General features: G+C 37.8%; 1 protein-coding gene and 2 non-coding genes across 3 annotated transcripts; 2 read left to right on the top strand and 1 right to left on the bottom strand.

The window, feature by feature from the left end:
* The first annotated feature begins 17,925 nt into the window (after window positions 1-17,925).
* On the top strand, window positions 17,926-51,766 carry LOC110591786 (eukaryotic translation initiation factor 2 subunit 3, Y-linked). The gene is made up of 12 exons (XM_044912021.1): window positions 17,926-17,994; window positions 18,799-18,862; window positions 20,006-20,133; window positions 20,223-20,344; window positions 30,869-30,963; window positions 32,907-33,065; window positions 34,993-35,127; window positions 35,580-35,674; window positions 35,977-36,121; window positions 41,159-41,328; window positions 42,444-42,616; window positions 51,570-51,766. The coding sequence occupies exons 1-12, from the start codon at window positions 17,926-17,928 to the stop codon at window positions 51,631-51,633; spliced, it is 1,419 nt and encodes a 472-aa protein (XP_044767956.1). The 3' UTR covers window positions 51,634-51,766.
* On the bottom strand, window positions 34,104-34,207 carry LOC123323611. The gene has a single exon (XR_006539492.1). It is a non-coding gene; the product is annotated as a U6 spliceosomal RNA (small nuclear RNA).
* Window positions 51,767-60,443: 8,677 nt separating the features above from the next.
* On the top strand, window positions 60,444-60,550 carry LOC123323615. Its single transcript, XR_006539496.1, has one exon. It is a non-coding gene; the product is annotated as a U6 spliceosomal RNA (small nuclear RNA).
* Window positions 60,551-64,833: the final 4,283 nt, after the last annotated feature.

The following is a 64,833-nucleotide window of genomic DNA, read 5'->3' as shown; positions in this document are numbered from 1 at the left end:
AGGGAGTCTGCTTCTCCCTCTGACCCTCCTCTCTCTCATGCTGTCTCTCATTCTCTCTCAAATAAATAAATAAAATCTTTAAAAAAAATAAAATAAAATAAAATAAAGTAGCGATACTTGCTACAATATAGATGAAAACTAAAAACACTGAGAATTAAATCAACATGCTGCTGAATAACTGATGGTTCAAAGGAGAAATAAAAAGATTGCTTGGATGAATGAAAATGTTAATACAGCATACCAAAATAATTGGGATGTACTAAAAGAAGGAAATTCATGGCAATACATATCTATATTAGGAAGCAAGAAAGACTTCAAATAAAATAACCTAACTTTGTCTACAGAAACTAGAAAAAGAACAAACTATGCCCAAGTTATAAGAAGGAAGAAAATAACCTGGAGCAAAAGGAAACAAATGAAATAGAAACTAAAAAGACAACAGAAATGATCAATGAGGATAAGAGCTGCAGTTTTCAAAAGATAGGCAAAATGTACAAATCTTTAGATAGATTCACCCAGAAAAAAAAAAAAATAGAACCTAAACTCAACATTCGATATGAAAAAGGAGAAATACAAAGGATTATAAGACACTACTGTGAAAAATTATATACCCTCAAACTGGAAAATGTTAAAGAAATGGGGAAATACTTAGAACAAAACTATTGTTAGTGAATCATGAAGAAATAGAAAATCTAAATAGAACAATTACTAATAAGGAGATTAAATCAGTAATCAAAACTTACCAACACACAGAGTGCAGTACCAGATGACTAGACAATCTCTATCAAAATTCCAATGTAACTTTTCACAGAAATAGAATAAACAGTTCTAAAAGTTGTATGGAACCATAAAAAAACCCCTCAATAAATAAGGAAAGCAATCTTAAGAAGAAAAACAAAGATTGGAGGATAATGCTCCCTGATTTAAGACTATCTTATAAAGTTAGAATAATCAAAAGAATTTGATATTGGCATAAAAATATCCACACATGTATGAACAAATAATTTATGACAAAGGAGCTAAAAAAAACATTATGGGAGAAAGAGTCAATAGATGGTATTGGGGAAACCACATGGCCATACACAAAAGAATGAAACCGGACCACTATCTTACATCACACACAAAAATTAACTCAAAATGGATTCGAGACTTGAATATATGACCTGAAATCATATGCTATGAGAAAACATAGGCTTTATTTATTTATTTATTTATTTATTCATTTATTTATTTATTTATTTATTTATTTAATTATTTGAGAGAGAATGAGAGAGCAGGAGACAGGGGAGGGTCAGAGAGAGAAGCAGACTCCCTGCTGAGCAGGGAGCCTTGATGCAGGCTCAATCCCAGGACCCCAAAGTCATGACCTAAGCCGAAGGCAGATGCCTTAACCAACTGAGCCAACCAGGCGCCCCAGAAACATAGGCTTTATACTTCTTGACCCAAGTCATGGCAGGGAGTGTTTTGGATCTGACACCTCTGCTCACCATCAGTGAATTCTCCAGAGTTAGGACTCAGTTTCTTGGTTTGCCTGTTTTTTCTTTTTCCCCTATGTTCACTTGCTCTGTTTCTTAAATTCCACACAAGTGAATTCATACAGTATTTGTCTTTCTCTGACTTATTTTGCTTTTCTAGCTCCATCCACATCATTGCAAATGGCAAAATTTCATTTTTTATGGCTAATATTCCATTATAGATATGTATACACACACATATATATATACATACACATACACACACATCACATCTTCTTTATCCAGTCATCAGTTGATGGACATCTTGGCTGCTCCCATTGTCTGGCTATTGTTAATAATGCTATAAATATCTGGGTGCATGTATCCCTTCAAATCAGCATTTTTATATCCTTCGGGTAAATACCTAGTAGTACAATTGCTGGGTCATAGGGTAGCTCTATTTTTAATGTCTTGAGGAACCTCCATACTGTTTTCCAGGGTGGCTGCTCCAGTTTGCATTCCCACCCCAGGGTAAGAGGGTTTACCTTTCTCGGCGTATTTGGATCATGATAAATTTCTTTCATGTTTTATAGTTTTTAAAGTCCAAGTCTTGAATGTCTCTGAATTTTTTCAAGGATTTTATTTTTTGATGCTCTTGTAAATGAAAAAAATTTTAAACTTCATTTTTGGATTTATTGCTAGTACATATAAATACAAAAGATATTTGTACCTTTTGTAACCTCACCAAAGTCATTTTTTTATTAGGTCATATATTAGCTCTCAGTTTTCTGCAAATGAATTCCTTATGATTTTCCACTTAAGGTCAGATAATTGGTAAATAGAGATGGTTTTTTAGGGACACCTGGGTGGCTCAGTCATTAAGTGTCTGCCTTCGACTCAAGTCATGATCCCAGGGTCCTGGGACCAAGTCCCACTTAGGGCTCCCTGCTCGGCGGGAAGCCTGCTTCTCCCTCTGCCACTTCCCCCCTGTTTGTGCTCTCCGTCTCTGACAAATATAATCTTAAAAGAGGAGAGATGATTTTTTAACCTCCTTCCCAATCTGAATGCCTTTTATTCTTTCTCTGCCATAATTATCCTTGCTAGAACTTTTAGCACATTAAATAGCAGTAATGGAAATAGGCATCCTTCTCTTGTTCACGATCTTGGGAGAAAGGACCCACTTAGTAGTCTAAGTATGGAGTAGGTGTGTCATTTCCATAGATACCGTCTATCAGGTTAAGGAACTTCCCCTTTATTCCTAGTTTGAGTATTTTACCATGTAAGTCGTTGGATTTTGTTAAATGCTTTTTTTTAATGTGTATGTACATACAGATGAACTTGTAGGACTCTTTTCATTTATTCTATTAACTTTGTGTGTTACATTGATTTTCATAGGTTTGATAAACCTTGCATTCCTACCATATACATATAGCACATTTCTTTGTGATATACAATCCTTTTTATATGTTTCTAGGTTTGCTTTGCATGTGTTTTGATAGGATTTTCACATCTATTTTAGGAAGGATATTAGTTGGAATCCTTTCTGTTTTTAAAAAATATGTACACATACATTTTATACATATGTATATTTAGAGAGATTTAAGAAATGGGTTCATGAAGTTATGGTGGCTTGCAAAGTTCAAATGAGATGGGATAGGCTAGGAGGCTGGGGACTGGAGGCTTAGGTACTAGTTGAAGTGTGAGTCCAGAGGGAAACTACTAGATAGAGAAAGACAAATACTATATATTTTCACCTACATGTGAAATCAAAAAACAAAAGAAGAAAAACAAGTAGACTTATACAGAGAACTGATGGTTGCCAGAGGGAATGGGCTGAGGGGTTGGGTAAAGTAAGTGAAGGTGATTAAGAACAAATTCCCAGTTATAAAATAAATAAGTGACAGGGATGAAAAGTCCACCTGCACCCTATAAATAAAAAATACTGACACATTAAAAAAAGATTATTTTAGAAAGAGTGTGAAAAAAAAAAAAGAGTGTATGCATGTGCGGAGCAGGAGGAGGGGGAGAGGAGAGGAGGAGAATCTGAAGCAGACTCCACAATGAGCAGGGAGCCCAACAGGGACTCGATCCCAGAACCCTGAAATTATGATCTGAGCTGAAATCAAGAGTCAGATACCTATGCGGTGCCTGGGTGGCTCACTCACTGAATGTCTGCCTTCAGCTCAGGTCATGATCTCAGGGTCCTGGGATCCCCCACATCAGGCTCCCTACTCATCGAGAAGCCTGTTTCTCCCTCTCCCACTGCTGCTCCCCCTTCTTGTGCTCTCTCATTCTGTCAAATAAATAAATAAAATTAAAAAAAAAAAAAAGTCAGACACTTAGCTGACTGAGCCACCCAGGCACTACTGACAAGTGTTTTCATTTTCATTCCATTCAAAACAATTTCTAATTTCCTCATGTGATTTGTTGTTGTTGTTGTTACTCATAGATTATTTAGAAAGGCATTGTTTAGCAAAGTTCCTTCTATTATTCAATTAAAAAATAGGGATGCCAGGGTTGCTCTGCCAGTTGAGCATCTGCCTTCTGCTCAGGTCATGAGCCCAGCATCCCAGCAGGGTGTCAGCTTCTCCCTCTCCCTCTTCCTGCTCCCTGTCTCTCGCTCTCTCTGTCTCAAATAAATAAAAAGAAAAAATATTTTTTACATCCTTTTAATTTATTCAGAGTTTATAATGATAAGCCTATGGTTTACACTGGAGTATGTCTTTGAGGATCCAGATGATTAAGTTAGTTGACAAAAACTTAAAACCAGTTTTTATAAATATGTTCAAAGAAGCAAAGGAGATCAAGTTAAAGATTTAAGGAATATTAGCAGTTGCTCATCAAATAAAGAATATCAACAAAGAAGTACAGCCAAGGAGGTATTTTTGAGTTGGGCATTTCAGTAAGTAAAATGAAAAATTCACAAGATTCTCTCAATTATAGTTTTGAAGTGACCTAAGGAAATAAAAAAAGAACAAGGAAATGAAGAAATGAGATATAATGGCATATGTTAATTTACATTTATCAATAATTAAATATAAAGCGCCCAAAAGCAGAAATTCTCAGACTCGAGATTTTAAAAACACACAAAAGATATTTAAACATTTGTGTAAAAAAAAGAGAGAGAGAGGAAGGCAAAGACTACATTTCACAAGAGAGCTATTTGCTTAAAAACCGTATATCTAAAATATTTCCACTTGTATTGGGTAAACAATGAATGGAGTTAATCTAAGGGAAATAAACTGCTAATTAAGACAGCTACTTGGTCAAAGATAGTTACAGAGTGGATCTGCCTGGAAAGTTGATCACAGACTAACTTTCATATTTACCTTTAGGGTCCAACAAACAAGTATGTGCTGGCAGTTGTTAGAATAATTACTTCACCTGTCCTACCTGCAAGGGATTCAGAAACATTCATGTGTAGATGTATTGTCTCCCACATATTGTAACAGGCTTAGAGAACTTGGGGGGCACAAGAACAAGTTCAAAGAAGGGGGCTTAACTCAGCCTTTGAAGAGTCAAAGACTGCTGCTTGCAGGTGATGATCTATAAATTCAGTGCAAAGGGATGCCGGAGGAAAAAGACTGAGAAAAGGGTATAGCTGGACAAGTGTATTCCAGTAGTAGGGGAGATAGTAGAATATAGATAGGACTGCAGAAGAGACAAGAGGAAGAACAAAAGATCAAGAAGGCCACTGAATATAGTGTGTGACAGTCCTTTCACTTTGTTGGCTTTCATTGTATGAATTATACCGATTAATATATTATTCTTCTGTAACTTGTTGCATCATTTATTCATATTGGAATTTAATTATATAAATTGTTAATTTGTAATCTACTATGATAATTTACTTGTTCATTCCAAATACTTATGAATGCCTCTGTAAAGGACAAATGTGGATCTTAAAGCTGAGAAAACAGACTTAATTCAGTAAGCACTGACAGGAGAAACAGTTCATCTTCATTCTGATTTGTGTAGACATCACTACACATTTTAAAGACAAAATGACAGAACTGGGGAGGGGAACAACTGCAAACAAACTAAGGCAGACTAAGGAAAGTGAAAAATTACAAAGTTGTAAATGTGATTAAGATCGTGTTGTGTGGTAGCTGGCAATTATTAAAATTAGGATTCTGTCCTCCCACAGAGTATGGGAGACAAAGATCTTACTTCTGATAATTACATTTCAAAGGCATGACTTTCTTGTGAAAGACACTCCTGGGTTGGAGATGCAAGTACATTGCAAAGGGACATTTTTTTTTTTAAGATTCCCCTAAAAGTGAAATCCTATGGTATGTGATTAAACCAAAAAAACAAAGCAGAATCAGACTAAAATATACAGAGAACTGGTGGTTACCAAAGGGGATGGTGGGGGTTGAGCACACAGCCTTCTAATGAAGGATACTTAGAAGAAGGGCAGGTGGGGACAAGGTCCCTGCCCTAAAAGGAAACCACTCTCAAAAGGATTTTATACCACCTGGAAAGGAGCCCTCCACCCTTACCCATGTAAACAGCTACCTGATATGTAGATGAGCACGTGGACAAAAACCTGATTGGATAACGGGCATATGGAGGGTCTTAATCATATTAAAATAGCCCATCAACAAGCCCATAAAGACCCTTAGACTTAGAAAGTCTGGTGGCAACCCTCTCAGATCCCCTCACTCTCGGGGAGCTTTGTACTCTGGCTCAATAACTTTGCCCTGCTGCCCAGCACTCTTCGTCTGGTCTACCTCTTCCTTCCTCAAAGCGGCGTGACCAAGAACCCAGGTACTGAAGGAAAACAAATCCTAAAACACTTACAGTTATGAATCAAGAAGTTATAGGAATGAAAGGTACAGCACAAGTAATACAGTTGATGGTGTTGTAAAAATGTTGTAGGGTGAAGATGGTAGCTACACTTGTGGTAAGCACAGCGTACACACAGACTTTTCAAATCATTACTGTACACCCAAAACTAATGTAACATTAGATGTCAAATGCACACACAAAAAATATATAATAAAATTTAAACATTTTTTTAAAATCAAAGGAAGGATTCAGAATTATATATAAACTCTTTTTCAGTGACTCCTCTAAGAAAAAGTCAGGGATCTATTCTCAGGTACTGGCTAGAACAAATGCTAAATTCTTTTGACAGCCTTGAACTTTCTAGACAGGAACTTAAAAAGGCACTGAGTTGTCCCAGCAATGCAGACTGCTAGAAGCCATGTTAAAGACTGATTAAATCTCTTAGTATAGGGCTTTTAATAAAGTACTTGTAGGGACAGTTTTTACAGTGCTTACCTCTAAATAAGTAGCCTGTAAATAGCCCTACTTCGTGATATTGTCCCTACTTCATGATATTCAATTGTCCCTACTTCATGATATTCAAATTTTTTAATCATTTACTTCCTCTGAGTATACTGGGGCTATGACCATCTTGTTACAAACAGAATGTAGTAATAGTGATGGGATGTCCTTTCTGAAATTAGGACACAAAGACTACGATTTCTATCTTGTTTTGTTTCTCAATCTCTCTGTGGGAAGTCAGCTCTTGTTATGTGTTGAATATAACACAACTTTGTTGTGTTAATAGGAGCTCTTGATTTGAAAAGACATTACCACTCAGGCAGTGGTACATATGATATCATGCATAACAAAATCTTTTTAATCCTAAATGCACAGAGTACTACACAGTTTAATCATTAAGACATTAGTTGGTAAGCAAACCTCATAAAACAGCTTCATGTCAACCACATTACAAGGAACTGATGTCTCTGAGGAACTGAGGCCACTAATTCCTTAATAATGGAATTTAGACAAAGATGGAAGCAAGAAGAGGGTAGAGATGCTATGGCAACAATCAACACGAGGCAAAAGTGACTGTATACAGTGGAGAAAGTGAGAAGTGGTTTGACTTCATTAATATTCTGAAGATAGAGCCATCAGTATTTCCCAGATGAAAGTAGAAGGGAAGGAAGAACTCAAGGATGAGAGCAAAGTTTCTGACTGACCAACTGGAAGGATGGAGCTGTCATTTCCCAAGATGAAGAAGACTGCAAGAGGAACAGAACTGAGGAGGCAAGGGAAATCAGGCACTCAGTTTGGGGTAAGTCAAGAATGAGATATGTATTAAATATCTAAGTGGACCTGTAGAGTAGGCATTTGGATAAATCAGTCAAAATATCAAGGCTGGAGATATACACCTTTGGGATTTACCAAGATACAGAAGAGACTGCCAAAGGCTGGACACAAAAAAATATAAGGAATGGGTCTTGGCTTACATCAAATTTAGGGAGTAATCCTAGAAAATAGAGACAGACAAGATCAGACAATGAATGTGCAGACAAGATCAGATAATGCCAAAAGCTAGAAAGATACTATAAGTTACTTAATATCAACTATTACTAAAAAAAAAGAAAAGAAAAGAATGTTACCATTTTAACTGAATATTTATTTTGAAACAATGTGGACAATGTCTGTAAATAAAGTAAAAAGAACAAATTCAAATGAAATCACTTTGTACTCTCTACAATTAGAGGTAACATTATACTTAGGAAAACTTAAGTGACAAACCAAGTACATGTGTACATATATATATCCACACATGCACATACACATCCTAAATGTGAGTTTCTTAGAGCTGAAAGGAGTTGTGGCACTGAAAAGCTTTTACATACTACTTGTAAGAAGAAAGAAATGTAGAAAGAGCCTTTAGTAATTGCTGTTATCAGAAGTACAACTTTAGTGTTGGGACTGTAATTAATGATACAGAATTGTATTTAGTCTCCATGGTTATTTATGGTTCTATCATTCTGGAGACCCCTTGGTCCCCTAAACTCAGGACTGACCCCCTTAACAACACCTCCTAAACTTAAGAATGACCTCCTGAACTCAGAAAACTCCTAGAAGCTTCTACATCTCAATTTCATCTTTTGGCAACTAATGAATTGCTGAGTCTGTGCAGATGTATCAAAATGTGCCCCAACAGTTAACTCAGTTTCAGTACCACAAAATAAAGGAAATGTTGAACTTTTAATGTTTGTGGGCCCTGCTGCTGGCTCCCAGGGATGGAAGCTATATTTTGTTTCCCAGGGTAAAAATGACTTGGCAAAACCTGAAAACATGGGCTCTACTTCTGCCCTGAGCATACAGTGTATATCTGCTTTGTTAAAAAAAATAACAAAAAGCTTTCCAAACATGAAGAAGGAAAACACCTTCCTAGATCCCAAAAGATTAAAGTCATAGAGCCCTGCATATACTAGAAACTTGGTAAGCTGAAATGTCCTTTGTCAAACAACTTTTCAATTTTTATGTAAAAAATGTATATAACCCTATACCAAATGTTACTTTGCAAGGGCACTTTCCTCTCTTTTTGAAATTGTGTATCGGGCAGCTGTCCTAACTTGAGTTCAAATAAAACTTTATTTCCTTTAGAAATTCTAAAATACTTGTTCATTTTGTGTTGACATTTCTTGGCATAGTCATCAGGATTTCAGAGCAACTCACCTGAGATCACCTGTGGGTCATCTGGAACTCTGTGCCCAGTACCAGCATGGGTCTTCTGTGACCCTCCAAGTTCTCAGTATCTTACAGGTGTATCTGGTGCATTCTCCTGATATCTGGACCTTTTCAATTTGAGTTGGAGGTCCTGACTTTTATTCAAGGTGTGCTGGTTATTAGCAATATTCTCTAGTATAACATAGAAGGATTGGAGTTGATGGGTTAGTTTTTTTTTAAAGATTTTATTTACTTATTTGACAGAGAGACAGTGAGTGAGGGAACACAAGCAGGAAGAGTGGGAGAGGAAGAAGCAGGCTCCCCGCTGAGCAGGGAGCCTGATGTGGGGCTAGATCCCAAGACCCTGGGACCATGACCTAAGCTGAAGGCAGATGCTTAACCAACTGAGCCACCCAGGTGCCCTGACAGGTTGATTGTTTTAATTTGCATTATACTAATTTATGTTATGGATATAAGGCTTAAATAAATTTTCTGGCTGGAAATATGAGAAACTGAATCATTCAGCTCTGAAGAGAATGGATCTACTCCTTTAAAAAAAAAAAAAGATTTTATTGGGCGCCTGGGTGGCTCAGTCGGTTAAGCATCTGCTTTCAGCTTACTTAAATCTTCTATCTCAAAAAAACATATATTTATTTATTACAGAGAGAGAGAGAGAGCGCAAGATCAGGGGAAGCTGTTGGCAGAGGGAGAGGGAGGGGAAGACTCCCCACTGAGCAGGGAGACTGATACAGGACTTGATCCCAGGACCCTGAGATCACGACCTGAGCTGAAGGCAGACGTTTAACCTACTGAGCCACCCAGGTGTGCCTGGATCTGCTCCTTCTGGTCAAACAGTATTTTCAGGTAACTAAAAGCCTACAAAAGTGTCTGAGGATACTCCTCAAAACATATAATGCTTCCACAGAATTCCCCACCTTTCAATGTAATTAAAAATTGGCTTGTATAGGGACACACTCACATAAGGATTGATAGAGTCCAGTGCTCTGAACCCCCTTGATGGTCTCAGACCTTACTGGGAGAAACTGAGACACATAAGGGAGTATAGCACAACCATTTGGAAGTGACACTAAAAGCACCCTCTACATTCACCACACCCTTAGATTTTGCTGAAAGCTTATTCCCAAGATGAAACTAAAGGAATGGAGAATTGTGCTTTAAAATCCAAACAGCTCCCACTGGAGCCATTTGGTTCAGTCAATGAAGCAAACTTTTGAGGAGGAATCAATGCTCACAGAGACCCTCCGGGCTGCTGCAACTTTTGGTATCTTTGGGTAAAACTGGCCGTATTCTAATTTAAAAATGGAAAATAACTAATTAATGGATCCATAAATTATAATGCTACCTTGTGATTAGATTTCTCTTAAAAAAAGGGATTAGGTCTTTAATGTCCCCTCCACAAATATTAGTGAAAGGAAAGGTAGATTTTGTTTGTAACCTGTTTGTATATATGTTCTCTGTATATGTAAGAAATGTGAGATATTTTCTCTACCTCTGGGTGATAGTGCTAAAATTAATTTGTAAAGGGGCTCTATTTATTTGGTTTAAAGGCAAGCACTTATAAAAAATGGGCATGATAAAGTCAGAAAAATGCGAACTGGCCCAAATATTTTTCATGTTCATGTGAACTGAGATAATCTTTGATAAATTAAAATTGAAGATTGTTGGTTTAATTAAATAGACATGTCTTTAGTGTTATCAGCATTAACTATAAAACTTATTCTACCAAGGTTTAGGACAGGTCAAATAAGCTCAGGTTACCTCTGTTGCAATTTGTGAAAAAAGATCACTTAAAAATAATGACTGATTTTGTCTGTGTCATTCATGAGTAATAGTTAAGAGCAAAGAGAAATGAAAGGTTACTTTTAAATAGCTTCCAAAATCTTTGTTAACCTGAAACCTTGAAGCTTTACTAAGTTAAGATCTCAATTGGGTTAAGTTCATTGGACATCTAAGTCTTTTCCAAGTAAGATAAAATACTGAAACATTTAGTTAATTACTAAACATAGCTTTGTCTGTCTTTGTCTTATTACAAAGAAACTAAAGATAAATTTCGGCATGCTAGCAAATGTGTTTTATATTTTATTGAAATTTGTACTATGAAAAGACATGTTTCTACAAATTATTAAATATAATCATATATTTGACAATCCTAAGAATTCTGATGTGACAGTTCACAATTGGTTACTGCTGAGGAAAACAACAACAACAACAACAACAAAAGAACCTCTCTATAGTTCTGATATACAAGGGGAGCCATTTTAGATTTCCTTCTAAGTTAACATGACTGTACATAAACTTTATTCAAACCAAGATCCTGATTTTGGCCCACCACAGATGCATTGTACACCTGCTTCGTGAATGAGTAGCTTAAAGAAAAACCATCTTTTCCTTTTATCTGTTAGGACTCCTATTGCCTGCATTCCTTTATAACAAAACTGAAGATCCCTGCCTATATGCTAATCTGTATTTTTTTGAGCTTTCACAAGATGTAAAAGTTTATAACCCCATAAAAACTGTTCATTCTCTGGAGCTTTGTTCCCTCTGAATTTCCTGGGCAGCTTTCCTAACTTGGGCTTGAATAAAATTCTCATTCTTACTTTTAGAGATTCTAAAAGATTTGATCATTTTGCATACATAACAGGTTTTCAATTATCTTTAAGATCATAAAACTAAACTTGGTGAGAATTTCTGGAACTACTGGAAAAACTGCACTCAAACAGAACAAGAATTAATTACATGCGACTAAACGGCTTAAAAACAATGATTATAGGTTTTATGACTCATGTTTGAAACATGGGTGATTGTTTGCTCTTTCAGACTTTTTAAAGATTTATTTACTTATTGGGACACCTGGGTAGTTCAGCCGGTTAAGCATCTGCTTATGGTCCTGGGATCAAGTCTCATATCAGGCTCCTTGCTCAGCGGGGAGCCTGCTTCTCCTTCTGCCTGCCTCTCCCCCCTCCCAACCCCCCTGGTTGTGCTCCGTCTGTGTGAAATAAATAAATAAAATATTTTTTAAGGGTTATTTATTTATTTTAGAGAGAGAGTGAGGGAGTGGGATGAGGGACAGACAGAGAGAAAAAGGGAGAGAAACAGAATCCCGGCTGAGGGCAGTGCCAGAACTCAAGACCCCGAGATAATGACTTGAGCAGAAATCAAGAGTAGACTGCTTAACCAAGTGAGCCACCCAGGTGACCCTTCTCTTCAGATTTAAAGAAATCTTTTTTCTTAAGACGCTAACACTTTCAGAAATTTGACAAAATATTCCTTTGTAAACAATTTGAAATATTTATGTTTTCTCCTTATTTGAATTCTCCAGAATTCAGAAACTTTCAGTGAGTAATCTTTCAAGGCAATCATAGTTATGGGCATAAGTTCAATAAGAATCTGTTCTCCTTTTAACAGGACACCATTGGGAACAGTGGTCATATTATCATGGCTTTCACTGGAATGCCTTATTTAAGAGACATGCATAGATTCAGATATGACCAAACAGCTTTAAGGGAAGTTGAATTTATAGAGACAATAAAGCCCCTTGGAACTGTTGGCCTGATATCTTGCTTACAGAGTTCCTAGCAGCCTCACTAGGTGAGTAAAGTATGTCACTTCCTGGCAGGTGCAGGAACCTCAGGGTATTTTGGGGACCTTGAGAAGAAAGAAATTCACCCAAATTTACAGGTACTACTGACAACTCTGATGACAAGTATTTGGCTTGGCTTCTGGCCTTCTGAGAGGCTACTAAAAGTTAAAACTAAGGTTACTTATTAAAAGTTCCAGCAAAGCATGTTTTAGAAAGCTTGTACGATCAATCACTATTCCTATTGCATTTATATAAATATTTAGGGCAAGTTTGTTAAAACTTGGGTTGTTTTACAAATTAGTCCTAATTTGGGTATCTTTGACAGAAATGGGGATGAGTTTATTTATTTTTAAAAGATTGATTGATTGATTCGAGGGAGAAAGACAGCACTTGCAAGGGAAAGGGGCAGAGGCAGATGGAAGAGGAAGCATACTCTCTGTTGAGCACAGAGCCTGAGACAGGTGCTGAATCTCACAACCATGAGATCACAATCTGAGTCTGAATTCAAGAGTCAGATCCTCAACTGAATGAACCACCCAGGTGCACCAGAAATGAGGATGATTTTAGAAAGAAATCAATTTGCAGTCTGCCTAATACACACAGAGGAAGGAAGTACCCACAAACCATAGTCTTGTACTGCTACCACCACTTCTGCCACTGCTGCAATCATTGCAGTTGGCTTCTCTGATGGCAGCTGCAACTGCTCAGATCTGTACCGATCCCAGGACCACGGAACAGCATGTTGCATAAGGGGCTTATCTTACTTGCTGTCCTGCTACTGCTGTGCAGGATCACAGCCAGCTATGTCTAACTCTGCTGTCTACAGAAGTGGACACACACCCAGCCACACCTGTCACCAGCACCTCAGCCTTGCTACCTGATAGTCAGCTGTATGGACCATAACAGCACCATGCACAGCACTGTAGCTTCCTGTAGTTCCATGCAGTACCTACTGCACATGTGCTGCCCCTACGTGTTAGGGACCTGGACCATAACTCCAACACCTCTTACTGCCTACAGCCTGTATATCCCAAAGTGCCACCCTCCAATGAAGAGGCTGTCAAGATGACCAAACTCAAAGAGCCACCCCAATTACAGTAACCCAGCCTTCTCCCTAGAGTCCAAGGCCTAGAGACCGCAACAGGGCTCAGGAGCCAGACTCCAATGCTTAACATGCCTGGCTATAGCCCTGGTGCTCCTCTTGAAACTCCCAATGCCAGCCACCCTGTGCTCAGCGGGAGCCAGTGCAAGGTTACCTGCACTAGGGACCCTCCAACATATTCCCACCATCCCTCCCTAGGAAAGCCAGCTGTCCAGGACATTGCTGGAACCCTAGCCAAATCGCTATGTAACACAAGGCACCTAAGCCAGCTGGCCCTGTGTTGGCCATACACATATATCCACCAACACTAGGGCATGAACATACAGACTGCTGCATTCAGCCCCAACCCCACAGGCCTAAGTCTCAGGGCTAAGGACTGACTGTGATACCCCTAGCTTTTTGGAAAGAGAATAAAGTTCATGCTTTAAAAAAAAAAAAAAAAGTTTCAGTTACATACCTTTGTAGATGTTAGAGTCTAGTTCTGATGAATTACCTTTGTTTCTTGTTTGCCTATAAAATTGGTCTGGATCTTGAATTCTTCTGATTTCCTCAAATATCTGGCTGCAACTCTCCAAACTAAGGTTTCCAATTTGCTCCCATTCTCTTGACATGGGATCATTAAGAACTAAAAATGCCTTTTTTCAGAAGCCCTGCAGAGTGAAGCTGGACAACATGAGGTAAACTTCAGAGAAATTGCCACAATAGCTCATGTATAAACAATCTTCAGGACTCTTGCTCTATGGGCCACTTAAAGGGATTACCAGAGAAATAACTACAAACCAGAGAAACCCATCACATTGCTGCTGCCTGCTCCCACTCCATCTGAGGATGCTTGGAGCCTGACAGCCAGTAATCTTCTTGCTGGCAGCACTAGGCATTCACACAATGGGTTTATAATTCGCTCCAACCATTAACTTGTGTTTTTCTTTTGTTTCTGCTGTGTCCATTCATATTAATTACCTGATTGCTTACACAACATAGGCCTAACTTAGAAAGCCTGCCTGCAGGACCACTTCCTAAAATAAGACTACGTTTTAACTAAACTACACTAAGCTGGGTTCACAAGATATGGAACAACTTACATAAGGTCAAGAGAGAATAGTCAAACTCCAAAACTGCGCCCCATTTCAACAGGAAGTAGCCAAAGTAGTAATCACCCCAGTTCCTCAAGATTAAGAAGATGATCATAACTCAGGGGAGAATTAGAACTGTGCCCCTAAGGTTAATGAGGTTGAAACTGATAAGGAGAACAAAGGCAAAAGAAATGTAGATAAAATTATATTTCCTTACAACTGGCAGCCCATTGGTAAATACTGAGACAGAGAAGTATGACCCTCCTCAAGGAGCTCACAAAGCCCTTAAAGTTAATGCTTTGCTAGAGGCAAAAAGCAAACCTTAGCTTGATAATAGCCAGATCTCCAGGACCCTGTAAGTCTTCCTTAACACATGACAATCGCAAAAGAGTTTTTAGAAACTCTATCTCTACCCCTTCACCCATGAATATGTTAGCAATCATCTTTCAAACATACAGCCCACTGACATACTCCTGAAGGATCTTAATGACTAATGTTTTACTGTTTTTATCTTAACAGCAGCTAGCCCCTCAAAGTCTTAGGATACCTTGCTTCCAAATTCCTCAGGGACTTAACGCTATCCTTATTAACTCCCCACTAATTAAAGTCACTCCTCATAATCCCAGTGCAGCTCTTTCTGCCCATGGGTCCTATTCCCATGCTTCAACAAAAACGTTTTTGCACCAAAAACATGTCAAGAATTCTTTAACTGTTTGCTCCGTTTGCTCCACATCCCATCAGAAACTAGCAGAAAGTTTAAAGCTTGTTTTTCAAAGAACCATTGCCCCGTATCAGCTATTGTGTCTTTTCACATCCCACTAACAAACCCACTAGCTGTCTCTGCAGAAGCCTGGACTCAAGATCAATGGATGTGGTTCCAGCCTATTAACTAGCAAAGACCTATACACAACAGATAACAAGCCCAAGACCCCACCCAACTTAAGAGCAGCCCTCAGAGCATACCCATAGCCCTCTCCTTATCCTAAAATAACCTCCTGACGACAGGGGCTGAATTTAGCCTCATTTTGATATTAAGACTCCACCCTAATATAAACATGAAAGGTATGTTATGTATATGTTTACTCAATATGCACACTCCATCTTATCTCATGAATAATCATGAATGTCCCTACCCTTTTATCAAGATGAATATAAAAGATTTTTTGGATTTTTCTCTAAGTCTATTCTAACATCACATTCCTTCAAATTGTATTTATTGTAATTTTACTGTCCATGTATCTTTGTTATATCAAATGTAAAACTCTACAATCTAAACCAAGCACATGTACTATCTTTGCTTGTCAGTTAGACCTAATAGAAAACATGTATCATTTTTAAGCTTCCCACCATTTACATTCCAGTAAGATCCCCAACAATGAGCTTTAGATTAAATAAATAAATAAATAAATAAATAAATAAATAAATAAATAAATAAATAAATAATAAATATACAACAAGAACTTGATGGACACAGGGCAGACAAGCCAGTCACCCTGGCACTAAGGGACATAAAACATATAATTGATTACTAATGCTTTTTGAGGAAAGATTATTGATCAAAGGGGGAAATGATAAAATAAAGGAAATTTCCAACTTTGAACATTTGTGAACCCTGCTCCTGGGATCCAAGGGAAGTTATACTGTAACGTTTACCAAAGTTAGAATAGCTCAGCAAAACCTCAAAGCCTGGGCTCTATTTTTGCTCTGAGCACCACTGCACACCTGCTTCATTAAAGGAAGTAGGCAAAAAGGACCATTCTGAACACAAAGATATGAAAAAGGAAACCAACCTGGTTTACTTAAGACTAATGTCATACAGTGATGCATATACTACAAACTTAAGATAAGGTTTGAAACTATCTGGAATCTTCTTTGCCTAACAACTTTTAAACTTTTATGTATAAAGTGTATGTAACCTTATACAAAATGTTCCTTCTCAAGAGCATTTTCTTCTTTATGGAGTTTCCTGGGCAGCTGTCCTAAGTTGGGCACAAATAAAACTTTATTTCAGAAATCCTAAAAAGATTGTTCAACTTCCAAGAACAATTATAATGTTAAATCTCTCTGAATATTCTTCTCAAGACCTAATAAAAGAGCCTGCTTACCCTCGTTCAGGGAAGCAAAGGTGACTGTCAGGGCAACTTCACCTGATGTAGTCTGTCTATAACTCAGCAAGAAGCAGGATCTACTTTGGTTGCAAAACAGTTCTAAAATTAAATTCTTTAAAAGCAGTGATCACCTAATAATCTTGGGACCTCTGCTTAAAGAGAACAGTGAAGAGCCTTAGGTAAGTCAATTCTGGCCTCCTCCAAGTATTTTTTTTGTACGAAAGGGTGCAAAAATGCTGGAATACTAATATCAAACTCAACTTGGACATCCAGGTAAAGCAACTTTCCAAGTATTTTCACGTCTTAAGAATGCGATGAATTAAGTAGAGCTAAATTTAAGAAAAATATATCGAGTTATTGGTAATACCCGCTAAAAAAGTGACTTTCTTGAATCTGCTTTTTACAAACATTCGGGCTCTCCATGATACTTATGCTAAATGCATTGAATGCAGTGATAGGACGTCATGAACATTTACCTAGAAATCTGAAAAGAAACTAGGGACTTTGGTTTTGCCATCCCTGGGTCCCTGAGCCCTACACTGAAACTTCCTTACACATCGTCCTACTGCCACACGCCAAAGTAGGAGTAGCTCCTTGGGCGTTTACTAGGTCTGCGCCGCACTCTTCTGGCCAAGCACCCAGATGGAGGAAAGCAGGCCTGAAACCATCTCACCTTTTTAAATTACGGATTTAGGAAAGAAACTTCCTGTTCACGATCATACCCCAAAGAAGAGTCCCAGGTTCCTGACCTCCCCCATAGGAAGCGGAAATGGCCAGTGTCCGTGTCAATTGCATCACTCAACTGGCCGGAGTGACGACGTATGCAGGACTTTGTGGGGTTGCCTTCAGCGTTGCCTGAACAAATATCCTTCATATATGCGACGGACAGATCCCGAAACTTTGCTCTTATTTTTTAGTCAGTCTGCCGGCAAACGGTATGTAAACGTAGACGGAAAGAAGCCCAAGCAGGAGGCCCCTATTGCACCAGCCATTCTATTGTGTCAGGCGTGGCCCTGGTCGGTCTTCCGGTCTCTGCTTCTCCGGCACAAGGGGACCTGCCTTGGTCCGAGAACTGTCGGGGTGGTTTCCTTTTCCTCGAAGTAAGATGGCGGGCGGTGAGGCTGGAGTGACTCTTGGGCAACCGCATCTTTCTCGTCAGGATCTCGCCACATTGGTAAGGTTTCGTTCTGCCAAGATGTGGAGTGAGCTCAGGTCGAGATAACCCACCTTCCCAGCAGTCAATCAGACGACACAGTGTTGAATTGTCAGGACCCTGGTTTAGGAGGAAAACCCTGCGGTCAGACGCAGTACGCCGCGCTTGCGCTGCAGTCTCCGCTTTCACTAGTCTTCGAGACCACATGTGAGGTCGTGGGCAACTCAAGACCCCTGAGGATTATCCTAAAAAATCGTGCTGTTAAATTTCACTAAAATTTTTATCTGAAGGTCTGAGAAAAACATATATTAAACAGATTAAAGTTTGCACCTTTATAGGTCTGGGGAAGGACCGTTTATACTCTCCATTCTGCTGCCTCCTAAAATTTGGGGCCTTCCCTTTTCAGATCTACAGTGCAGGTCGCAGTCTCTCAGCATAAACGCTTTTAGTATTTATTAGATTTGTCATTCTGTTTCTGGAGTAAAGACAGCTTTTACAGTAAAGGTGCTTTTTTTTTTGTAAGCAGTAGGAAGTTGAATTGATGGTGCCGAACTGTATGAATAAAAAGCAAAATCAGTCGTGGTTTGTATTACGGGTCGTAGTTTAAAATGTTTCATTACAGGGGCGCCTGGGTGGCTCAGTCCTTAAGCGTCTGCCTTCGGCTCAGGTCATGATCCCAGGGTCCTGGGATCGAGCCCCGCGTCGGGCTCCCTGCTCAGCAGGAAGCCTGCTTCTCCCTCCCGCTGCCTGCTACTCTGCCTACTTGTGCTCTCAAATTTCTCTGTCAAATAAAGTCTTTTCTAAAAATAAAATGTTTCATTACAGGATGTTACCAAGTTGACCCCACTCTCACAGGAAGTTATCAGCAGACAAGCCACAATTAACATAGGTAAGCAAAGTAACTGCATATAGTATTCAACTTCTGAAGTCCTGAGGTGGCTGCTCTCTGATAATACTTTTTAATCTTTTGTACAAGTAACTGAATTACGGAAGGATTCATATATAGGGAATAGATTTAAGCCATGAACAAACCCCGTAGAGTTCTTTTAAAACAGTGAATTATCTTCATTCCTGACTTGAGGAGGAAGTGTTATGAAAAGACATAGATGGGGACAACTGGGTGGCTCAGTCAGCTAAGCATCTGCCCTTCAGTACATGATCTCAGGGTCCTGGGATCCAGCCCCACGTCGGGCTCTCTGCTCAGAGGAGTCTCCTTTTCCCTCTCCCTCTGTGCTCTTCCCTTTCTTTCTCTCTCTCGCTCAAATAAATAAAATCTTAAAAAACAAAAACGGAAAAGTATTTTTAAAAAAAGACATAGGTTCATGAAAAAACAGTATATTCTCAGGATGAAGCTGTAATACAGTTTACATACACCAAAAGTTAAGGAAGCCCTAAAATGCTGATAAACATAGGATTATTCTTAGGTCTTCTAAAAGTCTTAGTATATAAATGATTATTAAGTAAATATTTTTCTTAATTGCAGCTTCCTAATTTACAAGACAAGTTACTTGATTGAGTGTAAAATTTGGATATTGTAGGGTCTCTACAAGTACTAAAACTTATTAAGACCCATAGTTATGAAAAACTAAAAAAACATTATACCACTCTAAAGTATATTTAATTACCATAATTAAACAATATTTTCTGATGGTCATGGATTCTTTTTTTAATATCATATTTTCATGCATAATTACCTCACTCAAAATATTGGTAAGTTTCTAAGTATACAAAGTTTTGTTTATTTTTTAGTAATTTTATTTCAAGCGGTTATTTTTTTCCAGATCAGTAATACACTCAACAGCTTATGTTACACCCTGAGTGTGTTTGTACATAAGCTGGGCAAGTATTTGGAAACTTCTCTTTGGTCTTATTTACAAAAGTTTTGTGTAGAAAGTGTATCTGGAAGGAAAAAATTCATTATTGCTAGTAGATTGGCATATTTACAATGAGTTATGTATTTGGTTTCTCTAGATACACCAAAATATTTGGTGTAATTGGCTGCATACAGATTAATTCCTTTTTTTTTTTGTAGGTACAATTGGTCATGTTGCTCATGGAAAATCTACGGTTGTAAAAGCTATTTCTGGAGTTCACACTGTCAGATTCAAAAATGAACTGGAAAGAAATATTACAATTAAGCTTGGATATGCTAATGCCAAGGTACATATAAGATGTGCAAGTAGAAATTATTTTACATTAATTGTCAAATATGCAGCTGACCATTTCACTCTTTTCATTGAAACTTTCAGATTTATAAACTTGATGATGGAACTTGTCCTCGGCCAGAATGCTATAGATCATGTGGAAGTAGTACACCTGATGAGTTTCCTACAGATATTCCAGGGACCAAAGGGAACTTCAGACTAGTCAGGTGATCGTTTTTGTGGTAAACAATGCTTTTTTGTCTTGTGCTTATTGACATATGTGGTAGAGATATTAAACAATGATTTAAACCAAAGCTTGATGCATATGAACTTTTTTTGAAGAATGTTTTCTAGGTAAGAGATTTATAATGCGTAGTAATTATTTAATAACACTTTTTAAAGTGTATATTATATAATGAGAGATTGAAATGCTGATACTTAAGTTTTATTTTATGTGTGTGGATTCTCTAAAGAATTACATGTAAACAATGAAATTGTTACATTTATTTGGTAGTTTCTTTTTCTGGACTTTTGTTTTCAACATTGTTGTTTTTGATTCTTAGGAGAAAAACAAAGATCTTAATTATTTCTTTTTGACACTTTTAATAGTCTCCTATTTTAGGAATGTTGCCTTCCTTGATTCCTCACAAAAGAACATTGGCATGGGGTGCCTGGGTGGCTCAGGCGTGAAGTGTCTGCCTTCGGCGCTCGGGTCATGATCTCAGGGCCCTGGGATCGAGTCCCACATCGGGCTCCCTGCTCTGTGGGAAGCCTGCTTCTCCCCCTCCCACTGCCCCCTGCTTGTGTTCCCTCTCTTGCTGTCTCTCTCTTTCAAATAAATAAATAAGTAAAATCTTAAAAAAAAAAAAAAAAAAAGAACACTGACATCCACCAAGTGATATATATGGGTACCCAGTGAAAGTTTAGGTCATGAGGACGTGAATGTATAATTTTTGAAAATGCTAACAGTTTTGAGTGCATGGCGTATTTTTTGTTTGTTTTTAAGTTAAGCACTGACCTTTCTGCTTTAGATTGGCAATCCCAAATGGTTTTTCAAGATGCTAGATATTTTTCAACAAATTCCTTTTTTGGATGACAGTTCCTATTCTGATAACACAGTTGTGTTGTTTTTCCTAAACCAGTCTAATTTGCTGATGATTACAGTTTTACCTCCTGAAAGCTATTAACAGATTCCCCCACATTTTTTTCATATAAATTTTAAATTTAAAACTTAGTCAAAATCTATAAGCCCTTAATGTATATCTTAGTAATTTTTAAACTAAGTGTTGTATACCTAAACTTATAAAGCTTTGCACATGTAATCTTTCTTCTTAGATTTTTCAACAGTTTTCCTCTATATTTCTTTTATTTTTAATTTTAATATATTTAGACTAGGAGGAAGTTGGAAAGATGGCAGAGAGAACCTATATTCCCTGACCCTTTTTCCCCCACAGGTACATTACTGTGTAAATCAAAGCATAACCTCAAAACAAGGAACTTGATGTTGGCATAAAGGGGGTTTATATGTTTACCATATTTTTCATGTATCCATTACTATAATTAGCACTACTTTACATATATGGAAGGGGGGGTGGTTGTTTTTATAGATGTTTTTTATTGAGATAAAATTCTGTGGTGAGATAATTGTACAGATACAGTTCAATTATTTTTGACTAATGTGTACACCTACCTAACCAACATTCCAATCAAGACCTAGGACGTTTCATTCCACTCAAACAGTTCTCTTGTGATTGGCCCACAGCGGTTAATCACTCTTTAAATTTGTATCAGCAGAGATTAGTTTTGCTTATTGGGCGTTCATATGAAAGAAATGACACTATGTATTATTCTGTGGTTGGATTCTCCAATTAACATAATGTTTTTGAGAATATTTTTTGAGAATCTTTATTGCTGTATGATGAATCAGGGATTTATTTTTTATTGCTAATTAGTGTTCCACTGTATGAATATACTACAGTTTCCTTATGACTTGATAGTCATAAAGCTGGACATTTGAGTTATTTGTTTTGGCAGTTTCAGTAGAGCTGGTATGAATATACATAAGCAGTCTGTTTTGGACTAAAATATGATATCCGTTCAGTAAATACGTAGGAGTGAAGTTGCTGGGATGTGGATTAAGTGTATGTTTAACTTAGAAAATTCCAAAGAGTTTTCCATAGTTCTGTATGAATTCACATTCTTTCCAGAATATAAACATCCCATTTGTTCCCCATCTTTCATAATGCTTGATTATTTCACTCTTTAAAATTGTCTTACATATTTAATCTTTAAAATTCTAGAGGGTGTAGAATGGTATCTCATTATTCTTTCAATTTTTATTTCCCTGATGAATAAAGATACTAACTACCATTTATTTTCTTACTTAACATATCTCTTTTGATTAATTTTGTGCTCAAGTTTTGCTCATTTTTTAGAATTAAACTTATTTTTCTATTTTCAACTGTAAGATTTTCTTGTATTTTTTCAATAGAAATCACCACACATGTACCACCAAGACTTTCTTCTGTAGGTAATTTTCTTTTCATCTTCACAGTGATTTTTAATGAGCAGTTTTCCATTTTGATGAAGTCTGATTTTTTTTAAGATTAGTTTTTTTGCGGGCGCCTGGGTGGCTCAGTTGGTTAAGCGACTGCCTTCGGCTCAGGTCATGATCCTGGAGTCCTGGGATCAAGTCCCGCATCGGGCTCCCTGCTCAGCAGGGAGTCTGTTTCTCCCTCTGACCCTCCCCCCTCTCGTGCTCTCTCTTTCTCATTCTCTCTCTCAAATAAATAAATAAAATCTTTAAAAAAATAAAAAAAAGATTAGTTTTTTTGCATACTGTGTAAGTCATGTTTTCCTATCTTAAGACACATTATTCTCCTGTTATTTTATTTCTAGATGCCTTAATTTTTTGTCTTTGGGTCAATGAAATATGTCAAATTGATTTTCATATATGTTGCAATATAAGGATTGGGATTTTTTTCCATATAATTATCTACTTGTTCTAGTATAATTTGTTAATAACTCTTTTATTTTATTTTTACTTCTCTCGTTCCATTTCCTTAGATTCACAGATGTATGTAAATACTATTTCTGGACGCTTTTTTTTTTCAGTGAACTATTTGTGACCATTCTAATGAGATAGTATCTTGAGTACTGTAATTTTATTTGTTTTTTGTTTTTTTTATTTAAATACAACTATTTAACATATTATGAGTATTATAGGTGGAGTTCAGTGATTCATCAGTCTAACATAACACCCACTTAATACCCTTCACCCAGTTAATCCCATCCTCTCACCCACCTCCCCTCCAGCAACCTTCAATTTGTTTCCTAGAGTTAAGCATCTGCCTTGGGCTCAGGTTATGATCCCAGGGTCCTGGGATTGAGCCCTGCATTGGGCTCCCTGCTCAGCCAGGAGCCTGCTTCTCCCTCTCCCACTCCCTGTCCTTGTGTTCCCCCTCTAGCTGGCTGTCTCTCTGTGTCAGATCAATCAATCAGTCAATCAATATCTTAAAAAAAAAAAAAAGGCCCTCTGGTTCTGTCCATGTAATTGCAAATGGTGAGATTTCATCCTTTCTAATGGCTGAATAGTATTCCATTGCATATATACCCTGTATTCTTTATCCGTTCATCTGTCAATGGACATCTGGCCTCTTTCCACAGTTTGCCTATTGTGGACATTGCTGCTATGAACATTGGGGTGCATATGGCCCTTCTTTTCACTACATCTGTATCTTCGGAGTAAATACCTAATAGTGCAATTGCTGGGTCATAGGGTAGCTCTATTTTTTTTTTTTTAAAGATTTTATTTATTTATTTGAGAGAGAGAATGAGAGAGAGCATGAGAGGGAAGAGGGTCAGAGGGAGAAACAGACTCCCCGCTGAGCAGGGAGCCCGATGCGGGACTCGATCCCGGGACTCCAGGATCATGACCTGAGCCGAAGGCAGTCGCCTAACCAACTGAGCCACCCAGGCGTCCGGGTAGCTCTATTTTTAACATCTTGAGAAACCCCCATACTGTTTTCCAGAGTGGCTGCACCAGCTTGCATTCTCACCAATAGTATAAGAGGGTTCCCCTTTCTCCGCATCCCCGCCAACATCTGTCGTTTCCTGAGTTGTTAATTTTAGCCATTCTGACTGGTGTGAGGTGGTATCTCATTGAGGTTTTGATTTGTATTTCCCTGATGCTGAGTGATGTTGAGCACTTTTTCATGTGTCTGTTGGCCATTTGGATGTCATCTTTGCAGAAATGTCTATTCATGTCTTCTGCCCATTTCTTGACTGAATTATTTGTTCTTTGGGTGTTGAATTTGATATTTAGATTTTAGATACTGCATTTTATTTGATAAGACATTTGCAGATATCTTCTCTGATTAAGCCATTTGTCTTTTGGTTTTGTCAGCTGTTTCCTTTGCTGTGCGAAAGCTTTTTATCTGATGAAATCCCAGTAGTTCATTTTTGCCTTTGTTTCCCTTGCCTTTGGGGACGAGCCTAGCAAGAAGTTGCTACAGCCAAGGTCACAGAGGTTGCTGCCTGTGTTGTCCTCTAGGATTTTGATGGACTCCTGTCTTCACATTGAGGTCTTTCATCCATTTTGAGTCTATTTTTGTGTGTAGTGTAAGGAAATGGTCCAGTTTCATTCTTCTGCATGTGTCTGTCCAGTTTTCCCAGCACCATTTGTTGAAGAGACTGTCCTTTTTCCACTGGATATTCTTTCCTGCTTTGTACATTCCTTTGGCTCTTTGGGATCTTTTCTGGTTCCATACAAATTTTAGGATTATTGTTCCAGCTCTGTGAAAAATATTGATGGTATTTTGATAGGGATTGCATTAAAATATAAATTGTTCTAGGTAGCATAGACATTTTAACAATATTTGTTCTTCCCAATCAATGAGCATGGAACATTTTTCCATTTCTTCGTGTTTTCCTCAATTTCTTTTATGAGTGTTCTGTAGTTTTCAGAGTATATATCCTTTGCCTCTTTGGTTAGATTTATTCCTAGGTATTTTACAGTTTTTGGTACAATTGTAAATGGAATCGACTCCTTAATTTCTCTTTCTTCTGTCTTGTTGCTGGTGTATAGAAATGCAGCTGATTTCTGTGCATTGATTTTATATCCTGCCACTTTACTGAATTCCTTTATGACTTCTAGAATTTGGGTATGGAGTTTTTTGAGTTCTCCACATGGAATATCATGTCATCTGCAAAGAGTGAGAATTTGACTTCTTTGCCGATTAGGATTCCTTTTATTTCTTTTTGTTGTCTGATTCCTGAGGCTAGGACTTCGAGTACTGTGTTGGACAACAGGGTGTGAGAGTGGGCATCCCTGTCGTGTTCTTGACCTTAGGGGAAAAGCTGTCAGTTTTTCCCCATTGAGAATGATATTTGCGGTGGACTTTCCATAGATGGCTTTTATAATATTGAGGAATGTTCCTCTATCCCTGCACTGTGAAGAGTTTTAATCAAGAAAGGATACTGTACTTTTGTCAAATGCTTTTTCAGCATCTATTGAAAGGATCATATGATTCTTGTCCTTTCTTTTATTAATGCCGTGTATCACATTGGTTCATTTGTGGATGTTGAACCAACCTTGCAGCCCAGGAATAAATCCCACTTGGTCGTGGTGAATAATCCTTTTAATGTAATGTTGGATCCTGTTGGCTAGGATGTTGAGTGTTTTGGCATCCATGTTCATCAGAAATACTGGTCTGTAATTCTCCTTTTTGGTGGGGTGTTTAGTTTTGGGATCAAGGTAATACTGGCCTCATAAAACAAATTTGGAAGTTTTCCTTCCATTTCTTTTTTTTTTTTTTTTAAGATTTTATTTATTTGACAGCAACACATTGAGAGAAGGAACACAAGCAAGGGGAGTGGGAGAGGGAGAAGCAGGCCTCCCGCAGAGCAGGGAGCCCCATGTGGGGCTCAATCCCAGGACCCTGGAATCATGACCTGAGCTGAAGGCAGATGCTTAATGACTGAGCCACCCAGATGCCCCTCCATTTCTATTTTTGAAACAGCTTCAGATGAATAGGTATTATTAGGTCTTTGAATATTTGGTAGAATTCCACTGGAAGCCATCTGACCTTGGACTGTTGTTTGTTGGGAGATTTTTGATTACTGTGTCATTATTTCTTTGCTGGTATGAGTCTGTTCAAGTTTTCTATTTCTTCCTATTTCAGTTTTGGTAGTCTGTATGTCTCCAGGTTTTCTAATTTGTTGGCATATAGTTGCTCATAGTATGCTCTTATAGTTGTTTGTATTTCTTTAGTGTTGGTTGATATTTCTCTTTCATTTCATAATTTTATTAATTTTGGTCAGTTTTATCGATCTTATATTAATTCTTTCAAAAAACCATCTCCTAGTTTTGTTGATCTGCTCTACGTTTTTTTATTTCTGTGTGATTTATTTCTGCTCTAATATTTATTAATTCTCTTCTCCTGCTGAGTTTAGGCTTTATTTGCTGTTCTTTCATCAGCTCCTTTAGGTGTAAGGTTAGCTTATGTATTTGAGACTTTTGTTTCTTAAAAAGGCTTTTCTTGCTATAAACTAACCTCTTAGGACCTCCTTTGCTGCATCCCAAAGGTTTTGAACAGTTGTGTTTTCATTTTTATTTGTTTCCATGAATTTTTTAAATTTTTCTTTAATTTCCTGGTTGACCCATTCATTCTTTAGAAGGATGCTCTTTAGCCGCCAAGTATTTGACTTCCTTCCAAATTTTCTCTTGTGATTGATTTCAAGTTTCAAAGCATTGTCATCTAAAATATGCAGAGAATGATCCCAATCTTTTGGTACTGGTTGAGATCTGATATGTGACTTAGTATGTGATCTCTTCTGGAGAATGTGCCATGTGCACTCATGAAGATTGTGTGTTTTGGTGCTTAATGAGGAAATACTCTGAATATTTATCTGTGAGTCCATCTGGTTAAGTGTGCCATTCAAAGCCCTTGTTGCCTTGTTGATCTGCTTAGATGATCTGCCTTTTGCTGTAAGTAAGGTGTTAAAGTTCCCTATTATTACTGTATTATTATCAATGTTTCTTTTTGTTAATTAGTTTGTGTAATTGGGTGCTCCCATGTTAGGGACATAAATATTTACAATTGTTAGAACTTCTTGTTGGATAGCCTTTTTAGTTATGATATAGTGTTCTTACTCATCTCATATTACAGTCTTTGGTATAAATATAGTTTACTGATAAAAGGATTGCTACCGGGCGCCTGGGTGGCTCAGTCGTTTAAGCGACTGCCTTCGGCTCAGGTCATGATCCTGGAGTCCCGAGATCGAGTCCCATATCGGGCTCCTTGCTCAGCAGGGGGTCTGCTTCTTCCTTTGACCCTCCCCCCTCTCATGTGCTCTCTCTCTCTCATTCTCTCTCTTTATTTATTTAAAATAAATAAATAAAATCTTTAAAAATAAAAAATAAAAAAAAAATAAAGGATTGCTACCCCAGTTTTCTTTTGATGTCCATTAGCATGATAAATGGTTCTTCACCCCCTCACTTTGAACCTGGATGTGTCTTTGGGTCTAAAATGAGTATCTTGCAGCCAGCATATTGATGGGTCTTGCTTTTTTATCCAATCTGATAGCCTATGTCTTTTGATTGGGGCATTGAGCTCATTTACATTCAGTGTAACTATTGAAAGATAGGAATTTAGTGTCATTGTATTACCTGTAACATCACTATTTCTTTATATTGTCTCTGTTCCTTTCCGGTCTAGGTTACTTTTGGACTCTCTTCACATAAAGAATCCCTTTTAGTATTTCTTGCAGGGCTGGTTTGGTGAACCCAAATTCTTTTAGTTTGTCATGGAAACTATTGATCTCTCCTTCTCTTCTGAATGACAGCCTTGCTGGATCAAGGATCCTTGGCTGCATATGTTTCCCATTTAGAACATTGAGTCTAAAATGCCAGTCCTGGGACACCTGAGTGGCTCAGTTGGTTTAGCGACTGCCTTCGGCTTGGGTCATGATCCCAGAGTCCTGAGATCGAGTCCCACATCGGGCTTCTTGCTCAGCGAGGAGTCTCCTTCTCCCTCCACCTGCCACTCCCCCTGCTTGTGCTCTCTCTCTCTGACAAATAAAATCTTAAGAGAAAATAAAAAAAAAATGAGAAGTCTTCAGGTCTGGATGGTTTTAATGCGGAATTATACTGAACATTAAATAAGAAGTAATGTGAATTCTGTACACGAGAAGAGGACAGAGCAGGATAAGCAACTCAGTTTGTAAATACAGTACCACCCTGATACCAGAATCAAAGACCATACAAAAAGAGAAAAGAAAAAGAAAAAACTACCATCTGGTATTCTAAATGAATATAGGGACAAAGGTTACTTACATTTAGCACATAAAATTCACTAATATGTAAAAGACTTAAATAGCATGACGAAATAGGTGTTCATTGTAGGGGATAACCAGGCTAATTGTTTTTGCAAAGTATTCAGTGATACTCTCCTTATCAATAGACTAAGAAGAAAAATTTTATGTTCATATAAATTGATGAGAAAAAAATCCAACTTGTTAAATAGGAATACAGATAAATTTCTTCATCTTGATAAAGAACTGCTACAACAAACCTCATGTGAAAAATGATAAAAGACTGAATGTTTCACCTTACGTTCAAGAATAATGAATGCAAAGATACCTTCTCTCACCATTTTTATTATGCATAGTACTAGAAGTTCTGCTGGAAGGCAGGAAAATGTAATAAAAGACCTAGACATTGGAAAGAAAAAAAACTTCCTCGTTGGCAGGTGACACCATTTGTCTACATAGAAGTTCCCAAAGTATCTAAAAAAACTTAACTGAAGTTGCAGGGTATAGATTAACTTAACAAAAATTACATTTCTGTTTACTAGCAATGAATGCATATATGAAACTCTACTTAAATTTCTTATTAAATGTAAAATTAATTATAAAACACATAGAGCACTTATGTGAAAATAACACAGCTCTGGAAGAAATAAGATGTAAATAAATATACCATGTTTGTAGATTATAATACTTAACAGAGTAAAATGCTAACTGCTCAAATTGTATATTGCTGGTGAAGGGAGGGCTAAGTCAGTGCAATACAATTAGAGAACCAAGAAATAGGTTTATGCAAATATGTCTAAGTGATTTTTTTTTTTTTACAAAGATAAAAAAGCTCAGTGGATTATAGGCTTTTCAATAAATAGTACTAGAGCAAATATGTCTAAGTGATTTTTTTTTTTTTTTACAAAGATAAAAAAGCTCAGTGGATTATAGGCTTTTCAATAAATAGTACTAGAGCAATTCAATGTCTATAGTCAAAAAAAAAAAAAAAAAAGAGCTAGTTTTAAACCAGACACCTGTTATTCAAATTGTACACTTCAGGGGTGTACCTAGCTGACTCAATCAGTGGAGTATTCGACTGTTGATTTCAGGGTCATAAGGTCGAGCCCCACATTGGGCATAGATTACTTTAAAAAAATAAAATTATAAAACAAAATGTACACTTTTTATGCTCAACATTTGTGTGTATTCACATTTTGAGAACACATTCAAAATGTACATACATTCAAGTATTAAATGGATCAGATAAACCAATTAAAAGGAAACATAGGCAGAAATTTTTAAGATATAGGACTTGAGGGGGCCCCTGGGTGGCTCAGTTGTTAGGTGTCTGCCTTCGGCTCAGGTCATGATCCCTGGGTCCTGGGATCGAGCCCCACATTGGGCTCCCTGTCAGTGGGAAGCCTGCTTCTCCCTCTCCCACTCCCCCTGCTTGTGTTCCTGCTCTCACTATCTCTCTACATGAAATAAATAAATAAAATCTTTAAAAAAAAAAAAAAGATCTAGGACTTGAGGTGTTTTTAGATATTATGCTAAAGTATAATCCATAAAAAAGAAAGGTTGGAGAGTTGCAGTTGATCAAAATTAAAAATAACTGCAAAAGATCTGTTAAGAGGATCAAAAGAAAAGCTGCTGACCCGGAGATAATACATTAGTTCTTAAACAACAGGAGTATAAATTGCAAGAGTCCATTTACACATAGTTGTTTTTCAATAGTACAATACTGTGTGTTTTCCTTTTAATTTTCCTAATAATATAGTAGAAACACGGAACATAATATGTATATAATTGACTGTTTATATTATTGGTAAAGCTTGTAGTCAACAGTAGGCTATTAGTATTTATATTTTGGGGGAGTCTGAAGTTGTACACAGATTTCCAACTATACAGGGGAATTGGCACCCCAGTCCTGCATTGCTTAAGGATCAACTGTTTGCAAATCATATGTCTAACAAGAGACTAGAAGGTATGGAGAACTTTCAAAAACTTCAACAGTTAAAAACAAATGATTCAGCTACAAAGTGAGAAAGACATGAAAAGCATATATGGTAGGCAAATAAACACAACCCTTATATTTCATTAGATTTGGTTTTCAAATCAATCATATTTCCAGTATACATTATATAAAGTCACCATCTTCCTCATTTTGATATTTGTCTTTGGGAGTTTTCCTAAGGTTATTTAAGCCTTGTTTTTGGGTAAGTTCTGTCTGTGTATGACTAATTTTATATGCTTTGTAATGACATTTAGTCATTTTAATTTTAGCTGGTAATTTCATTTCAAAATTCTGGAAGCATCAAGTTTTGAAACCACTTTGCAGCAAGATTAATTACTTTCAAAGTGATTTAACTGTTGGAAGGCAATAACTTGACATGTTAGGCATGTTTCCTTTGTGTTTTAGTTTTAATTTATCTTAAATCTCATTATTTGATTGTTAGACATGTTTCCTTTGTTGACTGTCCGGGCCATGATATTTTGATGGCTACTATGCTGAATGGTGCAGCAGTAATGGATGCAGCTCTTCTGCTGATAGGTAAATAATATCAGAATTGGTTTGACAAATCTCTGTAGAACCAATCCCAAATGGAATATTTAAAGGGGAACTAGGGCCCTTAGTGGCCATAAGTGGGAACTATAGGTCACCCAAATTAACATCCATGTGTGCCAACTATGATAAAATACCAAGCAAGATGAACCTGGGGCTGATATCTAGTGAGAATTCTTAGGGTAATATAACACCGCCCTCAAAAAATCAGTTTTAAGTCAATGAGCTTTCTTCGTACTATTGTTTTATTTAGAGTTTTTCATATAAAAGTATGCTTGGTTGGAAGAGGGTATTTTTAATGTCTCTGGGCTGTCCGTGGCATTATTGAATAATGGAGTTTTTTTAGTCATAAGAAATGTTGACATCAGGGCCAGCATTGAGGTTTTCAAAGGTAGGGTTTTGCTTTCTTCCCTGTGTGAACCGTAAAGAGATTTTGTGATTGGAGGCTACATGGAGTTTTCAGGCCAAATGTAAAGATAAAGGGGTGTTTCCGCCCAAGACTTCCTTTAGTTCTGACACCCAATGCAAGTTTGGAAGTTCCCTAAACCATCCTTAGGTTGATAATTTATTAGACTTATATCTCACTGAAAGCTGTTATACTCAACACATGATTTATTATAGGAAAAGGATGCAAATTAAGGTGAGCCAAAGGGAGAGACACATAGGGCATAGTCCAAGAGGGTTTCAGCCATGAAACTTCCATTGTCCTTTCTCTGGAGACAGAGGTGATTCTCTCAGCATCATTTGTAACATTAATTAATAAATATTTCAAACCAAGGAAAATGACCTGAGTTTCGATGTTGGGAGTTTCTACTGAGGTTCCATTATGTAAACATACGTAACAATTTTGCCCTATAAGTTCATTTTAGTCTCCATATCTATCTACTGAGACCTCATATCCCAATACCCTCACCTAAATCAGGCTTTTTCTGGCATAGCCAGCTCCTAAGATTATCAAGTTTGGCACCCTACCCTAAGATCTGGTATAGTCCACCCCAAACCTAAATAAGGACACTCTTACCAGGAATGATAAGGTTTTATTTTCAAGAAGCCCAAGACAAAGCTAGACCAAATTGGGCAAGGCCAAATGGTTTCCTACACAGGAGTATACTTTTCAAGGAGTATGGTACAAGGCATTTAATATCACAACTTTGGGAAGATAATCATTGGGATACTAAAAATTACGTTTAGAATATGTAGTTGGTTATTTTTGCAGATAATGTTTGCTCTTGTGTTATTAGTAGCCATACCTGCTACCTGTTGCTATATAGCAAAGTACCTCAAAACCTAGCAGCTTAGAATAACAGATATTTAATCATTGTTTCTGTTGACTGGAGTTTTGTTATTCTAGCTAAAGATCTCCAATTTTACAGTAATCTGTCAGCAGGAGCTGCAGTTATATCAAGATGTATGGGACTAGAGAGTCTGATTTTAAGTTCACTCAGACCTCAGTTTCTCCTCACGTGGGCCTTTACATAAGTTGTCCAGTTGTTTTCATGACATTTCACCTATTTTGAGAGAAACAAAGAACTTCCAGGTGGGAAGCCAGAGTCTTTGTGATCTAACTTGAGAAGTGACATCCCATCAGTTTTACAACATTTTCTTTGTTGGATGGCTTCAATAGAGCCATCCAGTATTTAAAGGGAAGAATTTTATAAAGGTGTGATTATTAGAGCATGGGGATTACTTGGAGCCATCTTTGTGGTTGTCTTCTGTAGGTTTGGATAATTGTAATTCATAGACTGCATTAAGCTACTTCCACTCTTAACTATTCTCCAGATTGGGCCAGAATATCCCAAGACTGGATAGAACCAGAGGGTTACATGTTATGTCTGAGTAAAAGCCATGAAGACTTTGAAAGAAGTCAAATTTGTTAAATCCAAGCATTGTGCTTATGCTTGTTTGTTTTTTATTCTTCATCATCAATTTAGCTGGTAATGAATCTTGTCCTCAACCTCAGACTTCTGAACATCTGGCTGCCATAGAAATAATGAAACTGAAACATATTTTGATTCTGCAAAATAAAATTGATTTGGTAAAAGAGAGTCAAGCTAAAGAACAACATGAACAGATACTTGCATTTGTACAAGGTAAGAAGCTGTGTATTTATGTGAGTCACTTTGAGAGTCATTTAGCCCAGAAATCTTAATGTAATTACCAAAAACAAAGTGAATTGATGAGTTATAAGCTTGTTTCTCTGCTCACTACTTAACGCTTTTCTTACTTCTAGCATCTGATAAAAGCAGTGAAATGTTTCTGAATTTGATTAAAGTGCATGTCAGCCAGAAAAGAAGTTCTATTATATAAATGTTACCAATTGGTTTTGAGGGATTTGTTTTGAGAAGTAAACACTTTTAAAAAAATTTTTTTTAGGGGTGCCTGGGTGGCTCAGTCATTTAAGCGTCTGCCTTGGGCTCAGGATCTCTGCTGCTCAGTGGGGAGCCTGCTTCTCCTCTCCCCCTGCCCTCCCAGCTCATGCTCTCTGACTCACTCTCTCTCTCTCAAATAAATAAATAAAAAATCTTCAAAAAAAAAAATTCAGAACGCCTGGGTGGCTCAGTGGTTAAGTGTCTGCCTTCGGCTCAGATCATGGTCCCAGGGTCCTGGGATCAAGTCCTGTGTCTGGCTCTCTGCTCAGTGGGGAGCCAGTTTCTCTTCTCCCTCTGTCCACTCATGCTCTCTCTCGCTCATTCTCTCGCTCAAATAAATAAAATCTTTTTTTTAATATTTTATTTATTGGGGCGCCTGGGTGGCTCAGTCATTAAGCATCTGCCTTCGGCTCAGGTCATGATCCCAGGGTCCTGGGATCGAGCCCCGCATCACACTCCCTGCTCCGCGAGAAGCCTGCTTCTCCCACTCCCCCTGCTTGTGTTCCCTCTCTCACTGTGTCTCTCAAATAAATATCTATTTGACAGAGAGAGACAGCACAAGCAGGGGGAGCAGCCAGCAGAGAAGGCAGAGGGAGAAGCAGACTCCCCACTGAGCAGGGAGCCCGATGCGGGGCTTGATCCCAGGAACCTGAGATCATGACCTGAGCCAAAGGCGAGCCACCCAGGCGTTCCTAAATAAATAAATAAAATCTTTAAAAAAAGTTTTTAGCAATATAATAACTTTTTATTATGATAATAAAAAATGTGAAACACTTCATGAATTTGTTTCATCTTTGCATACGGTGCCATGCTAATCTTCTTTATAACAATAAAATTTTAGTACATATGCTGCCAACCAGCAACAGTCAAATATTTTAAAAACTTTTCCTGGGGCACCTAGGTCACTCAGTCAGTTCGGCTTCTGCCTTCAACTCAGGTCATGATCTTGGGGTCTTGGGATCAAGTCCTGAGTTAGGCTTCCTGCTCAGCTTCTTCTCTCTCTCCCTGTGACTGCTGCTCCCCTGCTTGTGCTCTCTCTCTCCCCCTGTCGAATAAATAAATAAAATCTCTAAAAAATAATAAAAAAAAATAAAACCTCTTTCCCAATGATAGTACGGTGAATGAAATCTTTATTTCTTGGTTTGTGTTCTAATTATTGGGACTTTGTCTTCTTATTGAGTATCTATTTCTAGAACTGGAACTCACAGTGATTTCTTTAATCTTTATAGTGGCCCTTTCACTAAAATCTAGTTTTTATTTGGGGCAAGACACGATGTATCTTTTTGATACTTGGTTCCTTGTCTTTTTTACTTGCTAAGAAACTCTGTCTACAGTAGGCAGATTATGCAGGTAATTTTATCGTTTTAGGATACTAATTTAATTTCATAATATTTCACTTACAAGGTATAATAATTCACTTTAGGGGGGGAAAAACCCAAAATATTGTGGATATTTCTAAACAATGATCACAGTTACTTTTCAACCTTTTTGCTAAAATCAGTTTAAACAGAATGATCACTTCTTATGTTACATTTGTATAGTGATGTTTAGTACCTATTTTAGTGATCATAATTGTTTATCTAACGTGCACAACAATTTCTATAAAACTCAAAAACTCAAATTTTGATATTTCGGGTTTGTGAAATAGGTACAGTAGCAGAAGGAGCTCCTATTATTCCAATTTCTGCTCAGCTGAAATACAATATCGAAGTTGTGTGTGAGTATATTGTAAAGAAAATCCCAGTACCTCTAAGAGACTTTACTTCAGAACCCCGACTTATTGGTAAGGACTTAACCCATTGTCTTTTAACTATTGACTGGATCTTTTCACATGGTTGATTTGCCCTTCCTTCAGTTATGCTAACATTATGCGGTATAATGAGTTCCTGGGGTTAGGACTTCAATGTTAATTATTAAGGATAAGGGCAGGCCATAATTTAGCCTAGAAAAGTCATACTTTCACATAATCATATAGCTAGTGTTGTGTTCTTTTATAATACATTGTACTTCACAGACAAAGCATAAATATGTCACTGATCAAGTTAATTTCATTTTCCATTATAAGTAAAACTGCAGTGGTGACTGGAATAATATTTTCCTGCAAAGTCAACTCTGAGGTATAGACTTCAAGTGGCTACTTCTATACGAATGCTAACTTGAGTAAGTATCTCATCTAATTAAAATAACAGGATGAGCTTTATGGTTTCTTTCCCTTCTTCCTTATCATTTTCACAGTTATTAGGTCTTTTGATGTCAACAAACCTGGCTGTGAGGTTGATGACCTTAAAGGTGGTGTGGCTGGTGGCAGCATTTTAAAGGGAGTATTGAAGGTAAACTGAATTGTAAATTCTTGTTTCTTAAATGGAAAAAAAGATTAAAGAAAATCTAACAATGTTAAAAATATGTATTGTATTTTTATTGCCTTGTACTTTAAATATGTCTGGTGTGAATCATAGATTTCTTGTATTTAGGTGGTTAACTGAGTGGTTATTAATCCTTTTAAAGTAATACTGAAATTACTGTTGGAATACATGCCTTTTCAGTTTAGCGGTCTGTCAGGATTGTTTACATGTAAATGGTAATTGTGTTGTCTCAAATATTTTAATTACTCTCTTCAATTACTCTATCTTAGGTGGGCCAGGAGATAGAAGTCAGACCTGGTATTGTTTCCAAAGATAGTGAAGGAAAACTCATGTGTAAACCAATCTTTTCCAAAATTGTATCACTTTTTGCAGAACACAATGATCTTCAGTATGCTGCTCCAGGGGGTCTTATTGGTAAGAATTTTCATTTCACCCATAAGCTATTATTAGTGGTTAGTCATGACAGTTACTATGTCAAATGGATTATCTGAAAGTATGTATCTCTAATTAGATATTTTAACTCAATATGGAAAAGTGGGTTGTGCAAATGTATAGATAAGTTGGTGATTCTAATTTTTTTTTTTAAAGGGTTTTTATTTATTTTTTTGACAGGGAGACATAGCAAAGAGGGAACACAAGCGGGGGGGGGGGGGGGGAGAGGGAGAAGCAGGCTTCCCGCTGAGCAGGGAGCCCTATGCGATGCTCGATCCCAGGACCCTGGGACTATGACCTGAGCTGAAGGCAGACACTTAACAACTGAGCCACCCAGGCGCCCCAAGATATTTTATGTGTTTCTTAGGAAATACTTTTTTTTTTTTTTTTGTAACTAGACTCTACACCCAACATGGGGCTCAAATTCATGACCTTGAGATTAAGAGTTACATGCTTGGGGCCCCTGGATGGCACAGTCAGTTGAGCTTCCCACTGTTGGTTTTGGCTCAAGTGGTGATCTTGAGTTCATGGGGTCAGGCCCCTTGTTATATTCCAGGCTCAGCAGGCAGTCTGCTAAGGTTTCTCTGTCCGTCTCCCTCTGCCTCTCCTCAAACTCACGCACTCTCTCTCTCAAATAAATAAATGAATCTTAAGAAAAAAAGAGATTTACATGCTCTACCAAGGGGGCCAGCCAGGTATTAAAAGAAAATACTTTTATATAGAAAGAATACACTGTGGTTTCATTTATAGGATAGGCTAAATAATAACAACGTTTTATGATTTAACATTTAAAAATATATCACTAGGGGCACTACATATTTATATTTTGAGAGAGAGAGAGATAATGTTCTTAGATATAGATATATCCCTAAAATAAAATAAGTATATTCATATTTTACACCCTTTTTCTTATTTGGTTGCTTCTTATGTAAATTATTACAAATTTTTACAAAAGCCATACAAATACGCCTGGAAAGTTACTCAGCCTATATCATGAGATCGTGTTTATGCTGGAGCTGACAATGAAAGATACTATTTTGAAAGAATGCTGAAGTAATATATGGATTTTGTAATTTCTTACACAGTTTATTACAAATATCTAAGAAAAATCAAGATTTTATGAGAGATTCTATTGTCTTTTTCCTTTGGGTTAAAGAATAAAATGTTGGGTAAAGAAAGATTTTATCTTTTGGTTTTATATGTTTTATCTATATATGTCTTAGAGCACTTTGGAAGTGTCATCTCATCTCACACTGGTTTCTGATGAGAAATCAGCTGTAAATTTTATTGAGGTTGCATTGTGAATTTTCAGTTAGATCTGTTTGCCTTGGAATAGTTTGGTTGTGATTCTTGATCATGTTAAGTTTATCCTCAGTTGAGCTTTTTGCATATGTAGATTAAGGGGTTCTTTCTGCCTTTTTAAGTCAAATCAGGGATGTTTTGACCATTTTTTCCTTTTATTTATTTTTTTAAAGTTAGTTATTTTTAATTCCAGTATAGTTAACATACAGTGTTACGTTAGCTTCAGGTATACAATGTAGTTCTATCTGTTACTCAGTATTCACCATGATAAGTGTACTCTTTTCCCCATCACCTTAATTAATCCATCTCCCTCTCCCCCACCCCCCACCTACCTCCCCTCTGGTAACTATCAGTTTATTCTCTAGAATTAAGAATCTGTCTCTTTTTTGGTCTCTTTTCCTTTATTTGTTTTATTTCTTAAATTCCACGTATGAGTGAAATCCAATGCTCTTTGTCTTCCCTGACTTACTTCACTTAGCGAAACCTATAGATCCATACATGCTGTTGCAAATGATAAGATTTCATTCTTTTTTATGGTTAATATTCCATTTGGTATATACACATCTTTTTTTATCCATTTTATAGATGGACACAGGCACTTCATACTTTGGTTTTTATAAATAATGGTGCAGTAAACATAAGGGTACTGTACCTGTTTGAATTAGTGTTTTCATATTCTTTGGGTAAATACCCAGTACTGGAATTACTGGATCATATGGTGTTTCTATTTTTAACTTTTTGAGGACCTCTATACTGTTTTCCAGAGCGGCTGCACAGTTTGCATTCCCACCAACAGTATGATGGTTCCCCTTTCTCTGCATCCTTGCCAGCACCTATTTTTTATTTTAGCCATCTTGACAGGTATGAAGTTAGAGTTTTGATTTGCATTTCCCTGATGAGATGAGTGATGTTGAACATCTTTTCATGTGTCTGTGACCATTTATATGTCTTCTTTGGAAGAATGTTCATGTCTTCTGCCCATTTCTTAATTGGATTATTTGGTTTGGGGGATGTTGACTTTGTTAAGTTCTTTATATATTTTGGTTACTAACCTTTAGCAAATATATTATTTGCAAATATCTTTTCCCATTCCATAGTTTGCCTTTTAAGTTTCCTTTGTTGTTTAAGCCACTACTTATTTTTTAAAATATTATTTGTCACTTTCTCTTCTCTGCTTTCTGGGAGTTTCATTATGCATTTGTTGGTATACTTGATTGTGTCATGTAGGTCTCTGAGACTGTTCATTTCTTCTTTGTAGGATTTTATTTATTTAGAGATTGAGGGGGGGCACATGTGAGCAAAAGGAACAGGTGGAGGGAGAGAGAATCTTGAGCAGACTCCTCACTGAGTGTTGAGGTTGACTCAGGGCTCGATCCAAGGACCCTAAGATCACGGCCTAAGCCCAAATCAAGAGTTGTTCACTCAACCAGCTGAGCCACCCAGGCGCATTGTTCATTTTTGTTTTTTATTTTTGCTTGGAATGAATAATCTCAATTGACCTATCTTCAGGTTGGCTGATTCTTTTTCCTGTTTCAATATGCTGTTGAGCTCCTTTGGTGATTATTCCTTTCAGTTATTAACTTTCTCAAGTCCAAAGTGTTATTTGGTTTTCTAATAGTGTGTATGTCATTGTTGATGATGTCTTCTTGGTGAGACATCATTTTCATAGTCACCTTTAGTTCTTTAGACATACTTTTTAGTCTTAACACATATTAAAAATATGCCAATTTAGTCTTTGTTTAGTAAGTCTAAGATTTTTAGGTCCTTATGATATTGTTTTTATTTTTTTTAAGATTTTATTTATTTGAGAGAGTGTGCAGGAGCATGGGGGAAGGGGCAGAGGAAGAGGGGGAAGCAGACTCCCCATGGAGCAGGGAGCCTGATGCAAGGCTCAATCCCAAGACCCCAAAATCATGTCCTGAGCTGAAGGCAAATGCCTAACCAACTGAGTCCCCCAGGTGCCTCATGAAGTTGTTTTTAAAATTGCTTTTGTTCTTGTATAAAGGCCATACTTCTTGTGTTGCATGTCTCATGATTTTTCTCCAGAGCACCATTTTAAATGATACAATGTGTCATCTCGAGACTAGATTCTCTTCTCTCCTAAGGGTTTGTTCCTGCTTCTTATGTTAGTTGTTACTGGTTTATTTACTGACTTTTTTGAGGTAATTCTGTAATGTCTGTTTTCATTTCATTTGTGTTCACTGAAGGGTAGCTTGGTTAGTTTAGTGCTTACCTAGTGATTGAAGGGAAAGAAATTTCCTTATTACCTAGAACCAGTAGTCCTCCCAGTCTTTACTGAAACACTCTGTCGGTGTAGGCTTTTAGCTCTCAGCCAGGCAGTTAAACAGGTCTGTCTCATTCTTTACTTCCATTTTAAAACCAGTAGACATGAGAGCTTAAAGCATTTTCCGGTCTTTCCTGAGCGTGTGCACAGCTTTAAACATATACATTATCCACTGGATTTGTAGATACATGTCCAAATATTCAAAGTTACAATGGACATGTGTTCTTGTTGTTGTTGTTGTTGTTGTTTTAAAGCTTTTTGTTAATGTGTTGTTTGCCCCACCTGTTACCGTTCAGTTTCCTGAGGAAAAGACTTTTTACATAGATATCGAGACAGTCTTGGAAGTGAAATCTTCCAGGGAAATACCAAACTAACCAAATGATAGCCCTTTGGGAATCAGAATTTAAAGGAGCGCCAGCCCTGTTCTCTGTATAGCCTTGCTGGTTTTCACAACAAATGCAGGTTGTTCTGAGTGCTATCACAGAGATGTTGAATAATGACTAGAGTAAGACAAGTTAAAATGTGACCATTTTCTGCTCTTACTGAGATACAGATGTTTTTCAATAAATGCTGCATAAATTGGTATCAAGCCTTTGGCTAAATTCCAGAATTTTAAAAATTTTAAAAATTTAAAAATACTGACAGTTTTGTCAGTATTTTCATTGTGTGTGTGGAAAACAAAACTTTGGAGACCTTTACTGCATCATTTTACTTAAACTTTTTCTTTGCTGTACATTATGCTGTTAATAAAAGTTCACTGTATATCATTGTAGATTTTTTTTTTTACAAATAAGGAAATTCTGAACATTTTCACGTAAGCTTTTATTATACCAGTATACAAAAATACAAGAATGGTGTAATGACAACCCTATATACCTGCCAACCAGCATTAACATTTATCAATTTTATTTCTGCAAATCAATCATTATCACCTTTGTAATTTTTCAATTTTTATTAAGATAAACTATTTTATGGTTGTTTTCTGTTAAACACTTCTCCCTTTATTTGTAATTTAAATGAAAATGATCTTTTTATTCTTAAATTTTCATCAAGCCTTGTTTCCAAGCCTATTCTTTTTTAGATAAAGCAAGGATTTAAGAATTGTACAGGATTTGGGTGGGAGGATGGGTTAGCCTGGTGATGGGTATTGAGGAGGGCACGTTCTGCATGGAGCACTGGGTGTTATGCACAAACAATGAATCATGGAACACTACATCTAAAACTAATGATGTAATGTATGGGGATTAACATAACAATAAAAAATTAAAAGAATTGTACAGGATTTTAATTTTATAGCTCTGATATGGTATCAATGTAATATAATTTGGTTAAGTTGTATAGCTACATGTTGTACTTGTTTGACTAACTTTATCTTTGTAAACATTTTAAGAAATATAAAGTTGAAATATGCGACATATCTTATTTTATATCAGGAGTGGGAACAAAAATTGACCCCACTTTGTGCCGGGCTGACAGAATGGTGGGACAGGTACTTGGTGCAGTTGGAGCTTTACCAGAAATCTTCACAGAATTGGAAATCTCCTATTTCCTACTTAGACGGCTGCTAGGTGTACGCACTGAAGGAGACAAGAAAGCAGCAAAGGTAAATCCTTTTTTTTTTTTTTTTTTAATAAGATTTATTTATTTTAGATAGGGAGAGAAGCACATTCCCCGCTGATCAACTCTTGGTTTTGGCTCAGGTCCTGAGGGTTATTAGGATTGTGAGGTAGAGCCCCAGTCAGGTTCCACACTCAGTGTGGAATCTGCTTGAGATTCTTCCTCTCCCTTTGCCCATCCCTGCTCATGTACATGCTGTCTCTCTCTCAAATATACAAATAAATTTTTTAAAACATAATAATAAATAAAACTTGTATTTGTCATTTTGTGGGACATTCCTTTAATAAAAATGTAGTGTCTGACTTTTAATGAAATATGAAGACCTTAAAAACATGGATCTGAATTTGAGCATTAGGTTGTAAGCATAGACAACAGCTGTAAGCAATACAGAGGCTAGTAATTCCAATCATTATATGTGTCAGTACTAGAAATAAAACAGCTAAGAGTGATGTAGTAGGTGTTACTCAATTTTATAGAATCCAGAAGATTTAAGTACCTACTTTATTTCATATTAATGGAATTAGATCTCCAAATCCACTTAACTATTGTATCATTCTTGTCTCCTGCCCCTTTCAATAAATTGTTTAAACCCTCTCTGCCGCAAGGCTCTTCAGATTTTAAGAGTTTGGTTGATCTGTGTTATTCTTAGTAGCTTATTTTATTTATTTATTTATTTATTTATTTTTAAGATTTTATTTATTAATTTGACAGAGACACAGCAAGAGAGGGGAACACAAGCAGGGGGAGTGGGAGAGGGAGAAGCAGGCTTTCCGCTGAGCAGGGAGCCCGATATGGGACTCGATCCCAGGACTCGGATCATGACCTGAGCCGGGGGCAGCCACTTAACGACTAAGCCACCCAGGTGCCCTCTAGTAGCTTATTTTAAAGTTCGATCATGTGTATGTTCATTTAGTGCTAGATAAACCTTTTGCTTTGACACAGGTAGTAATATATACTTCAAATCTCATAAGTGTAATTTGTGCACAATTTTTTTCCTTTATAGTTAATTTTTTTCCAGCAGTATCTGATGAATTTTCGCTTTGTATTGGAACACATTCTATTAATTTAATGGTTTTGTTTTTCCTTAATTTATTTTCCTAGGTACAAAAGCTATCTAAGAATGAAGTGCTTATGGTGAACATAGGGTCCCTGTCAACCGGAGGAAGAGTGAGTGCAGTCAAGGCTGATTTGGGTAAAATAGTTCTCACTAATCCTGTGTGCACAGAAGTCGGAGAAAAAATTGCCCTTAGCCGAAGAGTTGAGAAACACTGGCGGTAAGTTTTTCAATTTTGTCGCTGTCACTGGTGTCAAGAAAAACAGCAGGGGCACCTGGCTGGCTCAGTCAGAAGAGCACGTGACTCTTGGTTATGTGTTGAGTCCCACAATGAGTGTAGAGATTACTAAAAAATGAATTACTAAAAATGATTACTAAAAAAAACCACATTTTCGGGTGCCTGGGTGGCTCAGTTGGTTAAGCGACTGCCTTCGGCTCAGGTCATGATCCTGGAGTCCCGGGATCGAGTCCCACATTGGGCTCCCTGCTCAGCAGGAGGTCTGCTTCTCCCTCTACCCTCTTCCCTCTTGGGCTCTCTGTCTCTCATTCTCTCTCTCTCAAATAAATAAATAAAATCTTTAAAAAAATAAATAAAATAAAAAAAATAAATAAAAAAAAATAAAAAAAACCACATTTTCTTGTGGCATAATTCTTGATGGTGTAGTACGTACTCACAGTCACGTACACTTTTCCTTCTTAAGTGTTTTTACATTTTAATTGTGGTGTAGTTAACAAACAGTGTTATATTTCTTTTAGCTGTACAATATAATGATTCAAAAATGCTGTACATTAATCACTGCCCTTCACAACAAGTACACTCCTTAATCCGCATCACCTATTTCACCCATCCCCCATGTCACCACCCTTTTGGTAACCATTAGTGTGTTCTCTGTAGTTGAGGATCCGTTTTCTTGCTTGGTCTCTTTTTCTGTTTCTTTTTTTTAAGATTTTATTTGAGAGAGACAGAGCATGAGCAGGGGGAAGGGAGAGTTGAGCAGGGAGCCTGACATTTTTATTTATTTGAGAGCAAGAGGGAGAGAACGAGCAGGGCAGAGGGAGAAGCAGGCTTGATCCAGTACATGAAGATCATAACCTTGAGCCGAAGGCAGATGCTTAACTGTCTTAAGCCTCCCAGGTGCCCCTCTTTTTCCTTTTGCTTACTCATTTTGTTTCATAAATTTGTAAACTCCAAATATGAGTGGACTATTTGTCTTTCTGTGACTGATTTTTTTCGCTTAGCATAGTACACTCTAGCTCCATCCATGTTGTTACAAGTGGCAAGATTTCATTCCTTTTATGGCTGAATAATATTCCAATATATGTACACCACATCTTTAGCTATTCATCAGTGGATGAACCCTTGGGCTGCTTCCATAGTTTGGCTCTTGCTTATAATGCAGCTATAATATTGGGGTCCATGTATCCCTTCAAATCAGCATTTTTATATCCTTTCGATAAATGCCTAATAGTGCAATTGCTGGGTCATAGGGTAGCTCTAGTTTTAACTTTTTGAGGAACCTCCATACTGTTTTCCAGAGTGGATGCTCCAGCTTACATTCCCACCAACAGGGTAGGAGGGTTCCTTTTTCTTCACATCCTCACCAACTTGTTTTTTTGTCACTTTTTCTTGAATTAAGTAGTTTTCATGGCATATTTGTATAACTGGAAATCTGTATTTCTAACCCTGATTTGTAAGCCAACATACAGTTTTTTATTCCAGATACTGCAACTAGCTTTCCTTTAATCTCAGACACACCTGTTTAAAAATCAAACAATTCAGAATCAGTTTTGACTATATTCTTACGCACGTATAACTTAATTTTTTTTTTTTTTTAAGCCACTGATTAGGGGCTCAGGTCATGATTTCAGGGTCTTGGGATCAAGTCCCATGTCAGACTCCTTGCTCAAAAGGGAGCCTGCTTTTTCACCTCTCCCATCAAGTCCCTTGCCCTACTCGTTCTCTCTCTCTCTCTCAAATAAATAAAAATCTTTAAAAAAAATAAAAAGATAAACCTCTGTATTAGTTTACATAACCTATACCTCTTATTATTTCAGTATGAAAACTACTTCAGAAATTTTAGCATTGACAAGATACTAAAATCTACACTCCGCATTCTGATTTTGACATTTGTGTCAATATTGTTCTTTATTGCATTTCCTTTCTGAAACCCAGAAACATTTCATTTCCCTTTTGTTTCTATAGTCTTTTTTATAGGGAACCTTCATAGGCTTTCTTTATCTTAACATGAATTGACATTTAAACAATTGAGGTTATATGTTCAAGACCAGAATGCTGTAAAGGTGGTGTTGTGTCCTTCATTAAGAATCACATTTCTGGGGCGCCTGGGTGGCTCAGGTGGTTGAGCGTCTGCCTTCAGCTCAGGTCATGATCTCAGGGTCCTGGGATCAATCACCACATTGGGTTCCCTGCTCGGCGGGGAGTCTGCTTCTGCCTCACCCTCTTCCTGAAGCTTGCACTTTCTCAAATAAATAAGTAAAATCTTCAAAAAAAAAAAAAAAAAGAAAAGAAACAAAGATCTTGATGTGCCATTTTTTCCAGCCTTCTAAGTCCATACATCTGTGACAGCTGGTTGTGCTTTTTGCTTCTTCCCAAACTATTTTCTGAATCTATCCTTTCCATTCTGAATAGCATCATTGTAGCCCAGACTGTCATTATTTTACACTTAAGCTATTGGTAGATTCCTGGCTTTGTTTTTCCGTTTTCAGTGGCTTTAGTGCCTGGCCAAATATAATCTCTCCAAAACATTTCATCATACTATTCTTAAGAAGTTCTAGTAGTTCCTCACATTGCCTTAATATTCAAGGCCTATAATCTCTCTGATGTTTTCTCTGCTACTCCATGTAAACCCTCACAACTATACTTGTCCTTATTTTCAATGTCCTCCTTACTATCTGACTCTCCTTTGGCTCTCTGTTCCTTTCTAAACTATCTTGTTGATTCTTCCTGATGCCTACTGCCTTAGGATGAGCTCACTGATCATTTATCATCTAGAATATTTATCTAACTTAGTACGAATATTAAAGAAGTGAAGTTTTGGGGTTGCCTGGGTTGCTCAAGTCAGTTAGGTGTCCAACTCCTGATTTCAGCTCAGGTCACAATATCAGGGTCATGAGATCAAACTCCATATCAGGCTCTGCGCTGAGCATGGAGCCTGTGTACTATTCTGTTTCCGTCTTCCTCTGTCTCTACCCCCCACTCATGTGTGCACTCTCTCACTCAAAGAAAAGTGATGTCTTACTACCTTTTAAGTAACAGATCCTGTTTTGTGGTGATTTAAGCTCATTTATTTTTTTTAAAGATTTTCTTTATTTCACAGAGAGAGACACGCAAGAGAGGAAACACGAGCAGGGGAAGTGGGAGAGGGAGAAGCAGGCTTCCCGCGGAGCAGGGAGCCCGATGTGGGACTCGATCCCAGGACCCTGGGACTGTAACCTGAGCCAAAGGCAGACGCTTAACCAGCTGAGCCACCCAGGTGCCCCTAAGCTCATTTAATTTTAATATCTCCTCTATTATAAACATTATTTCCACACTAAATAAGTATAAATAATATAAAATTTTCAGAGATCTTCACCATGGAACACATCACTTATAAGTAATCGCAACACCTATGTGGGTCTTGAACCCATAACCTTATGGGGCTTGAACTCATCAAGACTGGCATGCTCTATTGACTGACTGAGCCAGGCTTTTACTTTTTAGCTATTCTGCTTGATGAACTTGTGAACATAGTATATAAATACCTATATATCTATTTGCGTCCCTACACTCAATTCTTTTTTGGAGTATATGCCCTGAAGTGGATTGCCAGATCATAGCCTAATTCTGTTTTTAATTTATGAGGAACCACATACATACCATGTATCATAGAAGCTTTCCAAAATTTTTGGTACATTGTGTTTCCATTTTCATTTCTGTTAAGATACTTTGTTTTCTTCTTCTTTTTTTTTTTTTTACATCAAGATATTTTCTGATTTCTCTTGGGCTGTCTTCCTTGCCCCATTGGTAGTTAAAACATTTATTGTTTAATTTCCACATATTTGTAGATTTTCCAATTTTCCTTAAACTGTTAATTACTAGTTTAATCCCACTGCAGCCAGAAATGGAATTGGAAATTGATTATTTCAATCTGTAAATGTAGTGAGACTCATGACTTAACATATGGTCTATTGGAAAGTGTCCCCTAGGAGTTGGCAAAGGGATATACTTGTGTTGTTGTATGTTCTGTATATATACCTGTGAGGTCCAGTGGGTTATAGTGTTCAAGTCCTCTGCTTCCTTATTGGTTTTTTCCTCCTTGTTTCATCCATGTAGAAAGTGGATTATTGAAGTCTCCTCTTACTGTATGCATATTATCTTCTTTCAATTCTGTCAACATTTCCTTCATATATGTAAAAGCTCCAGTGTTTGGTGCATATATGTTTTAATTGTTACATTTTCCTGGTAAACGGTTTTATCATATATATTTCTTTGTCTCTTAAAACAGTTTTTGCATTAAAGTGTATTTTATCTGATAGTGGAATGATCATCGCTGCTTTATTTTGGTTTGTTTGTATGAAATGCCATTTTGCATCCTATTGGTTTTAACTTACGCATGTCCTTAGATTTAAAGTGCATATCCTGTAGATATGTGGTTTGATCCTGTTTTTTTAACTATTTGGCCAATCCGTGCCTTTTTTTTTTTTTTTTTTTAAGATTTATTTATTTATTTTAGAGAGAGAGAAAGAGACAGAACAGGGGAGACGCAGTGGGAGAGGGAAAGAATCTCAGGCAGTCTCCATGCTGAGCCAGGCTTGACCTGGTGCTCGATCTCACAACCCTGAGATCATTACCTGAGCCAAAAACTAAAGTTGGCCACTCAACTGACTGAGCCACCCAAACATCCCCTATCGGTGCTTTTTTATTGAGGAATTTAATCTGTATGCTTTTAAAGTAGTTTCAAAGAAAGTCATACTACTGCCATTTTATTACAGTAATCCTCCCTTATCCACTGTTTCACTTTCCACATTTTCACTTACCCACTGTCAATTGCAGTTCAGAAGCAGATCCTCCTGCTTCTTAAAATTATCAGAAGGTCGGGGCGCCTGGGTGGCTCAGTTGGTTAAGCGACTGCCTTCGGCTCAGGTCATGATCCTGGAGTCCCGGGATCGAGTCCCGCATCGGGCTCCCTGCTCATCAGCGAGCCTGCTTCTCCCTCTGACCCTCCCCCCTCTCATGTGCTCTCTGTCTCTCTCATTCTCTGTCTCAAATAAATAAATAAAATCTTTAAAAAAAAAAAAAACTGGACAGATATGGGGTGCCTGGGTGGCTCAGTTGGTTAAGCGACTGCCTTCAGCTCAGGTCATGATCCTGGAGTCCCGGGATCAAGTCCCACATCGGGCTCCCTGCTCGGCGGGGAGTCCGCTTTTCCCTCTGACGCTCCCCACTCTCATGTGCTCTCTCTCATTCTCTCTCTCAAATAAATAAATAAAATCTTTAAAAAAAAAAAATTATCAGAAGGTAAATAAAATGTAATGCTACATCATAGTGCCTATGCCATTCACCTCACCACATCTTATTTATGCAGTTTATCTCATATCATCAAAGAAAGGTGACTATAGTAAGGTATTTTGAGAGAGATGACATCTGTATAACTTTTATTATAGTGTATTGTTATAACTGTTTTAATAGTAGTTATTCTTTTTTTTTTTTTAAGATTTTTTTTTTTATTTATTTATTTGAGACAGAGAGAACGAGAGAGAGAGAGCACATGAGAGGGGGGAGGGTCAGAGGCAGAAGCAGGCTCCCCACTGAGCAGGGAGCCCGATGTGGGACTCGATCCCGGGACTCCAGGATCATGACCTGAGCCGAAGGCAGTCGCTTAACCAACTGAGCCACCCAGGCACCCTTAATAGTAGTTATTCTTAATCTCTTAGTGTGCCTAATTTATCAGTTAAACTACCATTGATATGTACGTATGTATAGCAATCTATACAATCCAGTTTGAGGCATGGGAGTTCGGAATAGATCTCCCACCGATGAGGGAATTACTGTTTTTTTTTCCATATGTAGCTTTTTTTTTGCTCCTCATTGCTTCCTGGCTATTTCCCTTTGTTAAGTTTAGTTGATATTTTATAGTGACACATTTTGATTGCCTTTTGTTTCCTTTTGTTTATATTCTGTAGTGTGTTTTTGAGGTTTTTAAAAAGTTCTTGTTGCTGTTGGCTTTTGTTGTTATGGTATTACATAAAACATCTTGAAGTTGTACATTTTTACATGTTGTATACCTATTAATGTACATTTATTACTACTTTTTTCATGTTTTTTCATTTAGATTTCGTGTACCAAAATTAAATAATTAAATAATTAATATTCTAGCGGTAATGAATTCACTCAGTTTTTCTTTCTCTTCAAAATGCTTATTTTCTTCAATTTTTTTAACATTTCATTTATTTATTTGAGAGAGAGAGACAGAACACAACAGGGGGAGCAGCAGAAGGAAGGGAGAAGCAGACTCCCTGCAGACCAGGGAGCCTGACGCAGGTCTTGATCCCAGGATCCTGAGATCATGACCTGAGCTGAAACCAGATGCTTAACTGACTGAGCCACCCAGGCGCCGCCATTTCCTTCATTTTTGAAACTGCTTCTTTTAGTTTTTCTTTCTTTGACTTTCGATGGTTGATCACAGTGTGTCTTTGGATGGTTCTCTTTGGGTTTATCCTAGTTGACGCTTTATGAGCTTCTTGAATTGATCTCTTCATTTCTTTGCTCAGTTTTGGGAAAATTTCAGTCATCATTTCTTCAGGTACATTTTTAAAGATGCGGGGAAACATAAAAATGACCTATTCAAAAGAACAAAATAAATTTCTAGAAACCATCCCTAAACAAGCACAGATGTCTGAGGCCTTAGACTTACTTCAGAAAGATTTTAAAACAACTGTCTTAAATCAGTTCAAAGAGCCAAAGGACAACACAACCTAAAGGAAATAAGGAAAATTATATATTTAAAAATGGGAATTACAGAGACAGAGTTTATTTTAAAAAGTAAACAGGGGCGCCTGGGTGGCTCAGTCAGTTTAGCATGTGCCTTCGGCTCAGGTCATGATCTCTGGGTCCTGGGATCAAGTCCCACATTGAGCCCCACATCAGGCTCCCTGCTCAGAGAGGAGTCTGCTTCTCCCTCTCCCATCCCCCTGCTTGTGCTTTCTCTCTCTCAGGTAAATAATATAAAAAATAAAAAAAATTAAAACTAAACAAATTTTGGAGCTGAAAAATGTAAGGATAATCGAAAAACTCACCGGATGAGTAAAAAAAGCAGACTGCAGCAGAATCCTTTTCCTTATTTCTCCGTATCTTTGTTTCGTGATCTTTGTTAAGCTTTTTAAAATTTATTTTTAAACTGGGGCTTTGGGGAAAAACCCACCTTTCTCAGTCTTTGCAGACTATGTTCTTATAGGAAAAGCCCTTCCGTAATCAATCCATTATCAAGGCTTATGGTGTTCTGAGGCCTTTTCTGAGAAGGCATCTTTTCTAGAGCTATGTGTGTTCTTTCACCTAATTCTCCAATATGCACAGCCACTTTAAATGTCTTAAGTTTTCTGAATGTCATCCTTTTTCTTTCTGAGCCTATTTCACTATATTCCTCTGCTCATAGTCTTTTCCCTCCAGGCATTTTGTAGTCCCTGTGAAGTCTTCATTCTGCTCCCAAACCATGGCTTTCAGGAGTCTCCAACCTGATATGCAACTGTGCCACAGTTCTCTTAGCACTCTGACACAGGACAGAAAAGTAATTCGTTGAGCACCCACAGACAGGCCAGAACTTTGAAAACAGATTCTGCTCTTCCCCTTCTTCAGTCCTGGGAGAAACTAGCTTTGTTGGCTGCTTCTTGGGTGTGCCACACTGGGTAAGAAAATTGGCACCAAATTTGGTTCATTTTGAATATAGCTGTTTCTTGGTTGCACATTTGCTTGGTTGCTGCAGATCCATAACAGTATGTTATTTACTCATGGTTTCTGTGGATAAACAGGGACCACTCAACTCCTCCATATTGATGTTTCCTCCTTCCCAAATATTATTTACAGTTGTAGTTTTTATTTATATTTAGATGGGTTTTCTTCTAGAAGCTAAAGTTGAGATACCAATCCAGTTTGGTCATTGAGCAGAGCAGACTTTGTTCATCTGCTATTAAGAGTAATATGTTGGGGGCCTGACTGGTTCAGTTGGCAGAACATGGGACTCTTGATCTCAGGGTCATGAGGTTGATCATAGAGATTACTTTTTTAAAAAAGTAATCTGGCGCCTGAGTGCAGTGTGTTAAGCGTCTGACTCTTGATTTCGGCTCAGGTCATGATCTAAGGGCTGTGAAATTGAGCCCCATTTAGACTTCACATTCAGCGGACTCTACTTAAGACTCTCCCTCTCCCTCTGCCCGTCTCCATTTTGCTCTTTCTGTCTCTTTCTCTCTAAAATAAATAAATAAATCTTTTTTTAAAAAGTTCTCTGGGAGTGCCTGGGTGGCTTAGTCAGTTAAGCATCTGCCTTTGGCTCAGGTCATGATCCTAGGGTCCTGGGATCAAGTCCCACATCGGGCTTCCCTGCCCAGCAAGGAGTCTGCTTCTCCCTCTGCCGGCTGCCCGCCCTGCTTGTACCCTCTCTCTCTAAAAATAAATAAAATCTTAAAAAAAAAAAATTAAACAATAATCTGTTTACAGACTACATGTTCCAGTTGCTTTACTTATTTTATTTCCATTCATTTATTTCCCTTACGGCCACTATAATGTGATGAGGTGTTGTGAAAGTGGTATTTTGCAAAGAGAAAGGGACTGACAATTTTTTTTTTAAATTGGGTTGGTATGTTTTATCTAGTGGCATGGTTCCTTACAGGGAAATGAAGTGCTTTTATTTACTGATTCTTAATGAGTACATATATTTTTTTAGAGAAGGGTGTGCATGTTTATGGTAACAGTTTCTTCCCTTTTCTTTGGTCATTCATGCTAGCCAAACCCTGTACAAGTCTCTAGAAATCTAAGGAGATAATACAGACTTTTCTTTATAGAGGAACATGTTATGGAAACAGGTTTTAATTTAGAAGATAGTGAAAATCAGTTATGTCAAGATTTTGTGATGATGCTGATGAAATAGATTAAAAATTCATGATTTCTCTTCTTTTTGCAGTTTAATTGGTTGGGGTCAAATAAGAAGAGGAGTAACCATCAAACCAACAGTTGAAGATGACTGAAGAATATAATTTAAATAGTACATTTGGATGAAGTTTTAATTTCTCTTAACCTGGGGATGTAATTTCAAAGCAATACTGGAGAATATATTTCATAGTTCCTTACTTTAGTAGAAGTTGTAACGTTATTCTCATCTTCTTGTGATGAAGATTTATTTCTAAATAATAGGGTCTACAGTAGTTGCCAGAATTGGCATATTGATGGATTTAATCCAACATTTTAGCAGAAGCTGATTATTGGTAAACATTATCAAATTTATACATCACTTCATGTTTGAAATGAAACAGCTGTTACAACCAGCCTTTTCTAAGGCATGGGTACTATTCAACTTGTTTAAAATAAAGTTTTTCTTCTTACTTTTTATGATACGTCTTTGAGTATTCTGTAGGCCTGAAAGGATTTCACACCAGTAAAAACCTGAAGACATAAAGTCTTCTTGAAAATCAGCTTGCTTTCTACCCCATATTTTATGCAGCCTTGTCTTTAAAATTTAGAATGAAATTGCTAGGCCCAAGTTGTCTTTTAGAGTGTGAGTGGCCATTTAGATAGACAAACTTTTTCTTCCTCTTATTCTTTTACTAGGTTGGAACACAGAAAACTAAAGCCGATTGTCCTTACCCCTATTATTTTTATACTGATTTCTCTTTGGTTTTTCCTGAAACTCAAAACCAAGTATTTCTAGATAAAGAACAAAGTTTTCTAAACTGTTCATTTGATCTAATTAATACATAATCTAATGCTAGTAATTTTTTTCTACTATCAAATAGTATTTTTACCTTTTTTCTTAAAATACTTAAAGTTGGGGCACCTGGGTGGCTCAGTTGGTTAAGTGACTGCCTTCAGCTCAGGTCACGATGCCAGAGTCCTGGGATCGAGTCCCGCATCAGGCTCCCTGCTCAGCGGGAAGCCTGCTTCTCCCTCTCCCACACCCCCTGCTTGTGTCCCCTCTCACGCTGCCTCTCTCTGTCTCTGTCACTTAAATAAATAAATAAAATCTTTTAAAAAAATAAAGTAAAATATTTAAAGTTATGGATAGTTGCCAAAATTGCCAAAATATAATTTTAATCCATATGAAAAAAATCAGAGCTTAACAGAATATGCTGATGTTATAAGCAGTTTGCCAAGGGAAGTAAATTACATTTTATCTGTTTTTTAACTCCCATACATTGAATAATTATGAATCCACTCATTAACTAACCAGTGTATAACAGTGTTTAAAAACTGGTAACTTGCAATACTGTAGAAACTCAAATCTTTTGCACTGTTGGTTCTACTATAAAAAACAAAAAAACATTGAAACAACATTATCATTAGGCTGTTGGGGATTTATTTATAAATTTATTTATGTATTTATTTTAAAGGTTAATTTAGGGAAAGAGAGAGAGAAGCAGACTCCCCACTGAATGCAGAGGCCAACTGGGGGCTCGATCCCATAACCCCGAAACCAACCATGTGCCCCTGTAAAGATTCTTAATATGAGATTTGAAGAACTCCAGTGGCTTTGTGAAGCTACTGGAATCATATGCAAAATTGTTCAAATGCATTTTCTGGGTGGAATAAAACAATGTTTTTGTTCTTAAATACATTTATGGGGTGCCTTGGTGGCACAGTTCATTAAGTGTCTGACTTTTGGTTTTGGTTCAGGTCATGATCTCAGCGTTATGGGACCAAGCCCCACGTCAGGCTCTGTGCTGAGCAGGGAGTCTGCTGGAGATTTTCTTCCTCTCCCTCTTCCTCTTCCCCTGCTTATGAGCACCTGTGCATGCATACTTTGTCTCTCTCTCTCTCAAAGTAAATTAAATCTTTCAGTAAAAAGAAAAAGATAAGGGTTTCTCAACTTACGAATAGAAGCAGTGGGAGTAGGCTTATGCTTAACTTACTTAAAAGCAGTCTGTAAAAAAAATTTTTTTAATCTAACCTGTGCTTGAAAAAACTACTATTAACAATTTATTAAGTTCTGGGGTGCCTCGCTGGCACAGTTGGTAGAGCATGCGACTCTCGACCTATGGATCATGAGTTCAAGCTCCATTTGGGGCATGGAGCCTACTTTAAAAAAAAAATTATTAAGTACAAACTGTATTTCATACCAAGTTACTTATATATAGCAATTTGTTACAAAATTACACTTAGCTAGATCCATGTCTTTTTACCCCGTTTTAAACTGAAGAAACTGAGGTCAGAGGAGTTTGCTCATGTCTCTAAATAATAGAATTGGAAATACGGTAATTTGGCTAACAAGTTTATACCCTTAACCATAAAGTTACACTACCTCTCTTGAATAGTTTATTTTGCGTTTGTTAGGTGCAGTGCTTTATACTTTCCAAAGAGATAAAGCTTCATAAGTGTGCCGTTCAAAAGCTTTTTATTCTTCCTTATTTTGTTACTTGTTCTCTTACTATTTTTAGTGTTTGTTCTACTAGTGTTAAGATCTCCCTTTATGATAGAGAACTCATGAATTTCCCTTGTGGTTGTGTGAGTCTTTGCTTTACATATGTTTAGATCACATACAGGTAAGTTGGACAAATTGTCTTGTTTTTTTTTTTTTTTTTAATTTTATTTATTTATTTGACAGAGACACAGAGAGAGAGGGAACACAAACAGGGAGTGGGAGAGGGAGAAGCAGGCTTCCGGCAGAGCAGGGAGCCCGATGTGGGGCTTGATCCCAGGACCCTGGGATCATGACCTGAGCCGAAGGCAGATGCTTAATGACTGAGCTACCCAGGTGCCCCGGGGAAATTGTCTTTTACCCTAATGAAATAAATGTCTCTGATAACTGTTTTTTGGCTAGTAAAACTTACCTGCTGTTAATGTATCTACACCAGCGTAGTTTTTGTTAGTATCTACCTAGTATGTCTTTTTTTAATTTTTGGCCTTTGGTTTCAGCTGTAATTTTAGCCCATTTTGAAGGATTTGGGAGTTAATTTTTTTTTTTTTTTTCTGTTGGAAGATGAAATATTTAGGGGCGCCTGGGTGGCTCAGTCGGTTAATTGTCTGCCTTCAGGTCATCATCTCAGGGTTCTGGGATTGAGTCCCATGTCAGGCTCTCTACTTATCAGAGAGCCTTTCTTCCCTCTCTCTCTCTGCCCTTCTCCACTGCCTGTGCATGTCTGTCTCCCAAATAAGTAAAAAAACATTTTTAAGATTTTATTTATTTACTTGAGAGAGAGATCAGGAGCAGGGAGCAAAGGTAGAAGGAGAAGCAGACTCCCCACTGAGCAGGGAGCCCAGTGCAGGACTCAATCCCAGAACCCTGGGATCATGACCTCAGCTGAAGACAAATGTTTAACCAACTAAGCCACCCAGGCACCCAAGTAAAATTTTCTAAAAAAAGAAATGTTTACATTGGTATTCCTATAGGATACAATGAACAAAAAGCACTTTTAACTGGTTTCTTCAGTCAAACTAGGATGTATACCCTATAATGTGTCATTGGTCCATTACCAACAAATGTTAAGAGACAGGCTGTAGACCATAAACTCCATTTTGACATAGGAATTGTCCCATAATAATGTCATTGGGAGAACATACTGAGCTTTTCCTATAATCTTTCCTGAAATTCAGTGTGGTTGACCATTGAACATCAAGGTTTGAATTGCATGGGCCTACTTGAACATGGATTTTTTACAGTAAGTACTATAAAGTATTTTCCTTAAAATTAATATTTTTCTCTAGCTGACTTTATTCTAAGAATACAATATATAACACATACAAGGTATGTGCTAATTGACTGTTATCAGTAAGGCTTCCAGTCAGCAGTAGACTGTTAAGTTTTGGAAGAGTCAGAAATTACACACGGATTTTGGCTGCACAGGTATCAGCACCCCTGAACCCTGCATTGTTCAAGGGTCAGTTCTGAGTTTAATTTTGTATAAAATGTTTCTTTGTACATAATTGGTTTTTTTCTAAGTAGGCTCCACGGCCCAGTGTGAGGCTTGAACTCACGATCCTGAAATTAAGACCTGAACTTGATCAAGAGTCAGATGCTCAACCAAATGAGCTACCCAGGTGCCCCTGTGTAAAATACATGTGCGTGAAAAACTATGAGGAGTAAAAGGTCCACTGCTCATCCTATGATCTTTTATAGCCATGGAAGTGTCTAAATCTTTAAAAAACTGGAATGGATTAGAGAGAAATGGTGGCTTCAAAGGATAAACAGATGGTTTAAAACTAACTTTTCCTGTCATTTCTTCCTTAATACTTCCTCATTGAAAAAAATGTGAATGATAGAAATAGTTCTTTGGGTGTGGTCTCTTTCTGATGTGTACAAACCAACTTTTGGTCTCATATAGGTGACAGAAATGAGCAGAAAGGCCCAAAGGAAAGGAAAAGTTAACTAAGAAATAAAAGAAATTTTAAGAAATAAATGGGAAAAACTAACGAAGGATATTACTACTGGTAGTAGTAGCAATGGTGATAATTATTTGGATTCTAAGTGTGCAAGATGATAAAATTTCACTAAGGGACCTCTCTGTTGTGCTATTTAAATGTTACAAACATAAATGCTATAGGTTTTATTTCTTAGGAGTGGAAATAGCAAAAGTGAAGAGTGTCTCATCGACCTTTCTCATGCCACACTCATGAGTGGCAATTTTTTTTTTAAGATTTTATTTGTTTGTCATAGAGAGAGACAGAGATAGAGAGCACAAGCAAGGGGAGAGTGGCAGAGGCAGAGGGAGTAAACTCCCTGCTGAGCAGGGAGCCAGATCAGGGCTTGATCCCAGGACTCCAGGATCATGACCTGAGCTGAAGGCAGATGCTTAACCGACTGAGCCACCCAGGTGCCCCCCTGTTTTTTTAAAGAGTTTATTTTTGGGGGGCGCCTGGGGTGGCTCAGTCGTTAAGTGTCTGCCTTTGGCTCAGGTCATGATCCCGGCGTCCTGGGATCGAGCCCTGCATCGGGCTCCCTGCTCGGCGGGAAGCCTGCTTCTCCCTCTCCTGCTCCCCTTGCTTGTGTTCCTTCTCTTGCTGTGTCTCTCTCTGTCTGTCAAATAAATAAATAAATGAATCTTAAAAAAAAAAAAAAAAAAGACTCAGAGGACAAAAAGCCACTCCAACCTGTCTGGACCAGGCCCTATCAGTTCTCCTGACCACTCTAACCACAGTAAAACTTCACAGCTTCTCCTTATGGATCCATATTTCCAGAGTCAAGACTGCTTCCGCCCCAGATGAGGAGCCCTCTGCCAAGTAAAGCTGTAAGCTGGTTGGAGATTTATTTATGTTATTCAAACAAGACTTGGGTAATACACATCTAAAGGCCTAATGGCAGGGCGCCTAGGTGGCTCAGTCATTAAGTGTCTGCCTTCTGCTCAGGTCGTGATCCCAGGGTCCTGGGATCGAGCCCCACATCGGGCCCCCTGCTCAGCGGAAAGCCTGCTTCTCCCTCTCCCACTCCCCCTGCTTGTGTTCCCTCTCTTGCTGTCTCTCTCTGTCAAATGAATAAATAAAATCTTTAAAAAAAAAAAAAGTTTATTTTTTTGACAGAGAACACAGGTAGGCAGAGCAGCAGGCAGAGGGAGAGGGAGAAGCAGGCTCTCCCCTGAGCAGGGAGCCCAATGTGGGGCTCTATTCCACGACCTTGGGACCATGACCTGAGCCAAAGGCAGACGCTTAACCAACTGAGCCACCCAGGTGTCACTCTTTCCTTTCCTCTGTTATGTGTAGTTTATCTGGTGGATATGTTTCACAGGTTCCTTAGATATGTGTTTATTTTTATTCATTTTTTTCTTTCTACTTCTGAGACTGGATAATCTCAGTTGGTTCATCCTCCAATTTGGTTACTCTTCTGTTGAATCCTCTGATTTTTCACTTTGGTTAAAATGCTTTTTTCTTCTCTTAGATTATTTTTTTAGAGCAATTTTTACATTTACAGCAAAATTGAGAAGAGGGTACGGAAATTTCCTGTATTCCTCCTACCTACATACATGCATACATAGCCTTTTCTATTAACATCTCTGCACTGGAATGATATTTTTGTTATAATTGATGAACCCACATTGACACATCATTATCAACCAAAGTCCATATTTTGTATCAGAGTTCACCCTTGGTAGTGCAGACTATGAGTTTTACAAAATATGACCTGTGTCCATCATTGGTAGCATCATAGAGAGTATTTTCACTGCCCTAAAAATCATCTGTTCTTGAGCTTTTCTTCCTTCCTCAAACCCCTGGCAACTCCTGATTTTTTTCACTGTCTTCATAGTTTTACCTTTCCCAGAATGTCATGTAGTTAGCATCTTGCAGTATGTAGGCTTTACAAATTGGCTTCCTTCATTTAGTAATATGCACTTAAATTTCTTCCATGTCTCTCCTTTTCTTTTTTTCTCTACACCCAGCATGGGGCTTGAATTCAGTACCCTAACATCAAGAGTCATATGCTGTACTGACTGAGCCAGTCAGGTGCCTGCTTCCATGCCCTTTCATGACTTGATAGCTCATTTCACTTTAGCACTAAATGATAATTCTGTTATCTGGATGGACCACAGTTTATTCATCCATTCACTTACTGAAGGACATCTTGATTGCTTTCAAGTTTTGGCAATTATAATAAAGCTGCTATGCACATTTGCATGCAGATTTTAATGTGAATAAGTTTTCAAGTAATTTGAGTAGTACTAAGGAACGCAATTGTGGGATTGTTTGGTAAGATTTAGTTTTATAAGAAACTGCCAAGCTGTCTAGTAAAGTGGCTGCACTATTTTGCATTGCTATCATCAGTGAGTGAAACCTCTGTTGCTCACCAAACTTAGTGTTGGCAGTGTTCTGGAGATAGGTGGATAGATGACAGATAGGGAGATACGGAGATAGGTAGATAGATGATTGATGATGATAGATAGATGATAGATGATTGATAGATAGATAGATCGATCTAAATAGATAGATTTTTTTTTTTTTTTAAATAGGCTCATGTCCAGTGTGGAGCCCAGTGCCGGGCTTGAACTCACAACCATGAGCTGAGATAAACTGACAGCCATCCAGGCACCCATCTTCTATATTTTTGATTTGCATTTCTCCAATGATCTATGATGTGGAGTATCTCCTTATATGATATTTACCTTTGGTATATCTTTTTGGTAAGAAGTCTGTTTAGGTCTTTCACCCATTTTTTTTTTTTTTTAAGATTCTATTTATTGGGCACCTGGGTGGCTCAGTCGTTAAACGTCTGCCTTCGGCTCAGGTCATGATCCCGGCCGGGGTCATGGGATCGAGCCCCGCATCGGGCTCCCTGCTCCGCCGGAAGCCTGCTTCTCCCTCTCCCACTCCCCCTGCTTGTGTTCCTACTCTCACTGTGTCTCTCTCTGTCAAATAAATAAACAAAATCTTTAAAAAAAAAAAGATTTTATTTATTTGACAGAGATAGAGAGCACAAGTAGGTAGACAGACAGGCAGAGAGAGAGGGAGAAGCAGGCTCTCCACTGAGCAGGGAACCTGATGGGGGGCTCAATCCCAGGACCTCAGGATCATGACCTGAGCCAAAGGCAAATGCTTAACGACTGAGCCACCCAGGCACCCCTCACCCATTTTTTAACCAGTTTTTTATTTTCTTTTTATTGAGGGTTTTTTTAAAGATTTTATTTATTTTGGAAGGAGCAGGAGCACAAGCAGGAAGGAGGGGCAAAGGGAGAAGAGAATCTTAAGTAGGCTTCATGCCCAGCATGGAGCCCTATGTGGGGCTCCATCTTACAACCCTGAAATCACAACCTGAGCCAAGTGGAAATCAAGAGTCAACCAACTTAGCCACCCAGACACCCCTTATTCTTTTTTGTTTTTAAAGATTTTAAAGTTTTAAGATTTTTTTAAAGATTTTATTTATTTGACAGAGACACTGCTAGAGGGGGAACACAAGGTGGGAGGAGTGGGGGAGGGAGAAGCTGGCTTCCCTACTGAGCAAGGAGCCTGATGTGGGGCTCAATCCCAGGACCCTAGGACCATAACCTGAGCTGAAGGCAGACGCTTAACGACTGAGCTACCCAGGCACCCCGGCACCTCTTATTCTTAAGTTTTAAATGTTTCTTTTTTGTATTTTGGATAATAGTCTTTTTTTCATATACATGAAAGTCTTTTGGAGATGCTTTCTTTTCATCCATGGCTTGTCTTTAGTTCTTTTGATACTGTCTTTTAAAGACTGGCTTATCAATTCTTTTATAAGTCATGGCTATGTAAAAGACATCACCATACCCAAGATCTTCTAGTTGTTCTCTTATGTTACCTTAACCAAGTTAACAGATACTCATTTTATATTTTGGTCTGTGATCCATATTTTCGTTAATTTTTGTGCTGAGTGAAAGGCCTGTGTCTTGTTTTTTTGTTGTTTTCTGTATGTGGATGCACCATATGATTTTACTCATGTGGAATTTAAGAAACAGAAACACAGGGCATAAAAGAAGCAAACCAAGAAACAGACTCATTTTTTTTTTTTTTAATTTGACAGAGACAGAGGGAGAGAGCACAGAGGGAGAAGAAGCTGACTCCCTCTGGCAGGGAGACAGATGCGGGCTCCATCCCAGGACCCTGCAATCATGACGTGAACCAAAGGCAGACTCTTAACTGACTGACCCATCCAGGCACCCCAAAGAAACAGACTTTTAACTCTAGAACATACTGATGGTTACCAGAGGGCAGGGTGGTAGGGGGATGGGTGAAGTAGGTGATGGGAATGAAGGAGTGCACTTAGGATGAGTAGTGGGTGTTGTGGGAAGTTCTGAATCACTATATACTACACCAGAAACTAATATTGCACTGTATGTTAACTATGATGGAATTAAAATTTTAAAATTAGTATTCAAAGGATGAAAAAAGGAAAATATAGGCAATGTTCACCTTCGTAGCACATGTACTAAAATTGTAATGATACTGAGAAACTTAGCATAGTCCCTGTACAAGGCTGACACACAAATTTGCAAAGCATTCCATATGTTAAAGAAAGGATGGGGGCTCCTGGGTGGCTCAGTTGGTTAAGCAGCTGCCTTCGGCTCAGGTCATGATCCTGGAGTCCCGGGATCGAGTCCCGCATCGGGCTCCCTGCTCAGCGGGGAGTCTGCTTCTCCCTCTGACCCTCCTCCCTCTCATGTGCTCTCTCTCATTCTCTCTCTCTCAAATAAATAAATAAAATTAAAAATCTTTAAAAAAAAAAAAAAGGATGGAAAGGGAAAGATAGTCAGTGTCTCTTGGACATCAGCCTGAGGAATATTTTTCAGAGTCTGTCTTCTAAGCCAAAGGAAATAAGCAAAAATTAACAACTGAATCCACCTCAAAATAAAAAGCCTTCACAGCAAAGGAAACCATCAACAGTAGGGAAAGACAACTGAGTGGGAGAAGATATTTGTAAATAATATATCCAATAAAGTATTAGTATGTAAAATGCATAAAGAACTCCTACAATTCGGGCGCCTGGGTGGCTCAGTTGGTTAAGCGACTGCCTTCGGCTCAGGTCATGATCCTGGAGTCCCGGGATCGAGTCCCGTATAGGGCTCCCTCCTCGGCAGGGAGTCTGCTTCTCCCTCTCCCACTCCCCCCTCTTGTGCTCTTTCTCTCTCTCACTCTCTCTCTCAAATAAATAAAGATCTTTAAAAAAAAAAAAAAGAACTCCTACAATTCAACACCAATAAAAACAAATGTCCAATTAAAGAATGGGCAGAATAGACATTTCTCCAAAGAAGACATCCAGATTGCCAACAGACACGTGAAAAGATGCTCAACATCACTCATCATCAGGGAAATACAAATCAAAACCACAATGAGCTACTACCTCACACCAGTCAGAATGGCTAAAATTAAAATAGGAAGCAACAGGTGTTGGTGAGGATGCAGAGAAAGGGGAATCCTCCTACACTGTTGGTGGGAATGCAAACTGGTGCAGCCACTCTGGAAAACTGTGGAGTTTCCTCAAAAAGTTAAAAGTAGAGCTACCCTATGACCCAAAAATTGCACTACTGAGTATTTACCAAAAGAAAACTAACACCAATTCCAAATATATATGCACCCTACTTTATAAGTAGATACAAAAGTAACGAAGATACAAAAGTAACCTGAGTGTCCATCGATGGATAAAGAAGTTGTGATTTATATATATTGAATATATATGAACATCATATATAAAAATATATACATGAATATTACTCATACAAAAAAAAAAGCTCTTGCTCTTGACCAAATGGATGGACCTAAAGGGTATTATGTTGACTGAAATAAGAAACATACCACTTGATTTCATGTATATGTGGAATCTAAAAAATGAACAAGCCAACAACTCATAAATACAGAAAACAAACTGGTGGTTTCTAGAAGGGAAAAAGTAGTAGTATGGGCATAATAGGTCAAGATGATTAAGGTGTACAAACTTCCAGTTATAAAATAAATAAATCATGGGAATGAAAAGGACAGCATAGGGATATATTCCATAATATTGTGATAACTTTGGTAACAGATGGTAACTACACTTAATGTGATATTTAGAGCTGTATATAATTGTTAAATGACTGTGTTATACTCTTGAATTTAATATTGCATGTTAACTCTAATTAAATTTTTTTAAATTGTTTTAAAGAATGAGCACATCAAAAATTAACCAAGGAGGCCACCATGGAAAACAAAATGGCTGCTACTATAATTCTGTCTTCACCTCAGCCCCTGCATGAAGTATGCTATCAGAATCAACCAGGGCACACCTAAAGCTTGGAAAAAGCTCAACTACCCCAAACAATTCCCAGGGACCAAGTTTGGAGTACCTGAAAAAACTGTGAGCCACTCCAATGACAGAGAGTAGCCCCTCTGCCCCCTTGATGTGATCCTCAATAAAAATGTGAAAACCAATCCCCACCCCCCAAGAAAGAAAGTGGCCAAGGAGTAAGGAATTGGGAACTGTCTTATTTTACTAAAGGGAGTGAATGAGCATGAATGTGGTCAGAAAATCACCATGTACCAAATCCAGCAATTTTACCTCTTTGTACTTTAAGTGAAAGTCTTATAAATGTGGACAAAGATGCATGTGCAAGAATGTGCTAATATTTTTCTGGGGTGATTGCTTGTATCACCTAGGCTTGTTAGTCTTGATTCTTGGCCCTAGGAGTTGGGGCCCAAGAATCTGCATCTTTACTAACATGGTACTTTCCACAATTTGAGGATCATTGCTGTTATTTTAGTTTATTTTACTTTATTTTTTTTAAGATTTTATTTATTTGAGGGCGCCTGGGTGGCTCAGTTGGTTAAGCGACTGCCTTCGGCTCAGGTCATGATCCTGGAGTCCCTGGATCGAGTCCCGCATCGGGCTCCCTGCTCAGCAGGGAGTCTGCCTCTCTCTCTGACCCTCCCTCCTCTCATGCTCTCTATCTCATTCTCTCTCTCAAATAAATAAATAAAATCTTAAAAAAAAAAGATTTTATTTATTTGAGAGACGGAAAGTATGAACAAGGGGAAGGACAGAGGGACAAGGAGAAGCGGATTCCCTGCTGAACAGGGAGCCCAATGTGGGGCTCCATCCCAGGACCCTGAGATCATGACCTGAGCCAAAGGCAGACATTTAACCTACTGAGCCTCCAAGGAGCCCCTTTTGTTGTTATTTTAATTATAAGTTGTTTGGTTTTGTTTATTGGCTGTTTAGTTATGGTAGCTGTTTTGCAAATATGTGTTATTAGGAGGATCTACAGAAAAGTGAGGAAGGAACAACTGTATCTGTAATACTTGTCTATCAGGATTATTTGAAATGTGAGGTAATTTTTATTTTGTAGATAAAGTACTGTACAGTTCTCTACCATATGGTTATATTTTGTTTGTACCTATTAGTCATCCTACCCATATGTTTTCTTGATTCCTGTATAACTCCTATGTAACTGGTAGTGAAGTTTAGAGGGTTGATCGTGTTCAGGTTTGAATTTTGAGGCCGATAATAATGGACAGATTACTTCACAGCTTGTACCATGTAAAGCCATCACAAGGCAAATATCTACTTTTTTTTTTTAATGAATGAGAATTTTTTTTTAAGATTTTATTTATTTATTTGACAAAGAGAGACACAGCGAGAGAGGGAACACAAGCAGGGGGAGTGGGAGAGGGAGAAGCAGGCCTCCCGCGGAGCAGGGAGCCCGATGCGGGGCTCGATCCCAGGACCCTGGGATCATGACCTGAGCCGAAGGCAGACGCTCAACCATCTGAGCCACCCAGGCGCCCCACAATACTAATTTTAAATACTTTCTTTTTTCTTTGTGGAATAAGATGTCCCAGAGCCTAGAAATCACCATTTCTCTAAGGAGGGCTCGTTGCTTTTAAAAACATCAGTCTGAGTACCCAAGATGGTTATTGCTATTCGTCATTGCTTTAGACTTCACATACTCATTTTTACCTATTTAGTAGCACTAGTTTGCTATGCCTTGTGATTTATAATCCATAAGGTAAAATTCAGCAGGTGCTGCTTTTAGAAATTGATAATTTATCCAACTAGTAACTCATGTGGAAAATATTGCTTGTAAATCACCTAATTGGCAGTCATCATTTTAAACTAATTTTATTTAGGGAATATGTGCCTTAAATATGCAAGTTAAAAATTCATCCTTGATATTATAGGTGTTTCTGTGAGGTGTTTAGATGATACTATTTCTTTCTTTCTCTTTCTTTCTTCTTTCTTCCTTTCCTTCCCTTCTCTTTCCTTCCCTTGCCCTTGCCCTTTTCCAATTTTATTTATTTGACAGAGAGAGACACAGCGAGAGAGGGGACACAAGCAGGGGGAGTGGGAGAGGGAGAAGCAGGCTTCCCGCTGAGCAGGGAGCCCTATGTGCGGCTCGATCCCAGGACGCTGGGATCATGATCTGAGCTGAAGGCAGATGCTTAACAACTGAGCCACCCAGGTGCCCCAAAACTAACATTTACTTTGAATAAAGCAAAATACCCTTCATGATGTAGATAGGCCTCTTTGAATCAGTTTACGGCCTTTAGAGGAATAGACTACCTTGAAACTCAAATTCCAACATCAACTTTTCCCTGAGCCTCCAGTCTTCCAGCCTTCCCTACAAACTTTAGACTTGCCAGCCCCCACAACTTATGAGGCAATTCCGTAAAATAAATGTGTTTTCTCTGTCTCTGTTTCTTTCTCCCACTCTATACTTCCAGTTGCTTCTGTTTTTCTGCAGAACTCTAAAACAGATTTTTGTTCTGAAAAGTGGGGTGCTATTATAACAAATGCCTAAAAATGTGGAAGCAGCATAGAAATG

Source organism: Neomonachus schauinslandi, chromosome Y, assembly GCF_002201575.2.
Source record: "Neomonachus schauinslandi chromosome Y, ASM220157v2, whole genome shotgun sequence".
NCBI classification, from domain to species: Eukaryota; Metazoa; Chordata; class Mammalia; order Carnivora; family Phocidae; genus Neomonachus; species Neomonachus schauinslandi.
The sequence above is the reverse complement of the archived record's forward strand: the minus strand, read 5'-3'. Positions and strand labels throughout refer to the sequence as shown.

Coding starts and splice junctions, on each gene's coding strand:
- LOC110591786 (XM_044912021.1), top strand. CDS start 17,926: ATGGCGGGCGGTGAGGCTGGAGTGACTCTTGGGCAACCGCATCTTTCT. Junction 30,964..32,906: donor TGCAGCTCTTCTGCTGATAG/GTAAATAATATC, acceptor TCATCAATTTAG/CTGGTAATGAATCTTGTCCT. Junction 35,675..35,976: donor TTTTAAAGGGAGTATTGAAG/GTAAACTGAATT, acceptor ACTCTATCTTAG/GTGGGCCAGGAGATAGAAGT.